This window comes from Arvicola amphibius, chromosome 4 (genome assembly GCF_903992535.2).
Source record: "Arvicola amphibius chromosome 4, mArvAmp1.2, whole genome shotgun sequence".
NCBI lineage: Eukaryota > Metazoa > Chordata > Mammalia > Rodentia > Cricetidae > Arvicola > Arvicola amphibius.
This window is the reverse complement of record NC_052050.1, coordinates 161,011,250-161,083,338: the sequence shown is the minus strand read 5'-3', so window position 1 is coordinate 161,083,338 and position 72,089 is coordinate 161,011,250. Positions and strand designations below refer to the sequence as shown.

Here is a 72,089-nt window from a genome sequence, read left to right as displayed (position 1 = left end):
GATCAAACCCCTCCCCACTGCATTAAGGCTGAGAATGGCATCCACCATAGGGAATGTGCTCCACCAAGGTAGCTCATGCACGAGGGATACATCCTGGTCCTACTGCCAGGGGCCTCTCGATGTTCAGGTTCTCTTAACTTGCCATTTTATTTCTCACTTTTCACTTTTTAAAAATAATGGTTGTCTTTTCTGACTTAAATGATCTTGTCCTCCTTTACACTCCAATTGATTTCACGTCTTTTTTTCTTACCCTTGAAATATTTCTTTCAAGGGTAACTACTTGTCCTACTACCCTGGGGTTTCCTGTTCATTATACCTTTCCCTGGGGGGGTGGTCCTTCTTCATTATTTTATCTCCCTCGTTACGACTGTAAGTGAGCTGCCTAACAGGGAGGTCTCTTCTTTTCTCTATCTGTCTCGGGCTCTGAACATCTTACCCTGGCTCAGAGCAGTAATCAAACAATGCTTTTTAAAAGTGAGGGTAGGATCTGGGATTATACTTCTGTGTAAGATGACTTGTTCTAAGCTCTGTCTCGTACATTCAAAATAAAAATGAATGAATACCATGAGAGTGATCATAGTCAGTACGATAAAAATGGCAATTTACCTGGACTGTTTTTCTTGCTATTGTTGCAAGTGATTGTGATAAAGATGTGTACTTAATTACACTGAAATTATCAGCAATAACTATGTATTATTCATCATATATGCTTGTGCGTAAATTAAAATTTTACATCAGACCGAGACAATAGGTTATACATGTATAAACACATACTTTTTTAAAATTATAAATGATCGGCTGATACCTCAGGTTTGTTACTAACTCGTTCTTATATTTTAAATTAACTAATATTTCTTATCTATGCTCTGTGACATGGTGGTACCTTTTTTCAACATGGCATGTTCATCTTGCTTTTCTCTGCATCTTCTCATGACTCCTGATACTCCTCTCCTCCCCCTCCCTCTCTTCTTCTTCTTCTTCTTCTTCTTCTTCTTCTTCTTCTTCTTCTTCTTCTTCTTCTTCTTCTTCTTCTTCTTTTTCATCTTCCTCCTTTTTCTTCACACTCTCTCTCACACACATATATGTATATATATATATATATATGGTGTCTCCTCTTTTTTGTACCCACAATACCCACAGTTCAGTGTGGTTCTCACCTCCCATTAAAGAAGCTTTCCCCAGCAGCTGAAGGCTATTATAGTGATCCATAACTGGTCAAAATTCAATGAATAAGTGGTTGTGGGTGCCCAGGCTTATTTGGGACATTTGCAACACAACAACTCCTACACCTAAGGCTCAGGGAACACTACAGAAAGATAGACAGAAAGATTGTAAGAGCCAGAAGATCTGAGCACCTGTTGTGAGATAATGTCTTGTAGATACAACACGGAAGCTGTACCAATAAGCCATAGCTATAGCAATATGGCTGCCTAAACAATACCCAAGTATTGACAGCATCAGTTGACATGCCAACCTAGATGGGGGATATTTTACAAGGTCCTACCCATAAGTGAAGGACTAAAGGCAACCAAGAGCTGCCGAGAGAGGGAGAATCAGTCCACTAGTGACAAGCCCCCTGATAGAGATCAGTCCTAAGCACATATATATTTGAGCAATACTAAATGGACTAGATAGGTTGTGTATATGTATTTGCTTTTATATGTATATAATAATAATTTTAAAAGAGGAGGTAATGAATTTGGGAGTGAGTCAGGTGACACTGTGGGAGTCTAAGAGAGGAATGAAGTGTGGGGATGATGTAAATATGGTACCATGTGTGAAATTTAAAAAACAACCAAATAATTAAATATAAAAACCAACCAAACAGTACTAAACTAGGGGGAAAAAATTAAGGGAGAAACACTCCTAAATTAAGGGAAAGAAAAGATAGTTAAAAATGTGGGCAAAAGAAAAGAAAACATAGGTTGTTAGAGGCTTTGGCCAGCCCAACATCTGATAAACACATATTTTTAAAAATTAAAAACACTTTAAGTACAGTGGTCTTACAAGGGACCTGGAACACTGGTGAACAATATAGTCCTTCCAAATACATGCCAACCAGCTTAAAGACAGTCCAGTGTTACTGAGGGACTGTAATGTTGAGAGCATAGGCTGCCTGCTGATCTCTTTCAGAAGGCTCTTGGACCCATTACCCAACACACGGACAACACACGTAAGACATGAAGAAGGAAATATTTTCATAGAACTTTTCAAACACACTTAGGATGATATTAAATAGAATTATTTTTAGCTCTCACAACACCTTGAGATCAGAAAATCATGAATAAATTATGAAGTAAAAATGTAATTCAAAAGGATCCCATGTTATATTGACGCTTTCAAAAATGCTGCAGAGAGAAAACTGTGTGATAAGCTAAATCATTTCCATTTCTCCTCAGGGATTTTATAGTCATATGCTTTTATGTAGAAAAATGTGATTAATAAATAGTTCTGCTCCCAAATTCCTGTTTCCAGTGTGAACAAGCACAGACACACTATAGGGTTTCCAGCACAGCTTGCTGTGTTTCCAGATGACATTTTACGGGGCAGGAAAAGCCTTGCCTATGTACTTCTGAAAGGACTGCTATTGTGTAAGACTCTCTCCAGAAATTGCTCCTTTGGGCTAAAGTTTTTTTCTGGAAAGTTCAAGTAAAAATTGAAAATACATCAGCAGGGACAAGCAACATGTTAGTTCAATTATAAGCATAAACAGCTCAATGAAAACTTTCTTAAAATGTCTTTTACAGATTGTTATTCCTAAGAAGTATTATGTTAACAAAGGGATGGATGGCCAGATAAGCTTGGCAAGCTCTGAGTTAAATAAACCACTTACATTGCTTCCTCCTCCCTTCTATTCTTCCTTCTTTACCTCTTTATTTCTTCCCTTTTTTATTCTCTGCCTCTTTAGTGTGTTCTGTCTTATTTTTGAAACTATGATTTTCTCTGAAGCTCTGGTGTGTTTGAATAAATTTCCCGGAAAGGAGCATAGTGAAAGTATTTCCAAAACTTACCTGAATATGAAGAGGCCCTTGGCTTCAGAGACACATTCTTTGGCTTATCATTGTAACTATCACATGTAGAACTTGAGTTCTGTAACTGTGTGAATGGAACAGAGCTTAACCCCTGCTATATGGTACTGGTCACTTAGGAAAGGACCTATGAGAACCCAGAGGACCAGGTTAAAAAAATCCTGCTCTGATGAATATAATACTTTTTTAGTTTACATCTGGCATTCTTTTTTTGATGTTCTGAGACTGTCTCATGTAGCCCAGACCGGCTGGATTCTTAATTTGATCTGCTTCTGCTTCCTGAGTTCTGGGATTCTAGACATGTGTAAGTCAGTTTGATACATCTCTGGTTTATTTATATATTTGTGTAAAATAGAGTCTCAAAGGGTAAGATATATATATATATATATATATATATATATATATATATATATGGGTAGCATTTTAAGTGGAATTTGACAAGGGAGAATTTACATGTCTCAGTGTTAAGTCTGTTTAGATAAGCATTGCATTGTTTGATAATTAAACTCTGAGTCAGGATTCTTGATGTTTCTGATCAAAATCTGTTAACTATTAAGAGTAACTGAGTACAGCTATGTGTCTGGGCAAAGTATTTTGTGCTTGTATGAAAATATTTCTACATGACTCCAATTATTCACAGATGCTTTATATAACTAATTTACATAAATTTAAGAGTGTCATATCGTTTATTTGCTTTTTTGATGGAAGTGAAAGAAGGAATATGATTGACTCTAAGAAAATTTGAAGAGAGGAATACAACTTGGAATTAAGTCAGAACCAAACAATTCTCATGGCCCATTGTGTCCAGCCTACAATGATGAAAATGATTCTTATGATTGTCAGGTTATTGTTTATACCAACTATAGGTCCTCATGCTAAACCTCTTACCTGTTTTGAAAAATAGAGCAAAGACAAGATTGAAGTAACTGTTCTTTTCTTTCATTCCCAAACACTGAAGTGAGAGGTATCCATTAGATCCCCCTCTCTTCTCGAGCTTACTCCTTACCACACTCTACATTGAACACAGTTTCCTTGGTTGCACTTCTGTGATCAGGGCCTTTTCATTTAACCCGAAGGTCCTTGTTTTATTTGTGTCTGTCTCATAGATCCTGTACTTAATTCAATGCTTCTGTCTATATGTGGAAGCTTTCCATATTATAGACTTATCTTAATCATCTCTGGCATCCTAAAAAGCATATTTTTTGCCCTTTATATCTCTGGGACTAGAAGTCCAAGACCAAGGTGCTGGCAGGACTGGTTTTACTCTAGAGTCTTGTCTGTTGGCTTATAGGTGGCCATTATCTTGCTATGTGTTCATATGGCCCATATTGTCTCTTACACAAGGGTATTAATCCTATCATACAGAGCACATCCACAGCCTCATATTATCTTAATTCAACTCTAATAACCTCCAAATGACTTCATCTCTAAATATCATCATTTGGGTGTTAGGGCTTCAACCCATGAGTTTGGGTGTTGTATGTGTGCCATCTAAATTTCATACATAAGATGGATCACTCCTTCCACCAACCTGTGTCATCTGTATTCCTCCTTGGTGTGTACCCTCATGGACACTTGATTCTCACGATCAGTGATTCTTTTAGTATAGAGTGACTGATACCTGTATGTTTCTGTTTCTGTTGCCTTCTTCATCGTCCAAGAACTTTCCCTAACTTCTTACACAGAAGACACTTCTCAAATTGATCAGGTTATTTGAAGTCCACCTCAAGTTGCAAATTTCATGGTGGATTTTGAGTTTTTTTCCAGTTTGTATAGATAATCTCTGTTTCTGAACTCTAAATAGCTGTGGTCATACTCTAAAGAACATTTAATTATTCTCTAATACTTTATACTCCCATATATATATATATATATATATATATATATATATATATATATATATATAGTGACATATTCTATTGATGTTTTTACTCTGCAGTATATTTTTGTAGCCACACCCTTCTGTGATCCCCTCAAAAGCTTTGGGAGGAAGAAATTATTATAAACTGCATCTTTAGTGATGCTATTGTATTTATCATGGTTTTGAATGTAGTAATTGAAGGCGCTTGTGTGAATTTCTGACTTGAAGATCCATAGTTCATGTCCTCATTTCTCACTTCACTTATGATTCTTTATTTGTGTTTTCTTTCTCACCTCTTCTAATTTATGTGATATTATTCTTTATGTGTCTCTGCAGGCTGTATTTAATTCTGTCTGGCATAGATGAACAGCAATTCCAGTGAATTTCCATGAAAATATTTAGAGTTTAGCTTAGTTTTATTTCTTCATACTAAATCATAAACTAAGTAATTTTATGATAGTGGCCAGTCCATTTAATAAATTAAAAAATTCACAGTAATAATGATTTCTGCATTCTGATAGTGTAGGTAATTATTGTTTCTCAAGTAAAAATGTTAATCTGAAATTCTTGATTAAGGTAACACATTTATTCAATAAAGAAATATTTTCTAGGCTCTTTTGTAAATGCTTTTGTAAATTTTCTCTTCTCAAAGCATGTTACAGAATATATTAACCTCCCACATCGAAGATGAACTCTGGGATTGTGGCCATTAAATATGGTGAAAGGGTGTGAAATAATTTAACAGTGGAAACCCACCAACACACCTGACCCTAATCCATCTAGACATTAGTGCAAAGAAACTACTTACAAATTCTTATAGCATGATACCAAATCAGAAACATTTACTGTGTACTGAAAAATCCAAGTGAAGAATCAAATCCAGACATGGAGAGGCGTGACATCTACAGCCAGAGCCAAGTCAGAAAAGAGTTAGCTCTCTAAATGGCCAAGTTCAACAAGACACAGCTAAGGTTAACTCATCCCTCTAGGCACTTATAAAGCTGCTTGTGGGAACTTTTGAAAATGAAGTTTGCACCAATTTTGTCTTATTTTTCTTGGCCACTTAATGGGCTAACCTTTTAGGAATTTGGCTCAGACTGGAGATATTACACTTTCAAGTGTCTGCCCTTCTCCTTTGACTTTTAATTTTTTGCATATACATAAAAATTAAAAAGTTAAATGTGGTGTTAGGTTATTAAACTTAATAAGAGTGAAAGACAAAAGCAAAATACTAAAATGTGCAGAGTATGCTGACCTAACAATGTAATTAGACTACCAGGGACACAGAACTTTTTTCTGAGCTGGGTTTGAGCTGGATAATAATGTCTCAGATCAACATTGAGAGTATTTGGAAAAAATCCCCAAGCCTAGTCTCCACTGTCTACAGATACATGAGTAAACAAATACTCTTTTTTTAATTAGATTTTTTTAAAGTACCAATCCAAATTCCCACTCCCTTCCCTCCTCCCATTCCCTCCACATACCCTCCTACCCCACCCCTCCAATGTTAAGAGAGGGCAAGGCACCCTGTCCTGTGGAAGGCCCAAGGCCCTCCCCACTACATCCAGTCTGAGCAAGGTATACATCCAAAGAGAACAGGATCCCAAAATGCCAGTACATGCAGCAGAGACAAATCCCAGTGCCACTGTCAGTCTGCCCCAGCCATACAACTGTCAACTACATTCAGAGGAACTAGCTTGGTCCTATGCTTGTTCCTTCCCAGTCCCGCTGGAGGGTGAGCTCCCATTAGCTCAGGCAAACTGCTTCAGTGGATGAACCCCTCATGGTCTTGACCTCTTTGCTCACATTTCATTCCTTCCATTTTTCATCTGGACCTTGGGAGCTCAGTCCAGTGCTCCAATGTAGGACTCTGCTTCTGTTTCCATGTGTTGCTGGACAAAGATTCTATGGTGATGTTTAAGATAATCATCAATCTGAATAGAGGGCAATGCCAGTTCGGGCACCTTCTCCACTATCCTAGGGTCTTAGCTGGGGCCATACCTGTGGACTCCTGGGAACCTCTCCAGAGCCAGGCTTCCCACCAACCCCACAATGCTGCTTCCAGTCAAGATGTCTCTCTCCCAGCTCTCATATCTGTCCCCCCTCTATCTCGACTGTCCCATTCCCTAAAGTTCTCCTCAACCCTTCCCTTCTTCCCTCCTCCTCCCCACTTTCTCTAACCCCCGCTCCCCCCGCTCCCATGTTTCCAATCCTGTCAGGCGACCCTGTCTGCTTCCAACCCCCAGGTGAGTCCATATATGTTTTTCTTTGGGTTCACCTTATTACTTAGCTTTAAATATTCATAAAAGGGCACAACAGAGCAAGTGGGTACAACTGGAATTAGTTGAGAGGTGCCTTGTAGGTAGTTATTTTAGTCAAGTCCAGGGATAACTTCATCTTCCTTGGGGTGAAGCTAGCAGGTTGCATGTCATTTCAGAGGAATTGGCCATTCTTAGTGTTGCTCATCCTGTTGGGAGACAGACTGTCAAGACCAGGACAGGAATGGCTTCTAAGACTTCCCTTGCTGTGATGTTGTAGACTGAAACCCCTGATCACCAAAGCAGTTTTGACCATGTATTCTGAAGAAAAATTTTATGACATTTGATTAACTTTTAATACTCTATTGCATTGTAGAAATGAAGGCTTCCCTATTGGAATTCCTTACGCACCCAACCCCAGGCCACTGTCCCAAATGACCTTTTATAGCCATTCCCTTAAATAGAAAAATGATATTGAATTTTGGGGCCAATAACTAAGTAATTATGTTTTTACCCTCTCTTTGGCAAGGTATGTAGTTGAGAAGAATGTAAAGTTAAATAAATTAAGATACTATGTCATATTTTCAGGACCTAGGTTATAGATGTTCTTTCCTTTTAATGTTTAGTATTTCTTTTTCATCTTGCTGTTTCTGGGTGGGAAGTGGCATCAGAGGCATATTGTGATCTTATTGGTGGCTTAACACTGGGGTTGATAATATTGAAAGCCAAGGAGAGGTTGTTTCCTACTGGGAGACATTGGTCATGATTCAGCCCTTAGAGTTTAGGAAAGGGCTGTCTAGATGTATTAATTTTCATTGTTATTCAGACCTTTTCTTATCACCCTACAGCTAAAAGTTATTCTCTTAAAAATTTGTTGGCAAGTTTATTTGGCAGGTTCACACTGAGGTAAAAGTTGGCAGGTGAACTGTCAGCTTCTGTTCTTAATTCCCTCTGGTTCAGTTCCAGCTCAGGCCAGAATTCTGGCACAATCTGAGAGTGTCTGCTGGCTCCTCAGCTTTGGCCAAGAAGGCCTCCTGGGTGTGTGGTGGGGAGGCAGCTCCTGGCTGTCATTGCCCTGAGTCTCCATATCATTACATCCCCTAGCCCAAAAATGTCCTTTCCTTTGTGCCTTTTCTTGGACCTGTCAAATGTGATTGAAATTCTAAGACTCAAGGTCGGGATCTGTGTTCTGATCACTTATCGATTTTTGTTTTGAGGTGCCTTTTTTTTTTTCCTTGAAGGGCAACATCTGATCCCTCATTTATTCTCCAGTTTTTATAGCATCACAGCAATTGAGCGGGGGTGGGGTGGGGGGACACATTGGGCCGTCTCCTAGGTAACCAGGGGAATGGCATTTTGTCAGGTCTGCACCCACCTGTCTGCGAGCAGTCTGCTAACTTTTTTGCTGGCTAGTCTGCTGGCTGTCCCCTAGGCCATGAATTAGCATCTCTATAAGACTACAGCCTCCAAATTACCAAAGGGAGGAGCCCCAAATGTCCCGGGTCAGCTTTTTTTTTTTTTGTTTTTTGAGACAGAGTTTTACTGTTTAGCTCTGGCTGCCCTGGACCTTGCATTGTAGACCAGACTGGCCTCAAAGTCACAGAGATCGGCCTGCCTCTGCCTCCTCTGCTGGGATTAAAGGCGCACACCACCACCACCCTGCATAAATGTGTTTTAAGAACAAGGAGAAACCAAATTTGAAATGCATTGATTTTCAAAGTGTTTGACCCTAGGATCTTTTTTTTTTGGAGTATAATAAAAGTTTATTAATCTGGGGACAAACTCATAGAAAGAGTAGCAATCTATGTGACCTGGAAACTAGAACCGAATCCAGCATCCAAGAAGCCTGCGTCAGCTTTTGTTTGCATTTATAATACATGAGATCACACTCAAAGTGAGCTGGTATCTTAATGACTGTTGTCTGAAGGAGTTCCACACAGAAATTACATCAAGTCTATGCTTCAGCAACCTCATGTGACATTGTACACATAAGATGAAAGAGCATTATTAGAAGTACCTTATAGAGTGAGTTATTTTTTGTTTGTTTTTTCCATCTCCTTCCCTCCTCTTCCCCCATCCCTCCCCTCCCCTCCACCCATATCCCCACTCCCTCCCTCTCCAGGCCAAAGAGTCATCAGGGTTCCCTACATTATGTTAAGTCCAAGGTCCTCCCAACTCCCACCAGGTCCAGGAAGGTGAGCAACCAAACTGACAAGGCTCACACAGAGCCCGTCTTTGTTGTAGAGTCCAAGCCCATCGCCATTGTCCTTGGCTTCTCAGTCAGCCTCCACCATCAGCCACATTCAGAGAGTCCGGTTTGGTCGGATGTTCCATCAGTCCCATTCCAACTGGACTTGGTGATCTCCCGTTAGTTCTGTCCCACCATCTCAGTGGGTGAACGCACCCCTCACAGTTCTGACTTTCTTTCTCATGTTCTCCCTCCTTCTGCTCCTCATCAGGACCTTGGGAGCTCAGTCCGGTGCTCCAATGTGGGGCTCTGTCTCTATCTCCATCCTACGCCAGGTGAAGGTTCTATGGTGATATGCAAGATATTCATCAGTATGGCTATAGGATCTGGCCTTTTCCGGCTCCCTCTCCTCAGCTGCCCAAGGAACTGGCTGGGGGCATCTCCCTGGATACCTGGTAACCCCTCTAGAGTCAAGTCATTTTACAGGCATTACAGCTGCCCATACAATCATGTGTCAAAAATATTGGGAAATGTTAGTTTATACTGAACATGTACAGACTTTTTTTTTACTCTTCCTCGTTAACAATGCAGTGTAACAGTTATCAGCGTGGTATTGGCATAAAAACAGAGAAGTCGACCAATGGAATCGAATAGAAGACCCGGATCTTAACCCACAAACCTATGAACACCTGATTTTTGATAAAGGAGCCAAAAGCACACAATAGAAGAAAGGGCATCTTCATCAAATGGTGCTGGCATAACTGGATGTCAGCCTGTAGAAGAATGAAAGTAGCTCCGTGTCTATCACCATGCACAAAACTCAAGTCCAAATGGATTAAAGACCTCAATATTAATCTGAATGCACTGAGCCTGATAGAGGAGAAAGTGGGAAGTACTCTACAACATATGGGCACAGGAGACCGCTTCCTACGTATAACCCCAGCAGCACAGACATTAAGGGCAACATTGAATAAATGGGACCTCATGAAGCTGAGCAGCTTCTGTAAAGCAAAGGACACTGTCACTAAGACACAAAGGCAGCCTACTGACTGGGAAAGGATTTTCACCAACCCTGCAACTGATAGAGGTGCCTTTTTTGTAGAAAACTAGGGATTCCTTTGCCAAATGCCTGTGCTTCTAGTGTATAACCTCAGAACTCACCTATAAAAATCAAAGGGTCCTTTGAAGTGGCTCATGCTATTATATTAATAGCTTTTTAATTTTCTTTGCCCCAAACAACATGCAGTTAAAAAACTGAATTGACAATTAATTATATACAATATCATGTACAATACGATGTTTTGATTTATACATACATTGTAGAATGGCACAATTGAGCTAATTAGCATATTTATTATTTTAAATAATTGCAATTTTTTGTGTTTAAGTCATGTAAAATCCATCCTTAGGAGCTGACATGGCCTTTAATTCTGGCCATGATAGCACACTGTGTACCTTTAGCTCATTCCTTCTATCTGGTTGAAATTTCCCATCAAATACCCATCCATAGCACTCACCACTTGATTCTCTTAGACTCTCCTGGCTTTTTTAGATATCACATGGGACATTTTATAGTTTACAGATGGGTGAGTTCAAGCACTGTATCTGTTTCCATGCCTACTTTTTTTTTGTATGGGGTCCTACCGGCTCACCATCCTTCTCACAAATGGATGCCACATTTCCCTTTTCCATTGCCCTGTTGATTGACACTTCAATGTATTTCATGTCTTAACTGTCCTAAGTAGTGCTGCAGTGAATGCAATAGTTTGACTCTCTGACACACACAGCTCATTTTCTTTAAATATATGTATACTGTACAGGATTGCTGGATCACATGGTAGTTCTATTTATTTTTGCATGTGTGTGTGTGTGTGTGTGTGCTATGTACATGTGTGTATGTAAGCTTATTCACATGTGTGCAGTTGCATGTGTGTGTGTTCATGTTGAGGCCTGATGTTGACACTGGATGTCTTATCTGATTGCTCTCCATTCGTTGAGGAAAGGTCTTTTGCTGAACTTGAGGCTCACCCATTACACCTAGTTTTACTAGTCTGCTTTCTCAGAAGATCCCCTGTCTCGGTCTCTCCGGCAGCCTCCTTGCCTGTCTGACACTGAGAATTCAAACATGAGAGCCCTCAAACTGTCTTACAGGATGCATACATTAATTCATAGTCCCACCGACAATGTACAAGGGTCCCTTTCCCCACCCTCACAGGGACTTATTATTTTTCAGCTTCTTTGATGATAACCACTCTAACTGGTATGCAATGATATTTCATTATACATTTAGTTTCCATTATTGATAATGTTGGATATTTTTCTTCATTAATTTTCTTCATATTCTGTCTTATGTTGATTGAATGATTTTTCCTTTTGATATTCCATGAGTCGTTATTTTTTTAAAATACTTTTGTGAATCTACTATAAATTTTCACTGCCTTTATATGAGGTTTATATAAGATACATTATAGTTAGAATAGGCTATTTTTATCTTACTTAAACTTAATTTTTTATTTAAATAAAACTGTTTTTTTGTACTTTATCTCCACACTTGTATCTTATTAAGTTATTGTTATTAATATATTTAGCAATTTTATCTTTCAATATGTAAGTAATTTATACATTAATACTGCAGCATCAAGTTATTCTATATTTGACTGTGTACCTACTTAAAAATTTTGAAAGTAATTTATAGTGAGTGTGTGTATAGGCGTGCATGTCACGATACAAGTGTGGAGGTTAAAAGACAACGCTGCTGAGTCAGTTCTCTCCTTCCAGCACATAGAATCTGAATCTGGAAATTGGACTTATGTCACCAGGTGTGGTTGCATGCACTTACACCCTCAAGCCGACTCCCTGGCCGCATGTACTCACTGGTAGGGTGGGACCTTCTACTTCCACTTGTTTTGTGTCAGCAGCTGGGGTTGTCTTCAACCTGAATGCTTCTGTTTTTTTTTTTTTTTCTAGACAGGACTTCTCTGTAGCTTCGGAGCCTGTCCTAGAACACGTTCTATAGACCAGGCTGGCCTCAAACTCACTGAGATAAGCCTGCCTCTGCCTCCCAAGTGCTGGGATTAAAAGTATGCACCACCACTGCCTGGCCTGAATACTTCTTATAAGCAAGCTTTGGTGTTGATGAAATCTCTCAGCTTTAGTTTGGGAAAAATGTTTGTTGCTCAATCAATTCCCTAGGATAATTTTGGAAGGTATGATATTCTTGACAGCGTTTCCCTTCTATACTTTGAACTTGTCACTCCATGCTGTCCTGGTCTACCAGTTTCTGCTGAGAAGTCTGCTGCTAACACTACTAAAAGTTCCATGTATATGGCAGTTTGTTCTCTCATTTTACAGGTGTTACAGCTGCCCATACAATCATGTGTCAAAAATATTGGGAAATGTTAGTTTATACTGAACATGTACAGACTTTTTTTTTTTTTTTTTAAAAAAAAACTCTTCCTCCTTAACAATGCAGTGTAACAGTTATCAGCATGGTGTTTCCATTACACCAGGTATTGTAAGTGATCTAGAAAAGATCTGACATCTTTGTTGTCCCATAAAGCTTACTTGCAGGGGCTGAAATCTCCCATCTGATAAGTCCCAGAAAGTGTATCCCATGTGCTCAGCTTTCTTAATGCTGTTAATAACTTATAAGCTTTGCAATACTTTAATGCATCTCTTCATTACATTAAAATTTACACTAATACAGAATGAAAGACTCTCCATGTAGAGAGATCAGAAGGTAAAAGAAATTTTACGTATTCATCAGTTATTAATTCTAAAGCTGCTATGTACAAAGTACATAATGAACACATATTTACAGTGGAGATTCATATTTTAGAATGATGTAGTTTCTGTTTGAGGTTGATTAGACTATCTGCTGCTTGAATGAGCATCATTATTGAAATTGACTGGAGAAAAGGTTTCCTGGGAGAGATGAATCTATTGCTTGAATTTGAGAAAAAATAGATTTGCTATATTAGAGACAGTATAAAGCACATTTCCTGAGGAGGAACATAGTGGCAAAAGTATCAAAAATAGTTTAAAAGGCTCAGTTCAAGAATGAACTTATGAATTTATGACACAGAGGTTTTGAGTAGCCAGATTTACCCAAGGCATTGCTTGTGATGTTTTCAATCATTAGATGATGATGTTGAAGAGGGACTATTGTGGGCCATAGGCAGGAAGTCATGGGATAGCATTAAATGGATGATTCAGAGGTTGAATTGTCTATCACATTCAGGCCAGTTGTGATGGGTAAATAGCCACTGTCAGTTTTGTTGGGTTAATACTTACCACAGAAACACACCATTGGGTGTGCCTATGGAAACATTTCTAGAAAGGAGTAAACAGAAGAAGAAACAAACACCCTGAATGTGGATATTGCCATGTGTCTGCCTAATTTATGCTCCTATATAAGACTTCACCACCACAATGAACTTATCTTTTAGTTTGACTTAGAATAAATATTACTTAAGTTACTTTTGTTATGTATTTTTTTACATTGAGGAAAAAAGTAACTAATAAATGAATTTTCTGGACTGGCAATGATTCCCTCTTTAATTTTGTTAACTATCATGAACATAAACTATGATTTAAAGTGTTTTAATGAAAGTCAGTTGATCTACTCTTCCTGCCTGGAGTATCTTGTTTGCTAATAAGCAACTGATGCTCAGTTGAATGAGAAATGTAGATATGTTACCCTGTCACCTTTCTGAACACATCCTGAACAGAGAGATTATTGATCATCAATCTGTCTTTCATTAAATATTAATTTTATAGTCTTAAATCTTATTTCCAAGCAATTCATAGAAATCTAGAAGCTTTCCAATATAAAAGCCACCTGGACTGTGAACATAGTGTTAGAGACTATGTTCACAAAGACTGTGTTCAGTTTCCTCAGAAGGAAGGAAAGGATTGATGGTTGACAGACAGTGTTTTTGAGTCTGTGTGTTGTGTATGTACACCTGTGTAAGGGCGTCAGAAGAGGGTGTTGGATGTCATATTTATCATTCTCTACTTTAATCTCTCATACCATAATCTCTCTCGGAATCTGGGGCTAGGCTGTCAGCCGTCCAGGCCAAGCAATAGTCCTGTCCTCCCACCACTCTGTGCTGGTATCATAGGTGCATAAGTATAGATTTTCATGTGCGTTCTATAATTTGAGCTTAAGAACTCATGCTTGCACAGTATCCCTAATTTTTTTTTAATTATCTCTCTAGACCTGGACTGAGAATTTGTAGCCAACACTTGCTTCTTTGTTGTGATATTTGAAAATAAGAGTCACACAAACATTCAAATTTAAGCCTTCAGAAGGCTGCCACTTGGCTGCTCATGAGCCCTTTGGTATATCTCAGAACTATGAACACACATAAAATATCAAGAGCAAGGAAATGTTATGTTTGAAATAACTATGGATGCCTTTGAACTTTTTACTGATGCGAGTGTTGCAAGGTAAAGACTTTGGTCAAGATAGCAATATACCATAAAATTATCCCTCAGACCAAGAGTATTGCTCATAATAGAGGCTGGAGACTCATTACAAAGTAAAGATCTTTGTGGGATTATTTGTGTGGGGGTTTTAAGAGAAACATTTATATTACAAATCTTTCCCCTCCTTTACTTTTATTGTGTTCCCATTATTTCCATTTTACAAGTTTGCATAAAAAATCTTTAGAAAAATAGTGATGTGCTGATAAATTTTCTGAAGAGAGTTGAATGGTACAGTTAAGACTTATTACATAAAAAAGTTATCTCTTGCCACAGGCATTTTTTTAATAGACGTCTGAGAGGAGGGGGCTATACACAGTGATGTCCATAGTTCTGGATATATACATTCTACTGATGTGAATGCAGGGTATTTAGCTATTACTGCTCATGTTATCTTTCAGTTTGAAGCATATTCGAGGACAGCTTCAACTGAGGAATTCTCTAGATCAAATTGGCTTATGGGCATATCAAAGGGGGGGTATCTTAATTGTTGACATGTTGGGCCCATCCCACCTTGGGTGACACCATCATCTAGGCAGATGGTTCTGAGCTGTGGAAGAAAAGAATACAGTTGAGTGTGAATAAATGAGCCACAAACAAGCATTTCTGCATTGTTCCTGCTTTGACTTCTCTAATTGATGGACTATGGTTTGGAAGTATAAAATGAAATGAAATAAACCCTTTCCTTACTTAAGTTGCTCTTGCTTCACAAATTTTACCACAACAACAGAAAGGGAACTAGAGCAATAACAAAGCCAGTCACAGGAGGACTGAAAATAAGTGGGAAAGTCAGAGTTTGACCCCAGACTTTCCTAACTCAGATGATTCCTATGTATGCATTGAAGAGGTGTTTATAAAGTTCTTATTTTCTTCTTACTACATAAATATGGCATTGTGCTGGTCACTCAGTTATAAAATATAAGAGAGTCCCCAGTACAAGAACTTATGCTTGTGTTCTCCTCAAAGTGATAGAGTGTACTTAAGGAAAACCTCATCATGATAGAAGGTCCTGGGCCCTCCCACATCAGTCACCAACCAACACAAGGCACCTCAATCTTGCCTGCAGGCCAATCTCGTTGGGGAATTTTCTCAATAGAAGTCTTCCCAAATGTTTCTAGTTTGTGTTGAGTTGACATCAAACTAGTCTGCACATATCTGAGGGATGGCATAACAGTTTGTTACATTTATATGTCTGCGGAGCTGTAAAGAAGACTGACAAGATTAGAAACGGCACATAGATGGTTCAGGTAAAGAAGCAACATGTATGTATGAGAGATGATTGCAAAATATTGAGTGTGTTGCTTTATTGTAGAACAGGTTTAATAGAGAAATTGTGCAGGATAGTTTTAATAACCTGGCATGAAGAGGGAATCAGGCTGTAGGACAAGGGAGACATTTGAAGTTCATCTTGCAGGCTGTAGGACAAGGGAGACATTTGAAGTTCATCTTGCAGGTTGTCTTAGGTTGGATCAATTCATATAATCATGCTTTTATCTAAGATCTTTCTTCAAAAAAACTCTCTTTAGTTATAAAGAACCAGACCCAAGTGAATACTGAAATAATTATCTGAAAGCAAAACAAAACACAATAGAGATTAAAACTCAGGGAAACAGTTCCTTAACAGCACAGTATTTCCTGAAGCAGAGAAAAGTAAGCTATTTTCTTAACTATATTTAGTACTTTTCTAAATGCTCACTAGTCTTTGGATGATTAAAAATAAACTTTTTGGCCATATCCTTTTTTTTATAAAGGAAAACATTTAATTGGGTCTGACTTACAGTTTCAGAGGTTCCTGTCCATTATCGTCATGGAGGGAGATGACAGTGCACAGGCAGACATGGTTCTGGAAAGGAAGCTGAGAGTTCTACATCTTGATCTCCAGATAGCAGAAGAAGGGTATATGCTGGATATAGCTTGAACATATATGAGACCCCAGAGCCCGCTTCCACAGTAAGACACTTCCTCCAATAAGGCCACACCTCCTAAAAGTGCTACTCCCTATGGGCCGAGCATTCAAACACATGAGTCTATGGGGGCCATATCTGTTCAACCACTACATTTCTCTCTCTGGCTCCCATAGAATTGTAGCCATAACATTGAAAATGCACTTAGTCCAGGTGTGGTGGTGGCGTGCACCTTTAATCCCAGCACTTGAAAGGTAGAAACAGGTGGATATTTGAGCTCAAGGCTAGCCTGGTCTACAAGAACTAGTTCCAGGATAGGCTTCAAAGCTACAGAGAAACCCTGTCTTGAAAAAACAAAAACAAAAACAAAAAAGGAAAAAAGAAAAGAAAAAGAAAATTGCATTTAGTTCAGTTTCAAAAGTCCCCATAATCTATCACACTCTCAACAATGTTTAAAATTCAAAGTCTCTCCTGAGATTCATGCAATCTTTTAACTGTAATCTCTTATAAGGTCAAAATCAAAAAAACAGATCACATACTTCCAACATATAATGGCACAGGATATACATTACCATTCCAAAATGGAGGAAAGGGAATATAGCAAGGAAACACTGGACCAACGCAAGACCAAAAACTAGTTGGGCAAACTCCAAACTCTGCATCTCCATGTCTGATGTCAAAACACTCTTTAGGTTTCCTGTTCCCATTGGCTTGTTGACTGCAACACACTTCTTTCCTTTGGGCTGACCCCACTCCCTCTTAGCAGCTCTCAGTTGTTATCCCATGACTCTGGCATATCTAACATCTTGAGTCCCAAGGCAATCCAGGCTGCCCCTTTACACACATGCCATGCTTAAGTGGTTTTCCTTATTACCAGAGGAAGAGTCTATAACCTCTTTCTTGTATCCTTGACTCCAAAGCAGGAACCACGTGACTAAAATTGCCACATTCTGCTGCTTGCTGGAGCTGGAACATGGCCCCCTCATCAATGGTTACCTTCAATCCTAACTTGGTTGTCCTGGAACTTGCTCTATAGACCAGGCTGGTTTGGCCATATCCTTATCTTTGAAATGTATCCAATAAGGGCATTTCTTACTTTGAAGCTGCAGGAAAAGCATTCTTTAGAAAGTTCTATGACTCATTCTTTAATACCGGGTTTTATCTCTGACAATCGCCTTTCTTTTCACTCGCCATTATGGGATGCTTTGAAGAAACAGGTAATGGAGACATTGTATTCTTTTTTTTTCATTTTTTTATTAAAGATTTCCATCTCCTTCCCTCCTCTTCCCCCTTCCCTCCCCTCCCTTCCACCCATACCCCCTCTCCACCCCTCTCCAAGACAAAGAGCCACCAGGGTTCCCTTCACTATGTTAAGTCCAAGGTCCTCCCAGCTCCCCCTAAGTCCAGGAAGGTGAGCAACCAAACTGACAAGGCTCACAGTGAGCCTGTCCATGCTGTAGAGTTCAAGCTCATCGCCGTTGTCCTTGGTTTCTCAGTCCTCCTCCACCGTCAGCCACATTCAGAGAGTCCGGTTTGGTCGGATGTTCCATCAGTCCCATTCCAACTGGACTTGGTGGTCTCCCGTTAGATCTGTCCCACCGTCTCAATGGGTAAACGCTGTATTCTTTTTTTATTTTTATTTTTTCCAGTTTATTTATTTTTTATTAAAAAATTGCAATCTCCTCCCCTCTTTCTCCCCCTTCCCTCCCCTCCCCTCCACTCATACCCCCACTCCCTCCCTCTTGAGGCCAAACAGCCATCAGGGTTCTCTACACTATGTTGAGTCCAAGGTCCTCCCAACTCCCTCCAGGTCCAGGAAGGTGAGCAACCAAACTGACAAGGCTCACACAGAGCCCGTCCTTGTCGTAGAGACCAAGCCCATCGCCATTGTCCTTGGCTTCTCAAGTATATAAAATACGTGCTAAATAAATCCCTTCATAACCTTTTTTAAAATACAGAAATGGTAGCAAAAGCATCTGTTTTCTCTGACTGCAGCTGATTGTTACCTTGAGTTAGGAAGTCAGTTTTGGGCATTTCTGCAAGAAAAAAGAGTAAAATAAGAAAAACATTTTATTTCATATTCTGGTGTTTGACTAGAAATGTAAGCACTTAGGAAGATCTGTTTCTTAAGGTCCCTGTGAGCCATGTGATCAGGTTAATTAATTGACAGAGAATGTGTGGTTTTCTTTCCTTTTCATTAGTCTGCTATGTATAGACTTTTATTTCTGCTTCAAAGTTGGTTTTGTTTTTACTTTTTTAAAAAAGAAGTTGCAAAAAAGTAAAATGAAGCATGTAGACAGTTAAAGTAATACTAAATCATCTAAATCATCAATGTCAGTCAAGGAAAGATCCCAAGACACAGTTTCAGTCTGCCATGATTATGCGGATTTCAATGAGGCAAAAAGGTCTATGTATAAGAAACACAAAAGTGACATGCAGATTGAAATGTCAAAATGGATCACTATTATGTGCAAAATGTTCTAGTAATTCAGAGAGGATGGAAGCTAATGAGGAGCAGAAGTCATTGTAGACATCTACTAATGGAGACAATAGGGTACATTTCCAAGTGCAGAAAGAAGGGGCATGCTTTCTAGAGCTAGCAAACTGCCTTACTTAGTGGAAACTTCTTGCAACAATATCTTAGTTTGGAAATACATGGCAGAAGCTAAATTCAGATTATAGATATATTTGAAGCCTAGGCTAAGACAGACTGGGATCAGAGTGGCTATGGAGATCTCCAGATCTAGAGTACATGGTATCATTGTTATCTCTAAGTTGTTATTTATTTTATGCATTGAACAAATAGTATGTGGCTACCAATATTTGATAGGCATGATAATAAGTGTTAGTATACAGGATTTTGTAAGGGAGAGATAGGGATAAGGGGAATTAAGCGGCTGACATAATTGTTCAATATGAGAAAATGAGGGCTAATACTGGATTATAGAGATAAAGTACTTCAACAATGAATTGCTCTAGACTTTAATTCAAATACTATTATTTTAATGCACCATACAGGTGAGGTATTATGTTAAGTGTTAAGATTATAGGAATAATCACAAATGTAGGGCAAATTCAAGAAGGATATAATATTACTGTCTCATGTTAAATAATAGACATATCTTAGTAAACAGACATCACACATTTTATGAACATTTAGAATAAGGCCACAATATAATATATTTTCAAATAACATAAAGAATATTTAAAATAGAACATTTCCTCTGAAGTTTATGACTCAGTAACACCAATGACAAGAAACTAGTCATAAAACGAAGATATGAGGAAGTGAAGATTGCACAGAACTTTATGTGTACAACTGATAGGTATCTCTATCATCATCAGATAAAATACGATTTCTTTACAGGATCATAAAACACACGAGACCTTGAAAAAGGGTGGTTGTAGAAGGGGTGGGGCAGGGACAAAGCACTTAAGAATGCTACCTTGAGAAATGAATCTGTTGAGTCAGTTTTAACCACTAGATTTGACCTCTAGTGATGTGTCAGAAAAGTGACAAATAAGGAATACAACACTTAGGCAGTTGGATGACATATTAAAGTCAGAATATGGCATTCTCTCCTTTACATATATGGGTTTTGCCTCTGGGAGAACACTTGTCAGGATCCTGAATATACTAACAAAACACATAAAGTTCGCACCTGCACACATCCACAGGTATGCCTTCATGTGTACATTCATGGTTCAATCATTGGTAAACAGCATCATCACTTCTTAGACTTTGTAAGAATTTTATTAATCTAGATAAGGGTCTATTATGATTCCAAGTTATATATGTTAATATAGCTAGAAAGACTTGGTTTATACAGCATTGATAAACATAAATATGCTTGAGATTAATATGTACAAAGCCAATGTATATATTATGTTAGGCAACGATACACTCTAGGATTATCTAAAATACAAGAACATTTTGCTATGTGGCATCGAAAAGAAATAAAAACAGTTTTGCCTTTTAAAATCTGTAATTCTTTAAATAATATAAATAACTATAGAAATGATCTAAGAATATATAGCCCTTAAAAACCTACTACACCTTAAAGAAGTGGTTCTCACTCTGTGGTCATGACTCCTTTGAGGGTCAAATATCATTTATACTGCATATCAGATACTTATATTATGACTCATAACATTAGAAAAATTATAGTTATGAAGTAGCAACAAAATAATTTTATAGTTGAGGGTCACCAGAACATGAATAACCATTAAAATGTTGTAGACTGAGAACTACTGCTTAAAAGTGTCCATTTATTCAGGGACTATTTTTCCAAATTTATTTGAAACTTTGAGCAAAAGAGAGAAAACAATAAAACTTTGAAAATTGTCAAAATGATTGTACAGATAATGAAATCTGTGAGGGATTTGTGTAGGTAGAAAATACAGGTGCTGCATTAGCTTTCTCTGGGGAGACACCAACAATAGATCAAAGTCATAACTGCACACAATTCTAGTTTAGTGAACCACCGTGTTCATTATGGTAACTTGCAGGACCATCAGTGAGGGTTTGCTTATAGGGAGTGATGACCTCACAATACAGGAATACCTGATAAGTCCTATCCTAGTATGGGTGATGACTGCCTTAAAACTGTATAGATGGAGTCTCCCCGTTCAGCTAAACTCCCATGCCTATAGCCTTCTTGAAATACTGGTACAGCTGCTAGGGAGGTGCAGAGGAAGGCAGTTGCTAGAATCTGTCAGAAAACTAATGACTCTCCTCATTCCTTGTCTTTATATGAAGGAATGCCAACAGTCCCTGTTCTGTTACAGTGTCATGTAGATAACCAGAGTTACTGTGATTAAGAAGGTAGCATCCATGTTAGTTAAGAGGACGGTATGCCATAATGTGAAATGGTTCAATGTATGTCGCACTCTTGTCTAGGGTTTGAGTTTGGTTCTCAGCACCCATGTGGTGGCTCATAACCATCTGTAACTCCCAGTCCAGAGGATTTGACACTCTTATGGCTTCTGTGAGAACTGAACACATGTGCCTATATTCCTACCCCATAATTATAAATATAAAATAAGTATTAAAAATATAGTTGACCCCAGTGCTGTAAAGAATCTCCTACCATTTCAGCATTTTGAAGATCATTTGGCACAACATTAAAATCCATGTTATAATGAACATACTACTTTGGGGGTTTATAGAATCCTAATGAATAAATGTAACATGTGTAGCATTCCCAAAGACCCACTCTAGAGTGACCAGATAAATCAAATAAGCTTACTGTTAATGGCCTTGTTTTGGTTGACTGAGTTTATAGTGAGCACTTGAAACCTATATCTAATGCAAATGTTTTTACAAAAGTTCAAATATAAACCTATGTATAGAAATCTAAGGTACTAAATGAGCACTTCAAGATTTGAAACAACAACTAAGCACCAGAAATCCATCATTTTATTTTATCTTTGTATTCTGTCCTATCCCCATCAGGTTGTTATTTGGTAGGGACCTTATTTTCCCTATAGTAAATAAATTGTGTACTTACCCCTATAACAAATGTATATAGATTGGGAAGAGTTAATCATGATTATTGTGCTGTATAAATGTGAAATATTTCTACCATAGAACTTGACATTAAGTGATGAGAAATACAAATTAATTCCTGTTCTCTATATATGAAACTTCTATGTTAATTAACTTTAAATGTAAGTCAATGTGGAGGATTGTTTTGTCTTGAAACCAGGCAACATTTGATATTCTAATTCAGTACCAATGTTCTCAAGTTCACAAGTACAATTAAACTCCTTTTGTGATAATGAGAGAAATGGTGATTAAATGTCAGTCACTGTCTTTATGGAATTTTGCGTCGTTTCCCAGACAAAATTCTGCATGGGAAAACTTTGTATTCACATTGCTCTCTTCACTCTTTTTACTCTCGTTAGTTCTCTTTGATTCCTCAAGCATCTGTGAAGGTTTTCATACTTAAGACAACTCTGTTTGTAAAGGATCAGAAGGTTTTAAGTTGAAAATACTTTTAATCTCAAGTGAAATTGACTATGGGTGTCTACATCTTAAGTAAACAGATGTTTATTTTGCTTTTGGCTATGTTTATCTAGTGGCAGTTAACTACTGATTTTGTTTCAATGGTGGCTCACTTGGTAGGGATGGTGTTTCTGTCCCTCCATTCCCAGTCACTAAGGAATCGACATGCAATCTTTTGTCTTGAAGCGGATGTAGAAGGGGATCAGTGCCAGCATATATTACCTTTCTGGTGGCATCAGCACAAAGGTAGCTAAGGATGACCTTCAACTAGATCCTGCTGCTTCCTTTCCCTGAGTACTAGGATTTCAAGGGTTTGCCACACAGTTGGTTTATGTGGTACTAAAAAAATACTTTATGCCTGATAGATAAGCACGCTACTACCTGTCATCTCTATCTACTAATAATTTCATTTTAATGTAATGCATTCATGCAGACTTTGACATTCATTTGCCTGTTGATATGTTTTTATAGAATGCAGAGCCTGATTTATTTAAAGTTTTGTCACTTTTCAGCTGAGTGATCTTAAAAACGTTGCCTAACCTTCCTGTGCTTAAATCCCCTCAATTGTGAAAGGGGATAATATGACAAGGAGTTATTGTGGGCACTATTTGATTTGCTCTATGCACAGAACCTGGATAAAAGTCAGGGACAGTGTTAAATTTATTTGAAAGCCTTCTGTTGCTGTTAGATAAGAGAGTTTATATTTAATTGATGGTAAATTTTGTTTACATAAAGAATTAGATTGCTGGGGGATGTCTTGGGTATATGCATTATCCCTCACCCTCTAACCTTTCAAGTTAGATGAAGAAAAACCAATCTCGTAGTGATATATCGTGAGAACAATTCATTGTTTATTTTTGCTTTTGAAACAGGTTCTACCATTGTCCCACGATGCTTTGGAATTCTCTGTTCTCCTGCTTCAACCTCTCAAATTCTGGGACTATATATATATATATATATATATATATATATATATATATATATATGTGTGTGTGTGTTCCACCACACCTGACTTTTCCAAACATTAAAAAATATAAACAACTTTATGGTATCTTTTTACAGTTTTTCTGAAATAGAATTGGAATTTTCAAACTATTTAACTAAGGTATTCATTGCTTCTGCTTATGGGAAGTTGGCTGTTAAACAGCTTTTAGTTCCTAGTCATTTTTACTTAGAGGCTCCAAATTAAGGATAATGTTCTCTGAAAGTCTTGGAGAATAAAAAATATTGAATGAATTTTGCTGCTACATCTTGACCATTGAAGTTTTCAGCCAGTTGTACTATGGCAAAACTTATATAGAGCAAGATCCACCAATTTTAAAAGTATAATTTTTATAGATGGTAAGACCATATGACTGAAGATATTATATGCTTCACCATCACATGACATAGAAAAATGTAGCTTGAACTATTCTGGAAGCTTCCTTCCTGATGCTAGCTTTCATATTAACAAAAGGGTCTAGGATGTAGACTGCTGGGAAGAATTGTCACCAACACTCTCTCTTAGTGTGTACCTTGTATTAATATTAATAGATATTAATAGCAATATTAATAGATCAGGTAATATAACCCCACTAGTGCAATAGTGGCAAATCAGTTATTGAGATAACCAATCATATTCTGATTGTATTTGAGGCATGCTTCTTAGAAGGGAATCGTGTTTGATGTTGAAAGTCTCAAGTTGGGAAGATCATAGGCAATTAATGGGAAAGCTACTGTTATTGTTATGCCAAATGGGCATAATGTGCCTATCAAATTGCCTTAAAAATAACCATGTGTGCCCATAGAATAGTGTTACTGTCAGCTTTGGACAGGAAGCTTCATTTTGCAGTGGTAGGTGGTGACTGCAGAGATTTGTAACTGATCAAAGTACAAATAATAAATGACTATTGAAGGCACAGCCATAAATGGGATATTCATACCACCCCCTCTTAGGCCCAGAGAACATCATGGAATATGGTGCCAAAAGAATGTAAGAGCTGAAGGACAAGGGTGTGGTATAGAATGCTGACTTCTGGGCATGGCCTAGCTCTTGTACTCTTGAACTCACAGCACTGTGATTACCTACCCAAGACCTTCACAATATTGGGCCTGCCAACACCCTGTTATAGAAGAGGAAGGACAGTTCATAGGACTGTCCTCTCCCTGAAGACTCATACATAATTAATATTTGATGAGGAAGGGAGAGACATTTTCTTTAGTGGTATTATATTAGTTACTGTTGGTTGTTGTGATAAAGTCAACTTATGGAAGAATTGATTTGGACTTATGTTTGCATAGTATTGGAGTCCATAATAGTTGGGGAGACATGGTATCAAGATGCTGGAATAAGAAGCTAAGAGATCACATTTCCAACCTCACAGAAGCAGAGAGAGTGAACTTGAAGACAAATGAAAATGAAGGTATAAACCCTCAAAGCCCACACCAAGGGATGGATGTTCTCCCTAAAGTTCCCACATCCTATGCTACCTCTCCAAATAACACTACTGTCCTGAGACCAAATGTTTAAATACATGAGCCTATGTGGTACATTTCTCAAACAACTAGATGTAGATGTTGGTAAGTTTCTCACACTCCCATAAACAACTATAATAAAAATCACTGGGTTGTACCCATAAAAAATCAACCTGAAAGTAGACACACTATTTGTGAAGAAGAAGGGAATCAATAGAATAAGAAAGGAATCAAGAGAGAGTAAGGAATACATTATATGTATGAACGTACCATAAGTATACCCACTATTTTGTATAATTAATCTACACAAATAAAATTAAGTCTTTTGTAAATTTTTAGTTTATGTTCGTTGAATAAAATAATGGGTATCATTATAAATTTATATATTCCTCTCTTAAACTCATATGCTTTGCTCATTTTCCAACATCCTTTCTATCTCTTGACTTCTCCTTATCTCTATGCATGCTCTTTCCTTTTCTCCAAATATTCCCCCTTCTGCTACCATGACTTACTATTTTTTTAATGTAAGTTTTAATTGTGAGATAAGACATATAATATGTATCTTTCTGAATCTGGCTTATATTCTGCAACACAGTGATCTTCAGTTTCATCCATTTTCCTATGGAACTATTTCAAGTATGGATACCACACAAATTCTGACAGTTGTAAAGCTACCTCAAAGGTCAAAATGTCCTCAACTTGCTCCTTCATGTTTCCTTACAGTCAGTTTCTTCTCTACATGCCTGGAAGACTGGCTTTTTGTGACAATGGTTTTATTTCAGGTGATAGTGCTGGAATACATAGTGATTGGGTTACTGGCTGGTTTTGCCTTTTTAAGAAATTTCAAAATATTTTTTTAAAGCAGCAGCACCACCCGGAGTCTACTGGAGCATCTGTCTGCATTTGTCGTTACTAATGTCTTCTCATGCTAGCGATTTTCCTGGACATGCTGTGGTCCTACTGTGACTTTATTCTTTCTTACCTAACTGTGATAGTGAGTATCATTTCATTGTTTGTCCTTTTCTTGTGCTCATTAGCTCCAGTTGCCAGTATTTGCTAAAATATTTATTAAAATGTTCTTTTTTAAATTTTTTATTTTTATTAAAAATTTCCGCCTCCTCCCCGCCTCCCATTTATCCCCTCCCCCCTCCACTCCCCCTCCCTCTCCTGTCCAGAGAGCAGTCAGGGTTCCCTGCCCTGTGGGAAGTCCAAGTTCCTCCCCCCTCCATCCAGGTCCAGGAAGGTGAGCATCCACACAGGCTAGGGCCCCCAAAGCCAGTATGCGTAGTAGGATCCAAATCCAGTGCCATTGTCCTTGGCTTCCCAGCAGCCCTCATTGTCTGCCATGTTCTCACTTTAAAATTAAGTTGATTGGATTTTGGATTATTTTATTGTGTAAAGGTTTGGTTTGGAATATGCCCCAGTGTGCACATGGGCACACTCAAAAATCAAAGGAAGGTGTTGGTGACCTATTCTATGGTTTCCACAATATTATTTTGAGACAGGGTTTCTCACTGAATCTGGAACTCACTGTTTTATCTAGGTTGGCTGGTTAGTGGTCTCTCAAGATGTAACCGGTTTTGTTTCCCAATGCTTGGGCTGCAGCTATTTTTGGCCATACCCAACTCTTATGTAATTGCTTGGGATTTAGATCCAGATGCCCATAGTTGTACAGCAAGATCTCTTCCCTAGTGAACAATATCCCCAGCCCTCTTTATGTATTTTAGATTCATTACTCTATATACCTTTTATATTATTATTTCTTTTCTTTCCTGACAGTCTCAGATGCAGCCCAGACTGACTTGAATTCACTCTGTAGCCCATGTTGACCTGGAATTTATGACAATCTTTCTGCCGCACCATGCAGTAATGGTATTATGCATACACCATCATAGCTGACTGTATATTATCTTGTTTTACACGTATTTTCTATCTTAGTGCAGCAGATTGAGTTGATTTAATTCTTTTCTGAAGGTAAACAGTGAAGCAGTGAATCTGAGAGAGAGATAAGATGGAGTGTTGACTGAGATTTCTGTTCTGCCAGGTCCCACAGCTGTTCAGTCCCAAAGAAACACATAGAGGTCTACATCAATTACAAACTGCCTGGCCTATTAGCTCAGTCTTCTTATTAACTAATTCTTACATATTAAATTGGTCCATTATTCTTGTTTGTGTTAGCCACGTGACTTGGTACCATTATCAGTGAGGAGTTCTCATCTTGCTTCTTCTGCATCTGGATGATGACTGCACACTGTGCCTTTCCTCTTCCCAGAATTCTCCTGTTCTCATTGCCCCACCTCTACTTCCTGACTATTTGCCCCACCTATACTTCCTGCCTGGCTACTGGCCAATCAGTGTTTTATTAGATTAAATTATATTAAAACAATACAACTGAGAAATCTTCATAGGGTATAAGACCATTGTCCCACAGTAATGGAGGGTGCTTGGAGGAGGGGAAGTAGAGGAGGCTGCTGTAGAAATATGTGAGAAAATAAAGCAAATATTAAAAATATAAAAAGAATGTTTTGTATGGTTTGTAAAATCTGTATTGGTATATCTTTACCAATTTGGGGAAGTTTGCTTCTATGATCCCACTGAATGTCTGGTCTATACCAGTGACTTGAGAGTTACCTTCTACTATGCCTGTAGTTGATAGATTTGTTTTTTTCAAGGCATCTCACAGTTTCTGCTTATTCCTTTATTGTGTTTGAAAACAAATTTTATATTCTTTGATTGAATGGCTCAAATCCTCTACTTTATCTCTAAGTCATGATAGTCTGTCATGAATTATTCTAGTGGTAAGTCTTTCCCCTGAGTTTTCTAACTGGGTTATTGAGTCTTTACCCTCCCTTATATTTCCCACTTTGCAAACCAAGGGATCTTGTCAAAACAATTAGTCAAATTAGACCTTTCTAACAGGGAGAAAAATTGAATTCAGTTTTAAATTAAAAAAATCTGTCATTGTAGGCCACTTTGGTAAATATCTCAAATTTAAATGCTGATTCTAAAAGAGGTAAGGTTCAGTCATTTGTTTTGTGTCTTTTAGAGAAAAATGAATCCATGTCTTCTTTAACTCTCTCACTGATGTTTGGAGAATTATTGAAGCTATGCTCTCATTGACAGAAATATCTCCATTCCAACTCTGTAGTCTTTTTATATTAATGATATTCCAACATAGGCACAAACCCTCTCTTTCTAAACTCTTAAACATGTGATTAACTAGGAAAGATATGACTACCTCAGATATCAATATTTTGAATGGATTGATTGATATTAAAGTTTTTTCTATTCTGGGTCAATGCCTCATAGTAAGATTAAAGATGCCGAGAGCTGGCTGTGGACAAGGAGTTGAGAAAGAATGGAGGCTAATTCAAGCACCAAATGTGTCAGACAGGACAGATCTACAAAATAGAATATGGAAAGTGTAGAAAGGGAACTGGTCATCTATTTATGTGTGCATGCTATTGGATTATTCCATGAATTCATGTGGGTACACATGACATAATCTGAAGACTTGTCTTCATAATGTAAGTCTTAATCAAAAGGTCTCAGTAATTCTATGGGTTCCTCAGTGGAATATCAATTTCAAGGAAGGTGAGTTGTTTTTGTTAGAAGAGAATGAGTATCTCCTATATATAAACCATTGAGATCCTGAAATTCTTCTCATTTGTATTGATGAGAGGATTTTAATAAATGATCTCTCTATCTCTCCCTCTCCCTTTCTCCCTCTTCTTTCTCTCTCTTATTCTTTTCTCTCTCTTTCTCTTTCTCTGTCTCTCCTTCTACACACACATACACACATACAATACACACATATATATCTCTTATAGGGTGATGATTTTAATAATGAGTACATGATATACTTTTATTATTATTTTAAGTTTGTAATCATTGTCACATTACTTTTTAAATTGATTTTTATTGAGCTCTACATTTTTCTCTGCTTTCCTCCCTGCCTCTCCTTTTCTCCCTTCAACCCTCCCCCAGGACCCCATACTCCCAATTTACTCAGAAGATCTTGTCTTTTTCTACTTCCATGTTGATTAGATTTATGTAACTCTCTCTTAGTGTCCCCATTGTTGTTTAAGTTCTCTGGGATCGTGGTTTGAAGGATGGTTCTCTTTGCTTTATGTTTAAAAACCACCTATGAGTACATGTGATAATTGTCTTTCTGTTTGGGTTACCTCACCCAAATAATGTTTTCTAGCTCCATCCATTTTCCTGCAAAATTCAAGGAGTCATTATTTTTTCTGCTGTGTAGTACTCCATTGTGCAAATATACCACATTTTTCTCATCCATTCTTTGGTCAAGGGGCATTTAGGTTGTTTCTAGGTTCTGACTATGACAAACAAAGCTGCTATGAACATAGTTAAGCACATGTCCTTGTGGCACGATTGAACATCCTTTGTATATATACCAAAAAGTGGTATTACTGGGTCTTTAGGATGTTTGTTTCCTAATTTTCTGAGAAATCGCCACACTGACATCCAAAGAGGCTGTACCAGTTTGCATTCCCACCAGCAATGCAGGAGTGTTCCCTTTACCCCAATCCTCTCCAGCATAAGTTGTCATCAGTGTTTTTGATCTTGCCCATTCTTACAGGTGTAAGATGGAATCTCAGAGTTGTTTTGATTTGCATTTCTTGGATGTCTAAGGATGTTGAGCATTTTCTTAAATGTCTTTCAGCCATTTTAGAGTCCTTTGTTGAGAGGTCTCTGCTTAGGTCTGTACTTCATTTTTTATATGATTATTTGTTCTTTTGATGACCAATTTCTTGAGTTCTTTGTATATTTTGGAGATCAGATCTCTGTCTGAAGTGGAGTTCGTGAAGATCTTTTCCCATTCTGTAGGCTGTTGTTTTGTCTTGTTGACCATGTCCTTTGCTTTACAGAAGCTTTTCAGTTTCAGGAGGTCCCATTTATTAATTCTCTCAGTGTTTGTGTCACATAACTTTTAAGAATTTTTGATTAATGTTTCTCTGCATGATTTTCTTAGGTGAAAAAAACCTCAACATTTGTCAGTGGGAGACCCAATTATTAATGTATTTAATTAAGAGTTTCTCTCTCAGTCACTTTTCAAAGAATAATTTAAGTTCTCTTATTTATATCAATAGGGTTGTGTGATGAGGACATATTGACAGTATTCGCAAAGACTCCACTACCTAGATATTACAAAAATCTTTCTCATTTATTCACACCTTTAAAATAGAATACCCATCTTATATGAAACAGAAGCAATAATATACATGATTTAACCAATTTTTCACATTGATTTCAAAATAGAGACCTTTCATTTTAGAAAACTTAGGTATTTTTCTTCCTTATAAAATATTAGGAGAAAAATAAACTCACAGGTATCAAATATTATAAGAAAGTAAGTATCTATGTCACTCACATTCCTTAATCAACGGGGAGGAAAAACCTGCTGTTGCAGCTGCTGATATTCAGGCCCTTGACTTTGGTTGTGTTGAAAACGTGATAGAAATTCACAGGGTGTCTTTAGTGTACCTGTTTCTTTTCTGCTTGTTGAGGAAAGTGTAGAAGGTACTTAGCAGCTAGACTTCCATTCACATTCTTTTTTTTTCCAGTTTATTTTTTATTAAAAATTGCCATCTCCTCCCCTCCTCCTCCCCCTTCCCTCCCCTCCCCTCCACCCACACCCCCACTCCCTCCCTCTTGAGGCCAAACAGCCATCAGGGTTCTCTACACTATGTTGAGTCCAAGGTCCTCCCAACTCCCCCCAGGTCCAGGAAGGTGAGCAACCAAACTGACAAGGCTCACACAGAGCCCGTCCATGTCGTAGAGACCAAGCCCATCGCCATTGTCCTTGGCTCCTCGGTAAAAAACAATGACATCTTGAATTTTGCATGCAAATGGAGGGAAATAGAAAACACCATCCTGAGTGAGGTAACCCAGGCCCAAAAAGATGAACATGGGATGTACTCACTCATAATTGGGTTCTAGCCATAAATAAAGGACATCGAGCCTATAATTCGTAAAAATCCTAGAGAAGCTATATAAGAAGGTGAACCCAAAGAAAAACATATAGTTATCCATTCACATTCTTGAAGGTACTTTCTTGACACCCCCCCCCCCCCAAAGAAGATCCATTCTCCTCTCCTCTCCCAATCAGTGCCTTAGGACCACCCTTGTCCAACATATTGCATCTGTCTATTGATTTAAAAATGATCTCTATGTGCATGTGTATGTGGGGCGGTCAATGGCAGGTTTCTTCAGTTTGGTTTCTGAGACATAGTTTGATTTGAATTGGTTTTATACAGGTAATCCTTTAATAAACCTCTCTAGAGTTCAAAAAACTAGTTGGCCAAATACAAACTATTCTAAATGGCCTCTTTTCCTTGAAAGATAAAGTGGTCATTGGTAGGCCCTAGAAGTATGTGAACAGATGTAAAATATCCTTTATGTGTTAACCCAATTTTAACTCGTTATTTAATTCTTTAGTAACATTTTCTCTCACTTCTGCTTCTGGAATGCCATTGAAAGAAGCTACTTTTTTAAAAATACAAAGGTATTTTTCAGGGTAAACATCACAGACAAATAGGTTGCAAAATCTCAAATTGATGATTAAAATGTCAGAGGAATACACTCATTCACATAAATCATTTTACAATCATAAATATATAAAAGTGCTTGTCCCTGAATTCAGCTTACTATGCCAAGGTTTTAAGTCTGATTTATATACATTTAGGTCTATAGATGTTTTTCATAACATATTAATGGTTACTGGTCATATACCTATCTATCTATCCATCCATCTATATATTTATCGTCTATCTATCTATCTATCTATCTATCTATCTATCTATCTATCTATCATCTATCTATCTATCTATCTATCTATCTATCTATCTATCTATCTATCTTCCTTCTAGTCAGCTAGCTAGCTGGTGTCTATCTATACATTATATGCAAATGCATTTGCCCTCCTGTGGATAAATTTGACAGCTATGTTTATAACTCACATTTATCAAAAATATCAGGGAAAAATAATGTCTGTATTGAACATAAAATATTACAGACTTTTTAAAAATCATCATTCGCTAAACAATACAGTAAAACAACTATTTACATGCATTTACATCATGTTAAATAATTTAAGTAAGTTAGTATTGGTCTGAAGTATTTGGGAAATGAATACAAACATTTTGTCATTTATGAAAGGAGCCTACGCTTCTGTGAATTTAGTATCAAGGGATACATTGTGACCAGTCTCCTTTGGATACTGAAAAATAATCACACACACACACACACACACACACACACACACACACACGTTTAGGCATGTTTGCCACATTAAAGAATGGATTGCTAGTCACTTTGTACCAAGAGCAATAACAAATTTCAATTTCAATTTAACTTTCAGCATTTTTTTTGCTGGTGATTCCACCAAAGGAAATAATTATAGTTGTAGTTCGACGAATGTTGTTAGAAACCTTTCTTTTTTGTACCCTTAGTGTTTACTTCTCATCTGGCTGAAATCCTTTGTTTGTCTCATGAAATGATGACCTGGGCTCCACTTCATTGTCTGTTTTCTCTTGTAACTCAGGATTATTTTTTCCACAACATTTCTTGTATGCGACATAAACTGCAAAAAAACAATATATGAGAAGTCAAGTATATTCCAGAATGACACCTTGAAAAATTACTTTGGCTAGTGATTGGCTAATGCAGTTCAGAAAGCCCTTTGCACTTTTTACAGGATGGAGGTGTTATGAGAAACCAACTATCATTATTTTAGTTTTAGGATCACACACATGGTTGCAATAACTGCACTCAAGAAGTCTGGGTGGAGAGCTTCAGAGGATGTTTGCTCAGCAAAAGTGTATGCCTTTCTCATGGCTTCAAGCTCTATATGGTACTTAACAGCCCACCCCAGTTAATTTGTCTTCAACTAAATATTCTCTATGCCTGTGTGTGATGTCCAGGGCCTAGGTCTGGTCATCCCTTATAGAAATTGTTGGGTCAGAATAACATGCTTAGTTCTTTGTTTTCACTATTTTTTTGTTGTTGATCAGACTTCCTTTCTTCTGTGGTGCAAGTATTTCTTAGCACTTTCTTTCTTTCTTTCTTTGTGTGTGTTTGTGAATGTGTGTGCACTTGTTTGTGTATATGTTGCTCATGTGCCTGCAGGTCCATGTGTGTATTCAGATCCATGTCCACACATGTGTGTAAGTGTTGGGTGCTGCTTCTCAGGTGCCATCTATCTTGCTTGTTTAGACGGGGAATTTCCACTGGCCTGAAACTCACTGGCTTGGTTAGGTTGGCTGGCGAGAAAGCTCAAACCATCTACTTATTTGCCTTGCCTCAGAATCAGACCCCTGCTGGGCCCATGTGGTGTTTTCTGTGATATGAGACTCCTGTACTGGAAAGGAGCCTCTGTTTGAAAAATGGCACTGAGACAATACTGTGATGGGCACCTTAAGGCACATGGATACATATTGACCCGGGAATAGAAATAATGTAAAGATAAGTGAAACTATTTCTGGGCATTTCTAACTTAATTTTCACAGCATCTTTCTCATGTACTTCCACTTTGCATTTTCTATTAAATGTCATGAAACTTTAAAAGTAAGTTTATTTCTTTGTTTTAAATAGAACTTTAAAAATGTGACTTAAGCACCATCAGACTTTGGATAGACAAATGTAGGGAAAATTCCGATTTGGTGAAGAAGAATTAGTGTGGATCAAATGAGGAAGGATGAAATTATGGTACGACAGAGTAAAGCTGGGTTATCTATCTCTGGTACATCTTTGTTTACACTTCCTTAGTTATTTCAATATTTAAAATTTGCATGTACAGACTTATACATTTGACTTATGTTTTTTTCATGATAAATATGGTTTGTCATTTTGTTGGTTATTCTGTTTAAAATGCATATTAAGACAAGGCTTTTGAGGGGAAAAATCACTAAAACCTGTGTTCCTTGGTAGCATTTAGAAAGGTGCACAATAAATGTTCCTCACAGGTTAATATGCATCTCTCTGACTACTGAGGAAGAGAAAGTCAACAGAAAGGGTCCATCTCCTCTGCCTTTCTTTAAAAAAAGCCTCACTAAGACCTATAATAAAATTATAGTCTTTGCATCAGCATATATGAAGTCATGATAACTGACTTCTGTGGATGCATTTTTTTTTCAAATTTATTTGTACAATGAACTGCCAAAAATAGAGAATCTTTAAAAAGTTTGTTTTTAGCGATTCCAGGGGATTTATCCAAAGGAAACATCATAGCAGAATTTAATTAGCATTATTGCTTACTTCCTAATAATATTGCAGCAAAGGCGATCTGGAAAACGCTATAGATGAGTGGGAAGGTGAACACAAGGTTGAGGTCCTCAGGGCTGAAGGAGAGCTGTACAATGGTAGAACACAGCTGAGTGTTTTGCATCCCGGTTTCCAAGGCAACTGTCCGGCACCTGAGAGGAAGAATGAAGATGTGTGTGCTTTACCTGCTATTAGGGTTATTATAATAGAAAGAAATGGAAGGTAAGATGAAAGCATGTACACAGACTGCAATTTTTTCTTCCCTCCCTCTCTTTCTTCATCCCTTCCTTTCTTTCCTCCATCTCTCTCTACCTTATTTCTTTTTTCCCCTTACCCACTTCCTTCTCTTGCCTTCCTTCCCCCCTCTCTTTATCTCTCTTTTGGTTACTTTTCCTCCCTCCCTCCCTCCCTCCCTCCCTCCCTCCCTCCCTCCCTCCCTCTCCTTTTTTCTTTCCTTCTTCCTTTTTTCCTTCCTTCCTTCCTTCCTTCCTTCCTTCCTTCCTTCCTTCCTTCCTTCCTTCTTCCTTCCTTCTTCCTTCCTTCTTTCCTTCCTCCTTCCCTTCCTCTCTCACTCTCTCTTCTTCTTTCTTCCTCCCTCCCTCCCTCCTTCCCTCCCTTCCTCCCTCTCCCTCTCTCCCACTCTCCCTCCCTCCCCCCTCCTTCCCTTCCTCCCCCTCTCTTCCTCCCTCCCTCTCTCTCCTTTTTTCTTTCCTTCCTTCCTTCCTTCCTTCCTTCCTTCCTTCCTTCCTTCCTTCTTCCTTCTTTCCTTCCTCCTTCCCTTCCTCTCTCTCTCTCTCTCTCTCTCCCTCTCTCCCTCCCTCTCTCTCTCCCTCTCTCCCTCCCTCTCCCTCTCCTTCCCTCTCTCTCTCTCTTTCTCTCCCTCCCTCCCTCCCTCCCTCCCTCCCTCCCTCCCTCCCTCCCTCCCTCCCTCCCTCCCTCCTTCTCCCTCTCCCTCTCTCCCTCTCTCTCTCTCTCTCTCTCTCTCTCTCTCTCTCTCTCTCTCTCTCTCTCTCTCTCCCCTCTCCCTCTCTTTCTTTTTTTCGAGATCAGTCTTACTAAGCTATTTGAGTTAGGTTGCCCTCTAACTTGTGGCAATCCTCTTGCTTCAGCTTTCCTATTGATAGATTACAAGCACATACCTACATTTTATCTCTACTTTTAGCATCCATATTTTCTGTATAATTTAAACACAACTTTACATTGTATAAATACATTAATATATAAAACAACTTATTCTAGTGTATGTATGATTTTAAGCCTTATTTTATCTTTAATGGTTTGTATGCATGTAGGTATGTGCATGTGAATGCAGGTACACATAGTGTGATCAGAGGCACTGGGTACCCTTGAGGCTAGAGTTTCGGGTGGTTCTGGGCCTCCCAATATGGATGCTAGGATGCAAATTCAGGTCCTCTAGAAAAGCAGTACATGCTTTTAAACACTGAACTTTTTTTCTAGTCCCAATATATTTATAAAGTGGTGGATAGGTTCATTTACGTTAATATTCCATAAACTGCAGAGAAGGTCCATTTTATCTATTCTCAAATTACGTACTTAGTGAAAGCACACAGAAAAGATCAGGGATCAGAAAACATTAAAGCTATAGTATTTCTCATTAGGCATTTATTGTAAAATTAATTTTGTTTTGATTACATTTTGATTAAAAATCTGAAAGGTAAAAAAATTAATGTTTCTAATCTTCAATAAAGAAAACTAAAGTAAGCATGGAGCCAAAAGTCTTCCAGTGAGAGAGTGGCAGGGGCAGAATGAAGCCTGAGTCTGTTTGATCAGGCATAATGCATCTCACACTATTCAGGCTTGCTCGCTTCTTTTTCAGATGCACACTAATTCCTGTTTCTACACCCAATTTCCTGCCTGTCTGTTGACTTAGGTGGACCATTTGGAAAAAAATGTTTTTAGAAAAATGATAAGCAATCTTTAGTGTCTGTCACCTTTGGGTGCTGAGTCCTTCTGATGCTGGTTAGAGAAATATATATTGTGAAATATATGTATATCACAAGATGAAATTGATTATTTTCATGAAACTTACTCTGCTTATTAAATCAGAGTACATAGCAAAGGGAAAAATTTACTTCACAGGTTGGGGACTAGTGGAGCAGAATGTCAGGGAGTTGAAAAATGAAGGGAGCCAGTACTTCTTGGAGATTTGTGTAATTTATGAACAAATGATGCTATTTAAATATTGTAAACAGTGATTGAAGGTTATGGATTTTGAATTTGGTATCAATATTTTCAGCTTCTATGTTTGAGTACATCCCTCACTCAAATTCAGATGTTGCCATCCTATATCTAACCCTTGATATCTAAGAATGTAATCTTATGTGGGAACAGGGTTATTGCAGATATAATTAGTTAAGATGAGGTCATTAGTGGCCAGTAATTTAATGTGACTTGTTGCATATTTAAAAAAGGATATTAATTTGAGCTCAGTATCATGCACAGAAGAAATAAAATGTGATGAGATACAACAAAAGATAGACATTAAAAGTTAAAGTGAGAGCCTCCCAGTAAATTCTTAACCACAGACTGCCAAAGAAGCCAGCTCTGAGCTGCCTTAAGCATGATTTCTGATCTGTGAAACTGTAAGAATGTGTCTTTTTTTGCCAAAATGACCCACTTAGGGGTAGGTTTTCTTATTTTTAATTAAAAGCTATTTTATATGAATGGATGTTTTGTCTGCATATATGTTTATGCACCACATGTGTGCCTGGTGCTTGCAAAGGTCAGAAAACGGTATTGAGTATCCTGGAACTGTAGTTACCGATGATTATGATGACTGAGCAGCCATGTAGGTACTGGAAAGCAAGCTTGGGTCTTCTGAAAAAGCAGCCTGTGTTCTTAATTATTGAGTCATTTCTCTATACTATATGGTTATTTCATATTGGCACCCCAGAAAACTAGTGCAGTAGTTGTGATAAGCAAAAATGCTCAGTCCCATTTATCTAAACCTCATACCTGTACCAGGGTTGACCAGCTATTCTAGCCAGTATAAACCCCAGGCTGTAGCCAGCTATAGGATATATTGTTCCTATGATCCATAGTTTGGGTTCAATGATCCAGGCACTTTGGTACAGTACTCCTCCAATCACAGCAATGAGAACAATGAGAATTGCACCTGCAATGGATCCAATCTGGAAGAAAAGATACTTATGTCAAAGTGAGTCCAGAGATGTTTGTCAGGGGTCAGAGATGTTAAGCAGACTGTTCCTTTAGGAAAATGAATATGAGTTTTCTATGTCCCTTTAATTTTTGGGGATAAGAAGAGCTTCTCCAGTGTAATAGAGACTAAGGGAACACCAGCACAAAATAATCATGCTTAATTGGCCCAAGGAAGATGTCTGAGCTTGCAAAACAAAAAATTTGCCAAAGTCACATTTTATGCTTGTTATAATCCTAAATGTTTATAAAAGTCAAATAAGGATAAACATAAGCCATGGTCATTATTTTTCCTTTTCAGAAAGGTTCAATTTTACTACATGTATGTCCATTTGTACATATGTGCACATGAGTTCTGGTGTCCACAGAGTCCAGAAGGCGTCCTTGGATCCCTGGATCTGGGCTTACGGGTGTTTTGGACAGCTGTGAGCACTCTGCAAGAACAGTACACACTCCTAATGGCTGAACCATTGCTCCAGACCTATTTTCTTCTTTGATTAAACTTAAAAACATTTGAAGATGACAATTTTGTGGATTTTTCCCCTGTAAAACAAGAAATACCAACTACCTTATTCCCTTACATCCCATAGGCTAGTATCTACCAGTTTGGGGGCACTGAGTTCTAGGTATGAGAAAGATATGCTCAGTATGGAAGATAAATTCTGGATATAAGAAAGATATGCTGTACCTTCTCAGAAAACTGCCTAGATATATTTTATAACATAAACTTAGCCTATATAACAGCACGGTCATTGGAGAACACTGCAAAACCAATAGGTGACATTTGAATTGATGACTTATATGGCAGATAGAAGTTTGCTCCTCAGATAGGATCAGGAAGGGTATTGTCTAAGGGATTATCTTGGGACTGTGGATGGCAAGTCTTCCCAATGGTATATGTAATGAGAATAAGAGTTTAGGAGATGGAAAGACCATCTCATTCCAGTTCTGACTGCAGGGCATAGAGGTGTTCAGCCTGTCCCATGCATGTGGTACTTACTTTAAGTATGATCTTTGCTTTTTGGGGCCATTTGTGATTCACAAACATTCCAATGGAAACAGGAATAACAAGAGCAACCAGAGAAGTGCCTAACAACAATAAAAATAGCATTAATAAGAGGAAAAGAAAATACAAGTAGCCTAGAAAAGGCTATTTGTCCTGTCCGTCTTCTTGAACACTGAAAACAGAATGTAGAATTATGTCCACACAGATACTACCCACACAAATTCACACATTCACATATATATTTTTATACCCCTGCTCTCTCCTTTCTCCATTCCAGTTCATAACAGTAGAGAAATGATGATATAAATAATTTATCTCAATCCAGAGATGACTATTTTAGAGTTCCTTATATTAACAACCTAATTTCACCCTATTTTCCAATATTTTCGCTTCCTTTATCTGTTAGATCTTTATATTTTTGGAAAAAAACACCTCCCCACAGTTTGTGAGTGTGTGTGTGTTTGTGTCTTTGTCTGCATATTGTGTAGTGTAGGTAGATATATTCTATACTGGCTTGTTAATTCATGGTGGTAAAAATAAATACTTATAAATTTTAAAGTGGAAAAAGTATTAAAAATTGCTTAATGTCCATTGGAATTTTGAAGGCTAATACACTTCACTTAAAATTCACTTCAGTTATTCAAATTTATGGCAGAGATGTGAGAGAATGAGATAAAAACCATGCCCTAAATTTCTGTGTGATAATATATATGGCAACCTCTCATGTAATTATAATTCTTTATAGCAAGCACTGTGTTCACCCAACCAGATAAAAGAGTCATACTTCAATTTCACCATGGGAAATTTACTGCCATTCTTGTGACATACGATTTGTGTCTCTATATTATTTAACACTTGTTTGACCAATAGTTCCTTTGTTTAACAGAGCACTGTAGACTTCCAACTTCTCATGGACTGTTTCTTTTCCAAAACTCTGTTGAAGTATTATGAAAAAGTAAAACCAAATGTTGAAATTTTGAGAGTAGACATCTGCCTAGTGTTGGATAGATTGACTCAGGTCTGGTCAATAAACTACAGACTATGGATATGCATTTAAAGCGAATCTAATAACAAATTCTTCAATATATCAAAATTATTGTTGCTCCAAAATTATTCAGCAGAATTAAAATAATAACTAAGAGAGAGATGGGAGAAACGAAAGAAAAAAAGGAAAAGAAGGACAATAAGATAGGAACTATTCAAGCTCAGGAGAAAAGGGTAGAGGAAAAGCTGTGGGAAAGTCTGTTGGATTTATTGGTCATGTCTTCTAGAAAGTCTAGGGAGTCTCTTTGTTTAGTCCTACCATTTTAAAGAGATTTCCTTTCTTGGATCTCTAGGCCACACCATAAATTTTATTGTTTCCAGGCTTCGAAATAAAATTATCCAGATACAACTGGTTGGCTCCTTTGGCCTGGAGTCTTTCTATCTTGGGGGAGCCTAATGTGACAAGTCAACATGTCCACGGCTTAGGACCACCCATGACAGAAGCATTTAATCTCTGGGCCAGGTAAAGCCAGAGAAGGTTCTCAGCAACTCCAAGGACCATTCTGGTTCTTCTTCACACCTACCAGTGTGGTTGGTCCCTGTCCATGGAGGGAAGGTGCTTTATGCTTACTGTCCAGGGGCTGGGAAACTGGCTCTATCCTCTCCAGGCTTCCCCATTACCAATTTATTGTCCATGCTATCTGTGTAAGATGCCTGTTTGTACATACCCCAAAGGAGATGTTTACACATATTAAAACCATCACATGCTATTTATTTAAGGCTATGAAATGTGAATAGAAAAATCAAGGAGAGGAGAAGAGGAAGAAGGAAAAGATGGACTGAAAGTTGTAGCTACCTTATGTTTTCCTACAAAACAACTGGGTGCAATGATGCCTACCTCACCTGCACAAGGATGTTGTCATCAGGTACTCATTTATGTTGGTATCGCTACCTGACATGGTTCAGTTCTAGGGACTCAACTTTAGAGGGGCCTCTTTTCAACCACATGGCAGCATCTTCAGGGCTCAGCAGCATTTTTAGAGTGAGAGAGGTACACTGAGCCATGTGGAAGATGTCACAAGCACAGTGCCTGCAGAGTAGGCTGGAGATCCTGCCAGTAGCTATTCCCAGGTCCACAGTAATCTCGGGCAAATTAAATAATTACTCCAAGCCTCAACAACCTCATTTATAAGTGATGACAACATCTCATGAAGTTGTCAGCTCATACTTTTTCACTCATTAAGACTAGAAAACAAATAGGAAAACTGCCTAGGCAGACGTTGTGATCAAATAATTTTTATATTCAAACTTTTTTTTTACTTTTTCTTTCTTTGTTTTTTTATAATCTTCTGGCCTTCTATATGTTCTTTCGTTTGACATATTATGAGAAAATTCTTCCATGGACATGCTAATCCATTTCTAATTTTCTCTTCTTTTCATAATTTATCTGTCTTACTGGGTACCATGACAACATCTTTAATCACAGAATTTGAGAGGAAGAGGCAAGAAGATCTCTATGAGTTTAAGGCCAACCTGGTCTATATATCAAGTTTTGGGATAGCAGGAGCTACATTGTGATACCTTGCTATAAAACAAAACAAAACCCAACTCATAATGTATTTGACTTAAATTATATGGTATAAGTCATCCACTTAGTAGTTCAGATTTGTTAATACTCCCATGGGATGTTTTCCAGAAGGGATTGACTATCAAAAGACGATTATTTTAAGGCTTCAATTATTTGCTTTAGTACCAAATAATATCCAATCAAAATTGTTTAGTTAGCCAACACTACAATATTGTTCAGTGTTCAAACAGATGGCAATATTCAAATCTAGGGAAAGTTTCACTGAGGGGAGAGTTTGAGATGGAAGCAGGGGCATACATACTTGGATTTGTATGTCACTCTAAACCCTGTTGGAAGAATATTCTACTAATATTTGGGAGTTACTCAGAGGCAAATAGGGGTATCTTTTAGATTCAAAATTCTCTGAGTCATGATTAATAAAAACTCACAGATCTGAAAATCAAAGCATCCAGCCAGTGGCTCTTACTTGGCCTCAGTACAAAATGCTGATCCTGCTTCCAGGAATATCAGAATGAGACTGAGACTGAAAACTGTCTCCTCCCATCTGATAACCCTATCTAGTTCTGGAATTAAAGGCATGCACCATTGGAATTAAAGGAATGCACTGCTCGGTTTCTCTGGCAATCTAGTGTGGCTACTGGGATTAAAGTTGTAGGTTACCACTTCCCAGTCTGTAAGGCTGACCAGTGAGGCTGTTTTACTCTCTGATCCTCGGGCATGTTTTATTTATTAAAATACAAATGAAATGCCACTACAATTCCTCACTGAAATCAGGAGTAACTCGTTATTTAATATGTGGGTGTCTCACAGTCATTGCTCACATTTGTTCTAACTCAGTTGTCTATAGGTTGAATCACATTTAATAATGAAAATGATCTTTCCTTGAAGTGAAAATGACTTTTAGTCTAGTTTCCCACCCAACAAGAATTCCTTTTAAAAATATCTTGGGGAGTTTCTGTTTGACCTTGAATGTGTATTTCTGTTTAAGAGTAAACCCAAACCTTTCTGTGAGAGATTAGGGAAGAATTCTTTGCAAAGTTAGCTTAAAAAATCACAATCCTAGAGAACTTAGACAACAATGAGGACCCTAAGAGAGACCTACATAGATCTAATCTACATGGTTAGTAGAAAAAGACAAGATCTCCTGAGTAAATTGGGAGCATGGGGACCTTGGGAGAGCATTGAAGGAGAGGGGAGAGGCAGGGAGGGGAACAGAGAAAAACGAAGATCTCAAAAAAAAAAAAATCAATAAAAAAAGACTGTCAAAGACAGCACAAGTAAACTCACAGAAACAAACTAACCTGGCTTATAAGAACTCACAGAGTCTGAATCAACAACCATAGAGGCTGCATGGGACTCACCTAGTCCATATATATATATATATATATATATATATATATATATATATATATATATATGATAGTCCTGTAGCTTGGTCTATTTGTGGGACCCCTAACAATGGGAGCAGGGGCTGTTGCTGATGCTTAGGCTCGCTCTTGGGAACCTGTTCTTCATACTGGATTGCTTTGTCCAGTCTAAATACAAGGGGAGGTGCTTAGTCTTATGGCAACTTGATATGCCATGCTTATTTGATACCCATGGGCAGCCTGCCCCTTTCTGAACAGAAACAGAGGAGGAGTGGATTGCAGGGGAGCAGTGGGAGGCGGAGGAGGGAATGGGAAGTATGAGGGAGTCCTGTAGCTAGGATATAAAATTAATAAATAAATTAAAACAGAGAGAGGGACTGTCATACAGCATACCTGCTGATGAGGGTTGTGCACTGTATGCTCTATAGCTCATTTCCATCAAGGCAGTTCTGAGAGACAGCCTGCTTTGCACATGCAGTAGTTCTCTCAGTCTGTACCTGACCCCACTTCATGCCATACCAACTGCTTTATTTTCTACCATTTCTTTTCTTCCCAAAATAAAAAAGAAGTTTCTTCAAGATGGAAAGCTTTTAAGAGTTGAAATATAAAAAGACAGAATAGTAACTAGCTAATTTGACATGAAAATATGGAGAGTACTATTAAATTGACATTTATATCAAGATATTGCTTACAGTTGAGGTTAGAGAATAATATATTTTACTCAGAAGTGCCCATGACTACCCATGACTACCAACTACCCTGAAAACATGTTATTTGTTTGTTTGTTTTTATTTGTGTGTGTGTTTCTTCAATTTGAATATTTGGTGCAAACACCCATTACCATAAATCCACCACTGGAAAAATGGTGGCTCCGTTTTGCCAGCAGCCTAATTATCCTCAGAGGAGATTCTTAGGTTAAGACTGCATTCCTAAAACTGTTTTTTCCTCCGTGTTATTATGAACTGAGGCAAATTTAGTTTCTCCTCATGGAGTCATGTTTTGGAATTTGCATTCTTTCAATATTTCTGCAAACTCAGAGTGAATTAATAATGAAATTATACGTGGGAAAAATATTTGCCCCTAGGTCAAAGGGAAATGACCTGTGTGTGAGCTTGGAACATGGCCTGAGATCCTAACGGGGACTAAGCAGAAATCTTGAGGATTATATGAAACATACTGCAGAGAAATTACTTACCGATGCTATCATAAGGAATCACAATTGTCCCTGAGTCGACCCATGTCTTGGTATAGAGGAAGAGGCAAAGGGGCATCATTCCAAGGGCCAGCAGTGTGGAGCAAGTAGTCATGCTAACACTGGAAAGAAACAAACAGCTTGAGGTGACTACCTGTGTTTTCTAGGGGAGGTGTGCTTTCATTTTCAATTTTGGTGAGACTCAACCAGTACATCATTCTGTATGGAGATAGAAATACATAGTGGTCATATTTATAAAGTGCTTGGCTTTGGGCAGGGTCACCTCACCTGTATTTGGTGTCTTCTCACGTAGTCTGCATTATCCTTCCCTCCGAATCTGTTTTCACAGATCATAGAGGGCAGTCTGATACATAAAAATAATTTTTGAAGACGGTACCAAGTGTCTGAGCTTGTAAACTGTTGTATATGATTTTTTTCCCTCTAAGCACAGCCTACCAAACCAGACTCTCTGGCAATAGAAATTACCTTGATGTAGTGGCCATGACAAAGAAATAAGTCAAACAGTATGATGCTAAGTAGTCTTGATAATGGTAATGGAAGCAGTGACATTTTCCTGTAGTAAGGGTGTTGGGAGGGTCACAGTACCCTACCCAGAAGTACAGTCTGCAACCCATTCCCTTTTGCCCCATCCCATATCCTAGTAATATTGAAAGTTGCTACAGCATGCATGAAATGGAAGGTTGATGCAGGGATAGATTCTGACTATGATGGGCTGGACTTTGAGAAAATGCATCTGCTTGGGGGTTATTGACACTTCTAGAGTAACCTCTTCTCTGTGCTTTCTAAGTAAGTTCAATAAACTTATTGGTTCAACAAGTGGGACTTGGGTGAAATCCTTACTTTGGTCTCTTATCAAGGCAAATAGATGTTTGCTCACAACTTTCCTAGGAAAGTTAAGATAATATCATTGTTTGAGTCAACAATAAGAAATCAGCAAGCACTTTGTTCATTATGGGTGCCTGACTGAGTAGGAAGATTTTGTTTTGTGATCTGGAGGAATTTATTAAATTAAATGATGCTATTCTCAGTACTGTACCAGAGTATGGATGAGAGACTTTTGAGTAGGGGTCTTCTTGGTCCTCCTCAAAATGTCCTGGACACAGGGTTACAGTCTCTGCTTGTGGAACAGAGGGACTTAATACTTGAGCTGCAAAGGCACATACTGGGTTGGAAGAATGTGATGTTGCTTACTGTGTGGATCTTGGTAACGCATTAATTGGGCTTCTCTTTGTCACTGTTACCTCACTACAAATAATTAAGTAGTCAGTGGAGTTTGTTTTCTGGAACAATACCAAAAGGAAACTCAGTAGTATTTATAGTAAATGCCCCCCGCCCCCAACAAGTTGTAAGGAAAATAAGCATATGAAGAGAAATGATTTTCTCTCAATGCATCTGATAATGAATTTGTATAATTGGGGCAAAATAATGGGTAGTAACAAAGTCATTCAGGGGTCTTAACTTCTTTAGCAATCTTTTTAAAAAGTGATTAAAATGTTTATGTTAATGGAGCTAAACCAGTGACAGTAAACTAATATGAAAGATGTGTTTAAAAGACTTTCCAAAGGCAAGGAGAAATGATAGACCAAGTAGCATATGTTTTCACCCACATATAGAACCACCCCTGTCCAACCACCCCGTCCATATATCTGTCTGTCTGTATCTCAATGTCTCTGACTCTCTCTCTCTCTCTCTCTCTCTCTCTCTCTCTCTCTCTCTCTCTCTCTCTCTCTCTCTCTCTCTCTCTCTTCATCATCATCATCATTATCTATCTATCTATCTATCTATCTATCTATCTATCTATCATCTATCTATCATCTATCTATATCCTTTTGTGGCCATTTCCTTTTTGTATGTCAGCATCTGTGATTACTAGAAAGAAACATTCACAAGACTGGACCTATTAACTTTCTATCATGGCTGGGACATGCTTACAGAGCTGTGCGCCTCCCCAAGGATGTATACAGTCAATGGTTGTTTGAGAATGAGAGATTTTTTTTTTTAGTAGAATAGCTAACTATGAGTTGTCTATGTTCCTGTAAAAGCAACCGCAATTAAACTCATTGATTCCTTAAACTAGATTTTCATGTAACATCTCTTTGCTTCTGTTGTTGGTGTTCTATCTATGATTAGTAGCTGTTTATCCACATCTCCTCAGAAAAATGGCACACAATGGTATATAATGACCTGAAGGCAGAGGAGGACTAAGTAGAAGGGGTCAGGGCAAAAGTGTGGGGAGGGCATTGGGAACAGCCAATCTTAGTGAAAAACAATGACAATGTATGAACTGAGTCATCATAATGAAATACGTTGTTTTAAACACTAACTAAAATGAAATATAGAATTTTTCATAAATTTAAATGTGGTCATAGAAAACTAAAGGTAGCATCCTGTAGTAAAAAAAATAGACAACTGAAAAGCAACAAATATACAAAAACATTCATTTACCAGCAATGGTTCATCGTTTTTGTAACTAAAACACTGGAATATTTAAGTCTGCTCCTCCTTCCTTCTTTCAACATTCTGGCATTCTTTTTCTTAACTTGCTCTCCAATAAAAACCCTTTGTTACTGGCTGGCCACGTAGTATATCCTCATAGTGAGGAAGGAATTCAGGGGAACAGGATTCTTATCAGCTCATAATCAAGAAGAAGAGGCATTTGTTTTTAAATTACAAGAATAGATATTAGAAAGAAGTCAGGATTTTTCTCTCTTTTTATACTTTGAAATAGTCTTGTAAAAGTTTAAATGAGAATTATCGTTCAACTTAAGAAATTGTGTTGTGGTTTTGAGTTTGATTTCAGAAATTTCTTAGTAAAACTTAATGGGAGAGAAAAAAATGGAAGTTGGAAAATGAAGGATTTAGGTGTAGTGGGAAACTTGACAGTAAGGTGTTGAGGAATGTTGACAGGTCTAGACTTTGATGTTATCTGAGCTAATAACAAGAACAAAAAAATTCTGTTGAAATGGTTCACAATAAGGAGAATAATAACTTCACAAAACAAAAAATGAATTTTATGGAAAAAATTTAATTTCTATAAAGAGCATACATGTTGAAAATATAAATACTTCTGAAAGAGCACATTGGAACTATAAAAACTCTAATGAATTAGGAAATTAAAAATACAATTTGGTTTTAATTTTTCTTACATTGGTTTATTAATTGCTAGGGAAAACATTTACATATACGGGGGAAATGAAACTCATAACTAAAGAGTTGGTATGTGTTGAGGAATTGAGTGGAATCAAGAATAAAGAAATACAAAAGACTACAATCACATCAAAAGTGTAACTCTACCTTTGAAATATCAACAAACGTGTCTGATTCTGTAGACTGTGCAGGTGGTAGGTATAATGTGATCAAAAGTCAAGTGCGAAGAAGAGAACATCAGATATTTTCCATCTGGATCCCAAACCTGACACTTACATTCACTAACTTGATGACCTTGGCAAAGATTATAAACCTTAATTTTTCTCATCTGTCAATGCAGAAGACCCTAGGATTCTTTGGAGAGTTAAAAATACACCAATGTTCTTTAAGAATTTAGCTTTATATTTGGTGCCTCAAAGTGTCTGATAAACATTAGCATCTAATCAACACAAGCTAGTAAAATAAAATCAATATTTCATGGAAGCAACAGTTTGCTTAATGTGAGTAAAGATAAAGAAAGAGTCCAGTGGGATTGGATTGGTTCCCACAAGAGAGAAGAGATGAGTGTATGTGTATTTGAAAGAGGAGGCATTGATCTGACAGGTCAGAGGGTTATGGATCTTGAAAATATCAATGAACAGCTTAGTGGAAGAAGAAATATGCGATAACTAGCCAAAGACAAAGGTCATGGTTGGAAAAAATACTAATCAAAAAGCTAGAAAGTAATGAGTATATAAGACAGTAAGAGTTGGGATAACTGAGGAAAAGACGAATGAGAATAAGACAGATAAGAAAAGACAATGAGATAGAACTAAAGGAAAGCTTTTACATGGTGTGGCTGAAGCTATGGCTAAGGAGATATCATATATCCACCGTTGTGTGGGGACAGGAGCAGTTTTACTCTTGTGGCTTTTCTCTTTGGTTTGTTTTTGCTTTTACTTCTATGCTACACTAGTTTGCCATGTAGCAATTGCACTGTGCAATATTACAATAAGGACTGGGAAAATTTTTATGGATGTAATGTCTATTACAGTTTGCGATAGTATTTCTCTCTAGTTCTCAGTGATTTAAATGTGACCAAGCCTTCTGTACTTTGTCACAAAAAGCGGGTTTTCCAGGTGACTATTTTGGTGAGTGTCAAAATAAGAATTTATGGTGTATTACTGTTGATTCACTTTGAATTAAAATATATATATTGCAGCAAAAAAAAAAAAACAAAGGAGAAAGCAAATCTGTGTCCCTGAGCCATAAACCTTTGCTGCCACCAGATTCACTTGTCTGCCTCCCTTAATTTTTCCCTGATATATTTTATGCACATTATGCCCATGACACAGCTTAACTGAGAATTTCTGTGTCCTGATCAACTAACAAAGTCCCAGGTTTCAGGTTATCAGAGAAATAGCTGAAATATTAATTGCTGCTAAAATGGGCCACGGTTTCTATTTATTCACATATTTATTTTAAGTAATTAGAGATTGCAAAATTCTGAGACTAGATAATGGGGGACAGGTAAATAGTTTCTTCTTTCAGGGACCACATCCTAGAAAGGCAAAGCAAAATGACAATGTTTTTGGAGCTATTTTGCATGGTTAGCTCTAGTAATAAAGGTAGCTGGTTTAAAAATGATCATTTCTGACATTTCTAGAATTCAAGTGAAGATGAAGCATGTGATGCCCTAAGAATACAGACTTAGAAATCTAAGTGGTATATAAGGTTGCACCTATGTAAGTCATTCTGAGACTTAGATTTCCAACACTCACTCCAGAAGAATTAAGTTCTGGAGGGCTATTACTTAGTAGCTGAGACTTCACTTTCTTTTAAAAAAATCTTTAAACATTGTTTCCTGAACATAAAATGTGTAATGTCACCTTTTTTTTTTTAAAAAAGAAAGCTCTCTCTTTATTTCTTTATTCATTCATTCATTCATTCATTTATTTAATGTTTTGTTTCTTTATTATTTATTTATGTGTTTGAGCCTGTACCATGTGTGAGTTTGTATACAAGGGTACTCACAAAGGCCAAAAGAAGTAATAATCTCCCCTGGAGCTAGCGTTACAGTTTTAATCCACCTGATATGGGTTCTGGGAACAAAACCTAGGTCATCTGCAAGAGCTGCAAGTACGCTTAGTCCCTTAGACATCTCTCCAATCCCTCATGTCACCTTGCATCGAGGCATGACCGCTTCTTTATGACAGAGGTATAGCACACATTTTTCATTGTGTGGTAGAACATGGTAATGTCTTCTGTACTATACTACTGAGTAATTTGTACGCAGCATAAGTGATGTAAGGGAATTGATATGGTACCATATACAACTGATCTTATGTTCAGCAATGATGTGTGACATTATTATGTTCAGGTACAGGTTGTAGTGGCTTCATTGTTTGAAACTTATAAATATCAAGAAGCCATTTAGTGTAGGTCAAATCCTCAGGGTCACTCCTCACAGTCTGGTTATTGTGAGTTCCTGGGAATTTCTCTCTCTCTCTCTCTCTCTCTCTCTCTCTCTCTCTCTCTCTCTCTCTCTCTCTCTCTCTCTCTCTCTCTGTGTGTGTGTGTGTGTGTGTGCAGGTCAATGAAGTGGAAACCTAAAAAGTCCTGATTACTATATTGTGGTTCACAGATTAACTATGTCAACAGAGTTTATGATTCTGTGTTATTCACAGGGTTTTTCTTTAAGAAAAGGAATATTTGTTCCTAGGCAGCAATTCCATGTCCCTATGCAAAAAGGAATAATGCATATTCTTTGTTTTCTAAGGTATCAGAAACTAGCGCCAATTGGGAGTTGATGGCTGGTTCCCTGATGCTCACCAGGCAGCCAGGAACTAGCAGAGCTGATAGCAGGTTGTCCGATATTTAATAAGCACATGATTCTTGAACAGCTCAATGCTTAATTGAAATGCAAGTCTTCATCAGGAGATGAGGAAAGTGACACTGGCTGTCTGATTTTCAGAATTAAAAACTCCCGTTTTAGTCCCACTGATGCTTCATTTCCTCGCTCCTTTCCAGTGCTAGTTCAAACTGATACAGCTGGACTGGACAAACAGTACAGTTAGATTTCTTTGTTGAAAAGCAGAGAAATTGTTTTCTCTTCATTTTGTAGAGAATTAAGCATAATTAAAAATTACTGCTGAAGAATTCTTTTCCTTTTAGTGCCGTTGAGACAAAGTGAATTTATATATTCTTCATTAGTTTGTAACCAAGAAATATTTTGTCCAAAGAACAGGCAGTTTGGTGGGGCTGATGTTGATCAGAGAGTTTGAGCTTGTATTTGCACTCAGACCTCCTTGTTATAAAAAAGAAAGTTCCTCCTTATTCCATTACAACAACACTTTCTCAGTTACAGTTGTGGATTGGAAAAAAATGATTTAATTAAACAAAAACAAACTTGGAGTCTGTCCCCAGAGATAATAAAACTTATGATTAAGTGAGTTAGAATTCAACATGCAAGTATAGTAATCCAAACTAAGAAAGACAGATACCAAGGCTTCCCCTCAGGTGCATATCTAGATTTAAATGTACATATTCACACATAGTCATATACACACAGGGCATGGTAGAGAGTGACCTATCAGCATAGAGCTGGGAGTCGAAGGCAAGGAAAGAACAGAGAAGGCAATGGAAGGTGTGTGACAGGAAAGTTGGCAGGAAGTGGTCTAACAGGAGGGAGAGAGAAGAACTAGGATGGTAAAGAGGGGTGATTAAGAGCAAAGCACAATGATATATGTGTATACAAATGTCACACAAAAACCTATTTCTTTGTCTGCTAACTAAAACTATTAAGGCTACAAAATTTAAATCTAAATCACTGTTTTGTTTCAGGATGATAACTACAAAAACGCACAGGTACAAAAGGAAAGTTCCCAGTTCTAACAGCGAAGCAGCTATCCCAAAAGATGCACTTATTCTTACCATTTAATTCCTTAGTCAGACATCTAGCCAGTGCAGCTGATCAAACAGATATTGGAAATTATAAAGGTTTCCAAGCTTAACCTCAGAAGACTGCAGGAGTTGCAGATGCCTCTGTCTTACCTGAGGTCCATGTCACCATCTACCCAATAGGCCAAGATATTGGAGGCAGTCCCTCCAGGACAGCAACCCATGATTAGTACCACCACAGCTTGTACCGGGAGGATGCCAAAGGCCACGGACAGGATGAAGCCTGTGAGAGGCATGATTCCAAACTGACAGAGGAAGCCCACGAAGATGCCCCATGGCCGTCTTATATGTCCCAGGAACTTGTGGATTTCCACATTGCACCCCATGGAAAACATCACCAAAGCCAGGAGGATGGTGAGCACAGAGCTCATCACCACACTGAGAATGGCATTGAAGTTACTCTCAGGTGCTAAGCAGGAATTGCCTTCGCAGACAGTTGCATTCGGAGGACAGACGGAGAAATCCATCATTGACTGTGCTGTTCAAGTGGCCAAGTCCACAGAAGCACCTGTTCCCTGGTTCTCTAACTACTGCCACCTGAGTAACCCTTATTTAACACGTCAAACTTTTAAACCCTTTCTAAACATGTGGTACTTGGTGTCTCTTTCTAAAGACACGTTAGAGAAGCAATAAAAAACAATAAATGCTAGCAAGCCAGTTTCGAGAGGCTGAACTCCAGCAGCACAACTAATGAATCATAAAAGTCCAGAAAAACTACTGGCCAAGACAGAAAGTTATAAGTAATCATTTATTGGCAGGATAATGAACTGGGACGCATAAAATAGCCATGTTAATGTTTAATGCCAGGAAGGTTTGGTGAATAATTAGTTAAAATTAAAGTAAACTCTGAATTGTCGAGCATTCTAAGGGTTGACGTATAGGAAAGCATGTTATTCCCTCCTCTCACTTTAAGTAGGGAGGATTGGGTCTTTAAAAATTACATCAAAACAAAAACCAATAACCCTGTGCCAAGCTACATTACAAATTGACAACAGACTAAAGGTTATTTCCAGCTTTCTTACAATAGCTCTCACATGGTCTTTCTTTCTTGTATGTAGTACTACAGTGTCCATAAAACATATATATATATATATATATATATATATATATATATATTCATATTCCAGAGACTTTAAAGGATGGGAAGAAAACTTAGGGAGGCTGATGAACACTTGAAGGTACAGATGTTTTCTGCTGGAGAGTGTCTGTCATATGCAGCAGTCTTCAATTACTTATACATGCAACTATGCATGTATTGCCATGGCAACAGAGTGCTTTATAGATAGAGACAATACAGTTATTTAGAAGGATGAACTCTGAATTAGGTCAAAGTGGCAGTATCTTTATTTGTGCTTAGAGTCAGGAATTAAAATTGGGCTGTGTGTGTGTGTATGTATGTGTGTGTGTGTAAAAGGAAAGGGATTTTAGAAGGCTGTTGAAAATATTAAGTCGTTACCTTTGTGATAGATGAACAGAACACTATAATTAGATATATTGGAAAGACACAGAAATAAGCAGAGAAGAAACGGTCCAATCCTCTGGTGTTTAAAACCCAACATTAGAATAGGATGGGTTATAGCACATATTTGTAGTCTCAGTACTGTGCAGAAAATAAAGCATGAGGGTGTTTAGTTCAAGGCCACATGGACTGCAGAATGAGACTCTTTTTTTTTTTTGTCTCTCCCCCAGGAAAAGAAACCCCCTAACAATAAATGAATAAAGAAAGAAACAAACAACAAACAAAACAAACTTAGAATAGTGTCTTAGAATTCAGTGTGCCCAAGATCCTTGTGTGAAGCGTGTGGGTGAGGAGTGTTGTTAAAATGCAGGTTGACGAAGCTCAAGGCTGATCATCTCGACGTTGAGAATGGTCAGGGCTTTCATTGTGTCCTCAGTGTACCCGACAGTGAAGTCTGACTGTGAGGAACAAAACAATGGCCTTCTTAAAACCACCACCACACAGAAGGGAAAACAACCGCAGGTCCTAGCAGCTGGGGCATGGAGACAACATCCCTTTGATCTACTCTTGAGTTGCTGATATGATCAGAGCTATTCCCTTAACTGGTCATTGATTCCTTCTCCTTGTTGATATAACTTTTGTCCCAGGAATGTTCTTTTCAGCTGTTTGGTTGCTAAATGCTTTCTCTTGTGGGTGGGCTGCAATTGGCTCTGCCAAATCCAGCCCCTGATTGCCTAGACGGGATTCAGTTGTCTAGAAGTCAGCTTCTAGGAGATCCTTTCTTCTCTCCCACTACCTGCCTCACTTTGTGGCTAAATGATTAACTAGGTTTCCCAGGAAGGCCTCTCCTTCTACTCCTGGTTGTACCTCACCAAGAATCTCCCAGGATTGATTGATTGACCTCTGCCCCACTTCCTCACTTGGTCCTAGCTAATCCCAAGGCATGCAAGTGGGGTGCGCCCCCTGCTGCTGCCTGGGTGTACTTGCCAGCACCATTTTCCCCCTTCTCTCTACCTTTAAGTAAAAGAAAAAGGTAGCCTAACACCTTAATCCATTCAGCCTATGTATTTCATCAGATTTTGTTTTTTTGTCTGTCAAGCAAAATTTGAGACCTAGGCTAGAAGGGTTTAGATTTGTAGATCTCTGGTAAGCAGAAAGGCTGTACTATGAGGTCAAAGCACCTAACATCAGACTCCCTCCTTTGAACGCCAGGGCTGACCAGGGCACCATGCTTCATTGATGTGGCTGAGATTGTGGCTGGGCTGGTCATCTGACAACAGACTTTCTTTCTCTGCATCTTTCTTCTTCCTTTTTCAAATAAATGTATTTATTTCACTTAATTATGTAAGAATGGTCATATTATTTCTAGTAAAGAAGGTTTCTAATTGTGATTTTTTTGATGATTGCAAATATGTCAATATTTTTAATTGGTGTATATTCCACAGTGACAGGTTTCATAAAGGCATTTCCATTTAAGTAGATTAAGAACTTTGGCCCTAATCCCCCCTTTTCTCTCTCAGTTTCTCCCAATCCTGCTTCTGTTTTTCTGTCATATAAATAAGTGATTTTATGTATCTTTATAGACTCTAGGAGTTTCAATGAGAGAACATGAGATGTTTGTTTTTCTGAATATAGATTGTTTTGTTTAATATGATAATCTCTACTTGTATCCATTTTCAGCAAAATATGTAATTTTATTCCATTTTTCCTGACTGAATAAAACTCCAATGCATAACTATACTGCCACGCACCGCACCCCCGTGTCTGCACTCGGTGCGCTTGAACCCAGTTCATGAGATTCAGGCAAGGGGCTGGAGGTTAAAATACACAAACACACACAGACAGAAAGACAGCGACACGGGTCATCCTTGAATCCCCCAAGAATGCCCCCTTTATTGTGTTCAGGGGCAGATTATATAGAGATAGCCACGCCCCAGCCAAACCCACCAGAACTCTCCTGCCATCAGGAACCCCTGAAGGTCTCGTGCTGAGAGCAGCTGTAGGCACTCAGATCAGGGGATTACAAGAAATTCAGGATCTGGGGTCTCACTGCTCCCAACACCATACCACCATTTCTTTATCTATTTCTATGTTGACAGACTGAGAATAAGATAGAGGCCAATCTCATAACTTGGGTCTTGTGTGTAGTGCTGCAATATCCATGGATGTGACAATGTCTCTGTGGTATATTGACTTGGTGACCTCTGGATACCCAAGAGTGATCAGCTAAGACATAAGGAAATTTTATTCCTAGCTTTTGAGGAATCTCTACACTGATTTCCTTTGCCACAGTGCTGGAAAAAGATAAGACAAAGTGAAGAATGCAGGAAGCAGGTCCAGAACAAAGCTGTTACCCAACTTGAAATGACCCCCCAAGGAGATCTCAACCTTCCATGCTTTGCATGTAGACAACTTGCAAATGAGCAGTCTGTTTCACTAGACATAGTGTTACAGTTCTGACTTTAAAAAATGTGTCAATTGCATTTCTAATTTTCACAGTTTTTACATAAATTTTCACGTTAGGTTCAAGAGGCCCTATACTTATGTTTTGGGATGATTTACAATTAATGAGTATCCTTAACTTTAAAGATAGTCAACTCCAAGGCATTATAAATGTTTAACTACACAGAAATAACTGCTTATATACAGAATTGAGGGACAGATGCACATTTGACAGTGGAAGGTGGGATGTCGAAGTTTGGTTTTCCATTGTCATGGTTCTCAATTTCCTCATGGGAAGCTCAGTTCCCAGTGTTTCTAAAGAAAGAAGAACTTTGTTGCCTTGGCATCCTGGGTGGGGGCATGGAGGTTGTGCCTTGTCGTTGGCTCTTTTCCCATATTGTGTCAGTTGACAAGGGCTGGGCTTTAATAGCTTGCCAGCCTGTCTGCCCTAAAGTCCCATAATAAAAGATAAGCTCTCTGTTTTCTGTTGTTTCACCAGGGATGTTTCTGTTCAGACTCGTGACCATTTGGGCAGTGAGCGAGTCTGTGGAACACCTTCCTGTCCTTGAAATGTCTCCCCCTAGCTTCTGGCCATTAACGCTCCACAGAGCATAAAGTTCCCGTAACTGCAGTTATTTGAAATGAGTGGTTGATGAAGATGAGGGATAAGGCAGCAGAGAATGGAAGAAGAAAGGAGGATTAAAGAATCAGAACTTAGGAAAGGTCAAAGTACCAAGCTTGGAAGCAGACCTTGCTCCTGGGCACTTTCCTTGGGAAGTGCTAGGCACATGTTCAGGTCTTAATAACTGTGAAGCCTTACCAAAAAGCTTCAGAAAATGTAAACAGGTCCCGTAACCCAGTCTTCCTAAATAGAGGTATTGATCTGAAGAAATCTTTAAGTGATACTTTCTGAGGACATGAACTAAATCTCCTCTATAGTAGCCCCCCTGAGAATATCTCTCATGCAGAATGACTTTTGTGCACACAATAGACTTCTTTACAATATTTAGAATGGATGATCTATAATCATATATCTAATGTTGAGTGAAAGAGGTCAAACAAAAAAGAGAGTCCACAAAAATCAAGGCAATGTACACTGTTAGAAATTACAAGAAACATTAATTGTAAAATGTGCACGAGGAATTTTCACCTTGTGAAAGATGTTACAAGATGTCATAGTGCAGATTTCAGTAAATAAAATACTGCTCATAAGAACATAATGGAGTACAAAACTAAACATAGAAGTCTCAACAGAGGAATCTAAAATTGCTGAAAGACACTTAAGGAAATGCTCAACAACCTTAGCCATCAGAGAAATGCAAATCAAAACAACTCTGAGATTCTATCTTATACCTGTCAGAATGGCCAGGATCAAAAGCAGCTTATGCTAGAGAGGCTGTGGGGTAAAGAAAACACTCTTACATTGCTAGTGGGAGCACAAATTGGTACAGATGCTTTGGAAATCAGAATGGCAATTTCTTAGAAAGTTAGGAAACAACCTACCTCAAGACCCAGCAATATATATACCCAAAGGATGTTCTATCATAACAGAAGGACATGTGCTCAGCTGTGTTCTTAGTAGTATTATTTGTCATACGCGGAACCTGGAAACTACCTAAATGCCCCTTAACTGAAGAGTGGATAAAAAAGATATGGTACGTTTACACAATGGAGAATTACACAGCGGGAAAAAAAGACATCTTGAAATTTGCAGGCAAATAGATGGATCTAGAAAACACCATATTGAGTGAGGTAACCCAGACCCAGAAAGACAAATATCATATGTACTGTCTCATAAGTGGTTTTAGACGTAAAGTAAAGAAAAATCAGCCTACAATTAACAATCCCAGAGATCCTAGATAACAAAGAGGACCTTGAGAGACATACATAGATCTAATCTATGGAAAACAGAAAAAGACAAGATCTCCTGAGTAAATTGGGAGTGTGGGGAGCATGAGAGAGGGTAGAAGGGGAGGGGGAGAAAGGGAGAGAAGGGGAGAAAAATATATAGCTCAACAAAAACAATTGAAAAAAACATACTGGGAAAAGCTGTAGATGGCAAGATGAAGCAATGATCTTGGGTAATCTGAAGAGAATGAGACAGAGCTAGAAATAGGGAGAGTTTGAGATAAGACCCCTGGGTGGGGAAGGATATTTCTATTTTATTACATTAAGAAGAATGTGCCCCATCTTAGGCACCTTGTTGTCAGCAGTTAAGCATCTTGTAAATGTCAAAATTCTCAGGTTCAGTGAACTTAATCTTTGAACAAATCCTACTCAATGATGACTATCTTTGTATGCTTTGGAACTTTCTAATAACAGTCTTTCAACCCTCATTTCCAGATCATTTTCAGATCAGCCTCATTTCCAAGGCTGAACTGAAACTACTATACAGCTCAGAGTAGCCTCAAATTCCTGATTGTTTAGCTCAAGTCCAGGGGTTTCCAGTGTATACTACTCCTGGTAGTAACTTGAAATCTAAAAGTTTAACCAAATATTTGCTAATGTCTCTGTTATCTCTTACAAGCTCGGCAATATTATCTTTCTTATGTCTTTGGTTTTGCATTTAGAACCAGAATGAATAATACTTTCCAGGAAGTCATGCCATATCTGGCTATAGAGAGACTGTTACTCTCCATTAACAACTACCTTCTGCTGTGATACCCATTGATATCTAGTTATGGTACTTCCCTGCTGAGGATTCCAGTCAGCTGTTAAGTGTGGGCATCTATCCAGGGGACCTGCTTTGAATATACAATGATGCTGATGAGTTCACCCCCTCTAAGCAGAAACTTTGTGACTATAGCACTTCCTTACCACCCGACTCCATCCCATCTGTCACTGGAATGGAGTTACCAGTCACCTTAGGGACTATGAAGAATATTTGTTCTTATTTGTGGTGGCAATGCTCTTCTTCTCTGTATTCTTCTTCCTCTGAAATATTCCTCATAGCAAAGCAGCCAAAACACTTGGAAATTTAATATTCACATCTCAAAAATCCTTATTCAAATATTGTTTAAAGTCGACTATTAGTTAGTTCCAAAGCACCACTATTATTCACTCCACCTGGTCTGTCTAGTACAGCATTTCTCAACTTGTGGGTATTAACCCTTTCGGGGTTACATATCATATATCCTGCATATCAAATATTTGCATTATTATTCATAATAACAGCAAAATTATATTTATGACTTAGCAATAAAATAAGAAACCATATTAAAGGGTACAAATCATTAGGAAGGTTGACAACCCCTGATCTAGCAAGAACTTCCTAAGAAGTTGAACTCATCTTCCTTTTATCTTAATTTTGTACCCAGATCCTGCATTTCTGCCAGTCAGAATTCCTCATTCTGCCAACCCTCATTTTTCAATGCCTTCTCTAAGATCCCTGCTACCTCCTTCACTATGTTGACTTCCACAATCTCCAAGGCGCTTGTTCACATCATTCCATCCTCTGCCCAACCCAGTCTCTTAACTAGCATCTCCATCTGAAATGTAGCCATAGCCTCTTGACCTCAAACTGCTTCCACCATTACCTTTTCTCCAATAAGCAAGCCTTAGAAACAAAAATAAGAAACATACAGCAGTTTGTTAGAGTCTGGGACCTTCCTCCAAGGCCACTGTGAAAGGTGTGGTTCTTGTATTGGCACTATTGGTAGGTGGAAGAACTTTTGAGGGGTGACATCTAATAGTTTCTTTGGCTCATGGCAGGTGTGCTCTTGAAGTGGATTCTGGGACCTCAGTCTCTCTCTCTTCATTATTTGAGTGCTGGTAATGAGGTGAGTGGCTTCTGTTTCCCCAGAAAATTTGGGGAACCCTTTGGTGGTTGCCAGATGACATCAGGAAATTGGAGCTCCCTTTATGATTCTTAAATTTCATTGATTAAAAAAATAAGAATGGACTTAAATGGAAGCTTGAGGATTCCTTTAGTAGGTTTAGAAAGGAAAACAAACAAACTAGACGGAAGGTGAACTGTAAATCTTGGCAGGTATTTGGATTAGGAGGATGGAGAAGAAAAGGGAAAAGTTATGTCTGTTGAGTTAAACTGGCAAAGATGTCAGCTACATGAAGGTCAATCAGCCTCATGGTGAAGACAGGAGCTTTGGAGAACAGGCAAAAAAAAGCCCAAACTACTGGAGAAAGCACACTGAGGCTCTGGGCCAGCATCCCTAAGAGAAAAAAAAAGCTATGTCCTCGGATGGACTGTGCTATGAGGCAGGAATTCTAGTGAACGAAAGTAATGTAATTAACTGTCTGGTTATTCCTCTTATCTTTTTGGCATGACTTAAGGTGGATCTACATCTCTGAGATGGCCCATTGGCCAGGTGATTGATCCACAAAGCTGGACTACCTTTGAAGGGAGGAGACACTGGCGTGTCTCCTTCTAGAGATGTTCTTTATTCTTTCACTCCTCTCCACCAAAATGTTCTGCCTTGTGGCTGACCCAAATCAATGGGGCCAACAGATCCTGGATCAAAACCTCTATACCTCTAAATGCAAATAAACAAAGAAACACAACTTTCTTTTTGTAAATTGATAACTTCAGACATTTTTTTTTACAGCAGTGCAGCACTAACATGCTACTAATAAATTAGGCCGTGTCAGACTCCACTCAAATGCTTCAATGTTGTTCCAATGAATGCAGAATAAAATCCAAATACTGTATCACAGGCCCATGCAGTATAACCCTGACCATCTGATCCCCTGCATCCTTGTACCTGCTGTGCTGGTGTTCTTACTGCTCAGTAATAAAGTGAGTTCACGTGTCCCACAGGACTCTGCCTAGATTACCTCCCCATTTAATCATAAGGACATTAATTCCTTCACTTTATTTAAATCATCTTCAAATATGACTTCATAGAGAAGTCTTTCTCAATGATCTTATTTAAAAAGTTTCTAGCCACTCATTGGGTCCCTTATTTTGTTTATCTTTCAATCTTTCCTAGTGGGGCATGCCCTATCCGTCATATAGTGGAATATTTCTTTTTCTACTTATTTGTTGACAGTTTATTAATGCAGTTTTATTGTAATAGGTTTTTCTTTCTTTCTTCCTTTTCTTTCTTTCTAATTTTTCAATTCTTTTTAAAAACTAAACTGGATCATTCTCAATATAGTTTGAAATTATAATTGATGCTATATGTAGGGATGAAACTTATCGTTTACTGTTTATTATTTTAAAAGTTTAGTTATCTTTAAATTGAAAGATAATATCATGTGATTTTTATATTGTACAATGGGATGAAATGATTTTTAAAAATAATTTTATTTATTTTCACTAATATGTCTATGTATGTACCTGCTGTGGATATGTCCATGTGAGTGCCAGTACCAACAGAAATTACAAGAGGAAGTAAGCTCCCTGGAGCTGGAGTTATAGGTAGTTATTAGCTGCCTTAACTAGGTGTTAAGAACATAATTAGGGTCCTCTATAAGAGCAGTATGTGAACCTGGAAACAACCTAAAGGCCCCACAACCAAAGAATGGATAAGGAAAATGTGGTACATTTACACATGGAGTACTACACAGCAGAAAAAAATGACATCTTGAATTTTGCAGGAAAATGGATGGAGCTAGAAAACATTATTTTGAGTAAGGTAACTCAGACACAGAAAGACAATTATCACATCTACTTACTCACAGATGATTTTTAAACGTAAAGCAAAGAAATCCAGCCTACAAACCACAATCCCAGAGAATTTAGACAATAATAAAGACACTAAGAGAGATTTACATCAATCTAATCTACATGGAAAGTAGAAAAGACAAGATCTCCTGAGTAGATTGGGAGCATTGGGGATCTTGGGGGAAGGCTAAAGGGGAGAGGGGAAAGGCAGGGAGGGGAGCAGAGAAAAACCACACAGAGCTTAAGGGACCTTAGCTGTGAAGCCAGAGTGGGAACAACAGCATGTGAAAAGAAGGTAGCAATATAGTTAAATTTTTAATTTAAAAAGTAAAATGAAAATAAAAATAAAAATAGAACTCTTCTGTAATCCAGTATCTCAACTACTATATATTTATCCCCCAAACTGAAAACCAATTCTCTAGATGTTTGCATTCCCATTCTCACTATTCACAACAATCCACAGGTAGCGTCAGCCCAAATGTCCATTGGCAGATGAATTGAAGAAGAAATGTTATACATATATAAACACTGGATATCATCCTATCATCCTTCAAACAGAGAATAAAAAATATGTCACATACTACAATGTGGGTGGGTCTTGAGGACACTGTGCTGAGTGAAATAGAGCACGCACAAACACACAAGTGCTAGATACTTCATTTGAGGCTTTCAAGGTTATTAAACCTGAGACATAAGTTGAATGATAGTTGCCAGAGCTGGGGGAGTGGCAGCGAAGGGCAAGGAGCTTCAGTGTTGTAAGATGGAGACTTGTTGCACAGACATATAGTTATTAACATGAATGACCTGTACAAAGCATACAGAAGTAAATTTTATGTTACATATTTTCCAAAACAAATTACTAGTCACATGGTGTTTTAATCACTCCACACCAACCTAGGGACACTGGCACTGTCCAGTCCCTCAGACTCTGGCACTGTTCTTGTTCTGACTTCTGTGAATTACCTTTTTCCATGGTTCTCAACTCAAAAAGTCTCATTTTCCCAAGTATCTGTATTAAGCAAAGGTTGGAAACAAAAGTGATTCCAGGCTGTGTTGACTTCTATGGGAGGCCTTACGCTCTCTGAGGAGTGGATGGGGAAGGCTGAGGAGGGGAGGGAGGGGGAAATGGGGTCTATATATAAAATATAACAAAAATTTAAAAATTATAAAAAAAAGTTAAAATGGAGAGAAGGGATCTTTCTATTGCAAGAGAGATAGGAAAGGTCTTTTCTGAACTGCTCTCCATCTTTGGCAACATTTTCTTTTCTTGTCAATAACCCAGTCCTACTGAGCAGTGTCATGGAAAGATCTACGGGATCTTAGGGGATGCTGTTTCCATGCTCAGTCTCACTCAGGAACTGGCGAGATTCTGAAGGTATTACAGATGGTGTTAGAATAAACTAGGTGACCTTTAAATCCTTTCAATCCTCGAACTCTGTTATTCCACAGAGTCCATCTACCTTTATTATAAGCACAGGCTTTTGTGGGATATTGATGTCTCTGTTGGAACTTAATATTTTCCTAAATGTCATACTTTGGTTAATTACATATAAAGTTTTTTTTATTAAATTATACATGTGATAATTTACCCAAAATAAGAATGTCTTTGTAATTTTGGAACCTTTGATTTATAAAAGGCATTAAGCACAGTTTATTCTCATTTTCCATATCTCTTATCTTCTGACTCTGAAAGTGGGAGGACATAAATTATATTTTGTAATTAACTGTTGGTGTAGGAGTTCCTTCTGTTTGTGTGTTGCTTTCATAGGTTAATGAATAAAGAAACTGCCTTGACCTAGTTGATAGGCTGGAACTTAGGTAGGCAGAGAAAACAGAACTGTATGCTGGGAGGAGAAGGGCAGAGTGAGGGAAGCTATGGATCCTTCACCTGAGATGGATGCCAATTAGAATCTCCGGTAAGCCACTGCCACATGGCAATACACAGATTAATAGAGATTGGTTAAACTAATATGTAAGAGTTAGCCAATAAGAAGTTAAAGCTAATGGCCAAACAGTTTTTTAATAAATAAAATTTCTGTGTGGTTATTTCAGGGTTAAGCTAGCCGGGCGGCCGGAATGAACACGCAGGCCTCTCCATACAACATTCCCACTCCCTATCTTTTAAGTATCTTCACTAGACACGTAGAGAAATGCAGATTTAATATTCATCATAGCTTACAAGGAAACCATTTTGAAAGTCACTAAGAGTCTAAGAATAGCTTACATGTTTTACTTTGTACTTTAAAGATCAAAACTAAAGTGTTAAGCACCTAAACCTCAGTGCTTCTTTCTGTCCCATGTTTGGTTTTCTCAAAAACTCTTACCAGGTGTTTAAGGATGCTTTAAAGGTTTTTGAAAACAAGTGTTGTTGTTCTAATAAGGCAGCATCTAATTAGGTAGCCCAAACTGGTCTCAAAGACAAGATCCTCTTGCTCCAGCCTCCTGGGTGCTGGGATTACAGATGTGCATGTAACTTGCCCAACTTCCAGGTCATTTCAAACACCAAAATAAATACTTTTATGTAAAATGATCTTCTGAGAAAGATCTTGTGGCCCCGCTCTCTCAGATTTCTCAGATTTGCAATGGTTTAGGAGTCACAAGTCTGTGAACTAGGGCTTGTCTGTAGCATAGAACTAAATTACTTGGGTGGCTGCAACAAACGGGGGCATCAAAAATAACACAAGCTTTAATTATGAAAGTGACATAGATTTAGTTTTCTTCTTTTAAGATTTCCACCTCCCCAAATATATTGAGCATTATATATGGTTAATTTTTTAATCTTAAAAGCATAATAAAATTGAGCATTTAAAAAAATAAAAAGAAAACTTATTAATAGTGGAAGATTTTAGAAACTAATTTAATTTTTCATATCATGCATGCTACTCTATTATAGAGTGCCAACATAACACTTTGGAACCAGAATGTTGGGTCTGACTCTCAGCTCCAATTTTACCAATGTTGTAATTGGTGTGAGTAAAACAAATAAGATATAAAACCATTTTATATCTTAGTCTCTTACATAAAATGTTCCGAGTTCATCGAGATGTATGATTTAATGACTATGGACAGTTGTGGAGAAAAGCCTGTCACATTTATTACATTGTGAAGTCACAAATGCTCACTTTTGTTAAAGTCATACAAACCAACCCAACCCTGTAATAATTCCAATGAAGAGTCACGGAATGGGGAGAAAGTGGCTTCATTACATAAAAACAGATCACTGTAAGTGCTAAGGAAAAGTATTTCACTAAAGAGAGACTGAGAGGGGTTCTACCTCCTAATGCTGGTAAAAGACACACTCAGAAAGGTGATGAGAGGGGGTGGACATCCTGAATTTCTATAAGAAGGTTCACTGGCGATCACGTGTGGTTTTCTGTGAACCCTTTCATGGTCCTTGCTCTTGTGTCATATCTGTTCCATAGCTGAACAGTGGGCACATGGTTTAATCCCCTATACCTAACACAGTGTGAGGACAATGATGCATATTCAATAGTGTTGTAGAAATTAATCCTTAACATTCTTGAAGGAAGATAGGTATAGAAACATTCATGTAAGAAACAGAATTTGGTATGGATTTCAAATGATAGGTGAATTATGAGTTGAGTTGCCATGTAGAATAAGCAGTATCCAGTTGCATTAGATTTTTAGACAAACAGCAAATGATTTCTCAGGACAGAATATCTGGGAGACACATATGCTAAAAAATATTTATTGTTTAAGATTTCAAATAAACAATGAATTTTGCTATAAGTATATGCAAAATATTGTATGGACTATACTTATATTAGAATTATTTCTTATTTATCTGAAATTTATAATTTGCTGACTAGTAATTCTAATAGTGAGAATAGAATAGAGAAATATTTTTAAGCTCATGAAATGCCAGGAGTAAAATATGTTGGCATTCTGCTTTTAAGTAAATCTGAATCCTTGAGGTAAGAATTAGTGAAACCACGAGGTGTGTAATAACTAAAACAATACTTTCTCGACTCACTGAAATTCTTAAAAGATGCATGTTGCAGTTTCTGTGTATCCTTCTCAATCCCAGCCTGTCCTCCCACCCTCCTCCTGCAAGAATGTACTATGTGAGGCAAAGGTCACAGAGTTTCTGACACATTTAGCCTTTTGGTCATTGAACCTGTACAGTTTTTTAAATGCCACTGCCTTTATAACAGACAGGTATATGACTGTGCTTAAGGAAAAGCACATATTTGAACATGTCCAATGACTTTATTGGAGCCCTTCAATGCACAAACCACCCACATTAGTTTCTTTAGATAGACTCAACCCTGGACCTTGACCAGTGTTATGTAACTTAGTTCAAAATCTTCTCCTCTTAGTGTCAGCGTTTCTTACTTGCCCTCACGATTTTCTTAAATGGTTTTCTCTCTCCCCTTTCTTCCTAAATATTTTTCTAAAGAATCTGAAGACAAAGAAAATTGTTAGAGTTTTCCTGTTTATCATAGTGCATTTTATACTCATGTTTATCACAATAGCCTGGAACTACATAGTGGGTTGTAGGCCAGTCTGGGTAGCAGATTGAGACCTATCTTAAAGCAAATGAGAAAAAAAAGAAGAAAAAAAAAGAATCAAGCAACCTATATAACTGGAATAGTACATTGTTTCAAATACTTCTCTTGAAAAATAAGCTGAAGCATCATATATATCTCTTAATATTATTTTGCTTTGTACTTAAAATATTGACTATAGCGTCCCAGTATAGAGTTGCATTCATTGCTTTTCAACTTACAACTTTTGAAATGTATGATGTTTAAAAGTCTCAGATTGGGAAGAGAAATAACAGGGGACAAGAAAGAAAGTTGGGGAATACTAAAGAATTGTTAATTTTCTACCAGCATTTATCATATTCTATGATTATGCCAGATTTTATTACTGAGTTTTAAAATTTGTTTGCAGTGAGACAGTAGAGGATTTTAAACGTCATATGTATTGTCTAAGTATGGTATTAATGTAAAGACTACTACCACATCTTGTACAGTTCACAGTGAAAGTACACTTTTTTCTTGTAGTAGACTGGAAACTCCAATATCAGGTAGTACCTGTAGAGAGATTCTTGTGTCTCACAAGGTAGAACATAAGAGATCTGGTAAATGTGTTTTGAAAAGACATCAAAAAAGCAGACTTGCTTTAATTCTGTCCCAGAGTAACCAGATTACTCTACCTCAAGGGCTCTGCTTTAAGTATGTCCCCCCATCCCCTAATTAGGCAATTACAAATATGGTAGAACTTGGAAATAAGTTTCTAATTCATTGATTCGAAGAGAACAATAAAGCTATATCAAGAATGCAAAATTATTTTAGAGATAACTCAAAGAAAAGGTATAGTTCCAAAGAATAATAGTCTAGTTTTGGTTTTTAATCTTCATTTTATTTCAATGGTGCAATAACCTGCTGCACTAAGCAGTCAACAGAGAACATGAGGTTCCAGTGAACTTTCACCTGGAAATACTTACTGTGTGATGTGGGAGTCTCCTTATCTAGTTTCTCTCTTTCATCACTTATCTCTGGCTTGCAGAATATAGGCCCAACCCACTAAAAATATTGTTTACTGCCAATAACTGGAACACAAATGGGAAGGGTAAAGATATGACATTGACAGTAGAAGTAAAATTTCAAATCAAAGAAATACGAAGTAAGTATAAAGATATTTCCAAACAATATAGAATCCAACTCAAATTGAAAAGTTGAGAGTTTTCTGCTTGTCAGGATCTTTTCTGCTCAGCAGCAGATTATAGAGTGATACAGTTTTTACCCTCAGGTGAACATGGTTGGATGGTTGCAGAGAAGAAACACAAAGCAGAATCTAATAAGTAGCTGGGGTGGAGAAGAGATTAGAAATACTGTGTTGTGAGTGTGGGTGGATGTGGTGACTGTGGTCAGGAAGGGAGTAGAGTTTGACATGGAAAACGAACAAGAACAGAGAGAATTGAGAGAACATATGTCAAGAAGGCATAATATTGTGACCCCTTGTGAGAAGACTGAGCAGCCAGTGCAGTATATAGTGTGTGTTTGCAAGCTGAAGGGATCAGCTAAAAAGTAGGGTGGCACGGAATCTTAAGGGCTTTGAACTCTGGATCGTAAAGTTACTGCTTTATGTCACAGACTATAAGGAACCTGAATCACCTGATGCAATATGCTATGAATAACACATAGTGCTTAAAGAACTTTGGGTCATAAGAGAAATAAATTAGTTGGGGGCTATTTGGAAATCAAGAGTTATGAGTGTTAGTGGCAATAATCATAAATATGATTATTTATGATTCAAGAACATTGATGGCTTTTGGCTGCCTTTAAAAATGTGGCTACTATGTGCAGCCCTGTCCTCACTGTCTTCAGTGGTAACAGGAGCAATTGATATCAACATAGACCGAGGCTGTGGAAGGACCATGGACCCAGACAAGGGCCTCAGTCATAGCCCAGGCTTGGACAACACCATGACCATCAGGTGGCAGTGCAGGCCACTCAGGTCTTCATACTCTAGCAGCAGCAGGGCCCTAGGACACTAACATGGCCCTACGTGGTGGCTCAGACCATAGCTGTATTTATGTTCCTTGGTGGCAACATGCGCCAAAGATATCAACACAGATGCTCACTGTGGTTGTACTATGGACCAAGAGATGGTCCTTGTCAGCATCCAGGGCCAGGATGTCACTATGGGCCTGGTTAGAATCACAGGTCACTCACTCAGATAAGCATGGATCCAGCAGCCGCAAGGCCCTCAAACACCAAAATAACCTCAGAAGGAGGCCCAGATCTTGGGTATCTGCATGTCCCTGAATGGCAACAGGAGTCTTGGACATTGCTGGCTCTGGTGGTGAGGGTACAGGTGAGCAGGCCCTGATTGCATGAGACCAGGAGACATGCCCTCCCATCACCCCCATGCTCCTTGCTGCCTGCTGCAGTGGGAGAACTAAACTGGGGCAATGCTGTAGAATCTGCCCAAGTGGTGTCAATGAAAGAAAACAGAAAGGTTGTTTAACCCAACTACCACCCAGGTCTAGAAACAGAGCTATAAGTTGGCCTCTATGAATTGCTAGAACATGTAAAGGTGCTGGACCTGCAGATCCAAAGCTGTAGGATCTCCATAACACAAGGCAACAACAGGATATCTAAAAAGAGTCCCATTGACAACCCAGTACAGAGGGTATAGCAGAAGCCAGAGGCATTGAACCAGACCAATGACCCATTACCATTAACACTTACAAGTAAAGATGTATGAACTAAAGGGTATACTGTGTGATTCACTGTCACACTACAGTTTCCATGCTGAAACTTTTTTAATATGCTAGTTTGGTTGCTTTTGTGTTTGTTTTTCTTTTAAATTTTATTGGGGTAAGCTCTGAATAGATCAGCCCCACCATCTGGACTGGGACTGAAAAAGCATGGGATAAAACCGGACTCCCTGAACATGGTGAACAATGAGAGCTGCTGAGAAGCCAAGGACAATGACACTGGATTTGGATCCTACTATGCATACTGGCTTTAGAGGGGGACTGGCCTGTTTGGATGCTCACCTTCCTGGACCTGGATGGAGGGGGGAGGACCTTGGACTTCCCACAGGGCAGGGAACCCTTACTGCTCTCTGGACAAGAGAGGGAAGGGGAGTGGAGGGGGGAGGGGGGTAAATGGGAGGCGGGGAGGAGGTGAAAATTTTTAATAAAAATAAAAAATAAATAAATAAAAAATTTTTATTGGGGAATTACAAGGACAGAGAGCAGATATGAAGGGATGAGCAGATCAGTGGGATCAGGATTCATAAGTAAATGGTATTTAGATTGAATGCATGACATCTTCAAAACAGATGTTTACAAACAAGCTGTATGCACAAAAATATCAAAATTGCTGCAGGAAGACTTTGATGTGCATTTATTTGCCCTTGTTACTTTAAAGGGACTAAAACAAGCATGTTTAAGATAAAGAATTTTATTTCTTTCTGGTGCTACATTGCTAGATTTTGCCTGGAGCTCTACAATGGGAATAAATGCATTTGTGTCTACAATAAATAGACTCTCTGTTATTGAACATTTGTTTGGAAGGGCATTCAAGATCGAGGGCACATAGACTCAGGCCTGAGTCAGCTCTGTTTGGGTGAAGTTTTCATTAGTGAAATGTATGCAGAAAGGAACCTGTGGTTGCTCTCTGGGAGCTGTTGCTGAGCCTGGGAGTGAACTGCTTCTCCATGAAGATCCCACAGTTCTAGAAGCTATGAGAGAAGAAGCTGTCAAATTGTCTATTTGGTTCTTGAGACAAAGTATTGAATTCCATCTCTGATAACCTAGATAGATAACTTGATTTACTTTCCAGAGGGCTAGGGGTGTCAAGAAAAAAAATCCACATCCCAGAAGAAAAGAGGAAATTAAAATCAGATCTAGTTCAAGATCCTTAACCATTAGGCACTAGCTAACCAAATATATCCCATGTATGTTAATGTAGCATTGGTCTTGTATAGTACGGCTGATGATTTATGAATAAATGTCTTCCACAAGCTGCCAGAAGGATTCCATTCTTATTATTTCAGTGGAATTTTATTTATCCCCTTTGCTACTCTAAAAATAGTCCTGCTACACAATCTGACACAGTTCGTAATAGTGGTGAGTCGCTAGGCAATGACCAAGACCATAACATTGGCATCATTCTTTTTCCTTGAGCAGGGTATTATAAAGCTCTTCTGAAGTGGGGCAATCTGTGATCTGTTGTGGCGTCCATGCCCATGTGCGCTCTATGAGCCACCATACAGAACTAGGCAAGGGGCTGGAGATTGAAACACACAAAGACTCACAGACAGAGTATGAGTCATCCTTGAAACAGGAATGCCCCAAGAATGCCCCATTTATTGTGTCCAGGGGCAGTTTACATAGGGATAGCCACGGCCCAGCCAAACACACCAGAAATCACTTCCCTGCCATCAGGAACTCCCGAGGGTCTTGTGCTTAGAGCAGCTGTAGGCACTCCGATCAGGGGAAAACAAGTTGTTTACAAGAAATTCAGGATCTGGGGGTTCACAGCTCCCAAAAATCTGTCATGGAATATACATTATTTTACCCCTTCTTCCATATCCAGGTTGAACTTTCCATGTAGCAATTTTCATTACTGTTAGTCTGCTGGGAGTGAGTATATTCATATTCAATAGGAGACCATATGGCCACTAGATTTATGGTGGTGGGGCATATGAATGGCAAAGGATGATCTGCACTGAACACTAGGAATGGGAAGTGTGGGTTCAAAGGGAAGCTTCTTTCAGATTAAGTGAGCATGATAGGTAAAAATTTTACAAGCAACTAATGATGAGTAAAGCTGTTCTCAAAAGTTAAATGTGCCATTCCTCTCTGTTTCCTATATAGGGATGTGGAATTCCTTTCTAAATTCTCAGGAGCATGAAGTCAGCATGAATGGGAAAACCTATGGATAGAATAGTTGAAAACACTGTTTCTTCACCTAGTGGTATATAATTTAAAAACACCACTATGTGATGTATTTTCCCCTATCTGTTCTGTTCTAATACTTACAACTATGCTTGACTCTTGGTGGTGCTTTGTTGTTTTTTTCCATTTTGCTTGACCCATTTGGACTCTTCTTTGCTTTTTAGCTTTCTATTTCTAAGCATGGGTAGTGGAAATAGAAGACCAGACTGAAGTTATTTAAATGTGTTAGATGTTGTGGTAAATGGAAAGGAAAGTTTTTGCAAGATAAGATGCAGTTACTGGTTCATTAATTTCAATTATATTGTTACCTGTTAGTGAAAATAATTAAAAGTTTGCTATATATAGGAACTTAAAAAATATATAAAGATCTTTAGTGAGTAGTTACCCACAAAGTTTATTTTTATGGGTATTTAGAGTTTCTTAAATAATAATTATTATTATTTTAAAATTGTAACCATGACCAACAAAGTTCCAGTTTCCAGTTGAGAAGTTGATTTTTAAGATAGCTAAAATATACTTTGAAGTTAGAAGCTCATGGCATATGCCATCATTTCATTGGATATGCAACCTACAAACTTCATTAAAACTGTAGTGTGAAAGAGACTTCTTGTTTCTCCAAGGTCAAAGGGATACACAGAGTATAAGAAAAGGCAGCTAACATAACTGCTCAAGCTGACATTCTATTATTTTTATGTGTATGTGCAAAGAAAATACCAGATGTAATACCAGAGACAAATTATTTATGCCCATGCAAGGATGAAAGAAAAAAACCGTGGGAAGTGGGTTATATGATCTGGAATTCATAAGATTATTGGTGTAGTGACTCAAACTGCAATAAACCAAGAGTTATTGTCTGATGACTTTTGGAGGTTTTTTTTAGATGAGAATAATTGAATATCTACTGCACCAGACATTATTCTGTAGTAATTTTTCACTTCATAGTTTTATTTGATTCTTCTAATAACTTTGTGGCTACTTACAAGATCATTTGTAAGCATTCAATACCAATAGTAGATATAGTCTATGTGGATCAATGGTTGGGATCTTGATTAAAAATTGTAGTTAAAGTTCACATAATGAAGAAAACAAAGACCAAAAAGATCTGAGCAACATGACTTTCTTGATACAGTATAGAAAATTGAAAATTTGGTAGACAGCAGGATATCTACAAAGGTTTAGTGGTGGCCACTGGTTTTATCCTTTGGGTGATCATTAGCTTTGTTCCATTTCAAGTTCACAAATTCCTCTGGAACAATGTATTTTGCAAATATATATTCTTTTTTAAATTTTGATTTCTTGACACTTTATGCATGTGCACTATATTTAATCATTTATGCAATTGTTATGATGTCACATCATCACTCAAATTCTTGGTCCCTTTTTCTCTAATTATTGTTACACACATGTCTACACACACGTATGAATAACTATGCAAATACAGCCTGCTGAGTCATCTAGTGTTGCTGGTATGTACATGTTTTAAAGATTGACCACTTGGTGATGGACATTAGTTAAGGCACATGCCAACATGGATGTGGAAAATCTCACAAGGCCCTGAAGAGTCATACTGCTGAGAGAGGGAGAATTAGCTTTTTTCAGAAAATAAATAAGTCCAGAATCTAGGAAAACTTTGTGCCCCCCCTTTTTTTTTTTACAATTTATTCACACTCTTCCCTTCCAAATGCAGAGAAAAATTTGAGGATGCATCCTCTTTTTGACTTAGTTCTAATAAACCTAATGAGACAAAATAATTGGGGGTCACTTTGAAGATGAGTTTATAAAACACATTGTTTCTTCTCTCTCAGAATCTCATTTTTAAGAAAAAGGTAACCTTGTTGAGGAGATGCTTAAACAGCTGTCTGGGGAGAAACACATGGTAAGGGATTGAAGTCATATATCAATAGCTAAAGAAAATCCTAGTCCTATAGCCAACAGCCACAAGGATAAGTCATATTGAAAGCAGTTGTCATGGCCTTGACCATATCCCCTGCTTGATACCTTGTGAACATTCTCATGGAAGATCAAGTTAAGTTTTTTCTCAACCTCTTATCCAAATAAAGTATGAAATAATAAATGCTTATTGATTTGAGCCACTAGTTTTTATCCTTTATTATTGAAACAGGGATAATTAATATTCATAGAACAAAGATGCAATATATGTCAACATAAATTAATTTATATATTTGGAAGGGAATATTTGATTGTTTAAGAAAGTAGATCCAGAAACTA

The 72,089-nt window shown here is 38.0% G+C and overlaps 1 protein-coding gene across 1 annotated transcript; it reads right to left on the bottom strand.

The window, feature by feature from the left end:
* Nucleotides 1-32,666: 32,666 nt before the first annotated feature.
* Nucleotides 32,667-51,364, bottom strand: Slc10a2 (solute carrier family 10 member 2). Its single transcript, XM_038328711.1, has 6 exons — nt 50,988-51,364; nt 43,791-43,909; nt 38,651-38,739; nt 37,450-37,625; nt 34,468-34,625; nt 32,667-32,794 (listed from the first exon to the last, which is right to left on the bottom strand). The coding sequence occupies exons 1-6, from the start codon at nt 51,362-51,364 to the stop codon at nt 32,667-32,669; spliced, it is 1,047 nt and encodes a 348-aa protein (XP_038184639.1).
* Nucleotides 51,365-72,089: the final 20,725 nt, after the last annotated feature.

Bases quoted from the DNA above. Each gene is read 5' to 3' on its own strand.
- Slc10a2 (XM_038328711.1), bottom strand. From the start codon at position 51,364: ATGATGGATTTCTCCGTCTGTCCTCCGAATGCAACTGTCTGCGAAGGC. The intron at 43,910-50,987 runs GTAAGACAGAGG...GTTTCTTTCCAG, and splicing joins GATGGTGACATGGACCTCAG to TGTTAGCATGACTACTTGCT. The intron at 37,626-38,650 runs GTAAGTACCACA...CTTTTCTTCCAG, and splicing joins AAGCAAAGATCATACTTAAA to ATTGGATCCATTGCAGGTGC.